A 72,089-nucleotide genomic window follows, 5' to 3' on the forward strand; every position below is an offset into this window, starting at 1 on the left:
CTCCCCAAAGCCTGTCCACCATCTACAAGGCACAAGGCAGGAGTGTGTTGGAATACTCTCCACTTGCCTGGATGAGTGCAGCTCCAACAACACTCAAGATGCTTGACACCATCCAGGACAAAGCAGCCCGCTTGATTGGCACCTCATTCAGAAACATTCCACCACCAACTCACAGTGGCAGCAGTGTGTACCATCTACAAGATGCATCTTAGAAACTCACCAAGTTTCCTTAGGCAGCACCTTCCAAACCCACGAATGCTACCATCTAGAAGGACAAGGGCAGCAGATAGAACCATAGAAAAGTTACAGTGCAGAAAGAGGCCATTCAGCCCATCATGTCTGTGCCAGCCAAAAAGAGAAAAATAAATCTTAAGATAAAGGCAAAATACTGCAGATGCTGGAAATCTGAAACAAAAACAAAAAATGCTGGAAAAACTCCACAGGTCTGACAGCATCTGTGGAGAGAAAGACAGAGTTAACATTTCGAGTCCGTATGACTCTTCTTCAGAGCTTCTTCAGAGCTCCAAAGAGGAGTCATACAGACTCGAAACGTTAACTCTGTCTTTCTCTCCACAGATGCTATCAGACCTGCTGAGTTTTTCCAGTATTTTTTGTTTTTGTAAAATAAATTCTAATCCCACTTTCCAGCACCTGGTCCATAGCCTTGCAGGTTACAGAACTTCAGATGTAAATCCAGGTACCTTTTAAACGAGTTGAGTATTTCAGCCTCAGTCACCAACTTAGGCAGTGAATTCCAGATGCCCACCACCCTTTCTTGGCCACCTTGTCCACCTGTCCTACCACCTTCAAGGACCTGTGGACATGTGCTCCAAGGTCTCTCACTTCCTCAACCCCTCTCAATAACTTCCCATTTATTGAGCATTCCCTTGCTTTGTTTGCCCTCCCCAATTGCATCACCTCACACTTTTCTGGATTGAATTTGCCACTTTTCCACCCACTCAACCAAACCATTGATATCATTCTGGATTCGACAGCTATCAACTGCACAGCCAATTTTTGTGTCATCTGCAAATTTCCCAATCATGCCTCCCACATTTAAGTCTAATTAATATATACAACAAACAGTATGGGCCCCAACACTGAGTCCTGTGGATCACCACTGAAAACCGTTTTTTATTCACGAAAACATCGATCAACCATTACCTGTCACTGAGCCAATTTTGGATCCAACCTGCCACCTTCCCCTATGTCCCGTGCGATCTCATTTTGCTGACCAGTCTGCCATATGGATCCTTGTCAAATGCCTTACTGAAATCCATGTAGACAACATCCACTGCACTACTCTCATCAATCCTCCTTCTTACTTCCTCAAAAAATGTTATTAAGTTAGTGAGACACGATCTTCCCCAAGCAAACCCATGTTGACTATCCCTGATCAATCTGTGCCTTTCTAAGTGACAGTTTATCCTGCCTCTCAGAATTGTTCCAATAATTTGCTCACCACTAAAGTCAGACTGAACGGCTTATAATTTTATGGCCTACCCTTGCAGCCTTTTTAAATAATGGTACAACGTCCGCAGGCCTCCAATCCTCTAAGACCTGGCATGTATCTAGAGAGGATTGGAAAATGATCCTCAAAGCATCCATTATTTCCTCCCTGGCTTCCTTCAACAGCCTGAGAGACAATCTATCTGACCCTGGTGATTTCTCCACCTTCAAAGATGCCAGTCCCTCCAGTACTTCCTCTCTCACTATGCTTATTACATCTAATATTTCACACTCCTCTTTAACTAGAATTTCTGCATCATCCCTCTCCTTAGTGAAGACAGAGACAAAGTGCTCATTGAGAGCCCTGTTCACATCTTCTGCATTAATGCACAAGTTACCATGTAGGTCTCTGATAGGATCTACCTTTTCATTAGCTATTCTCTTGCTCTTAATGTACTGGTAAAACATCTTGGGATTTTCTCTGATTTTAACTATCAATATATTTTCGTATCTTCTCTTTGCTTTCCTAATTTCAATTTTTACTTCACCCCTGTACTTTCTATGCTCCTCTAGGCTTTCTACAGTATTAAGTCTTTTGTGACTGTCATAAGCTTTCTTTTTCTGCTTTATCTTGACCTGTATGCTTCTGGATAACCAAGGGACTCTAGATTTGGCAGAACCACCCTTTTTCTTTGTTGAGACATGTCTACATTGTGCCCATAGAATCTCGTCATTTAATGCCTTGCGCTGATATGACACAGTTTTTCCTTCTAATAGCTGTGTCCAGTCCACTATCACCAGCTCACCTCTCAGCTTTGTAAAATTTATCTTCCTTCACTTTAGAACTTTTACTCCTGTTCTATCTTTGTCCTTTTCCACAATGATGCTAAATCTAACTATATTATGGTCACTATCTCCAAAATGGTCCCCCACTGCCACTTTATCCACTTGCCCAGCTTCATTTCCTAAGACTAAGGGTGGAATCGTCCATGCTCGCTAGCGTCGGGCGTGTTCGGTGGCGTGAGAGGACAAAATGGTGAGAAGGCCAAAAATCGGCTTCACGCCGTCATGAAATCCGTTTGCGATCGTCCACTCAGCCCGTCGATGGTGGGCCATGTTCCCCGCTATCGAATGTCAGGAACCTCATTGTAATACATCAGCAATTCATTATAAGGCCAGCCAGACCCATCTCACCCCCCCCTCCCCCACCCCCCCACCCCCCGCTGTTTTGTCCACCCACGTCAGCGGGAAAACATGCCGGTGCAGAACACGTCTCGACAAGTCTGACATGCAGAAGTCGGGACTTACTGCCAGGGCCTTGTTCACAGCGCAGACACCCGAGGAAAAGAAGGTGCTGGAGCCCGACTGGATGCCTGGAGGAATGTCCATGGCATTGCTGGATGGATTCTCATGGACGTGGCTCTGCTGTGAATCAGTGCACTGAAGTTGGAAAGTCACCGTTGATGCTCACAATGGGTGATGGTTGAGGGGGTGGGAGAGGAAGGGTTAGGATCAGCTGGGAAAGGAAGAGGTGTCGGGGGGGTTGAGGTCGGGAGGGAGGGAATGAAGGTGTCGGGGGAAGGTTGGGAGGGGGGAGGCTTTACGAGGGGGCCAGTGGGTAAAGGGGGTGAAGATGGCAACTGGGGAGGTAGGTGTACAGGGGGCAGTGGAAGTTGTAAGGGAAGGGGTTCAGAGGGGGGACGGAGTGTGGAGAGGGGGAGGAAGGATTGCGGAGAGGGAGGGACTCCAGGGGGAGGAAGGAGTGCGGAGAGGGAAGGGAATCCAGGAGGAGGAAGGAGTGCAGAGAGGGGAGGGAATCCAGGGGGAGGAAAGATTGCGGAGAGGGAGGGAGTAAGGGTGGAGGAAGAAGTAAGCGTGGAGGAAGAAGTAAGGGTGGAGGAAGAAGTAAGGGTGGAGGAATAACTGAGGGAGTCAGGAAGAGGGAAGGAGCAAGGCTGGAGAAAGAATAGAGGCTGGAGGAAGAATAGAGACTGGAGGAAGAATTAGGAGGGGGGGAAGGACGAAGGATGGCAAAAGAAGTAAGGGTGCCTGAGGGAGTCAGGAAGGGGGGTGGGGGACTAAGGAGGTAGGGGAGCCTGGGGGAGCACCTGGAGGGACATCGAGGTGCCCCATTTCCCTCTCACATTGCCACTGCAGGAACTCACCCATGGCTCTCATGATGGGGTGCAGGTCTGCACACATCTCCGCATTATTCAAGACCAGGGTCTCAAATGGTGTCCGTCATCCTCCCCATGGAGACCTCCATACACGCATATGTGGGCACCACTTCATCAGAGAGCAGGCGGACACAATCCTCTGACTCACCTGCCACTCTGTTGAGGGCTTCCAACAGCTCTGTGTGATGTTCCCATGCCTTCTGCTGACTCTCCAGGATGAGTTGAAAGGCCAAATCTAGAGGCTCATCATCTGACTCGGACCTCACAGATGCCCGATCCCCAGCAGTCCTCCGAGTGCCGGGGAGCTCGCATGAACCTGCCTCCTCCTGCTGTGGACATGTGTCCATGCGGTGACCACAAGATTGTGAACCCGATCTAGGTTCCACCGAGACGTGTGTCTCTGTGTTGGTGCAGGGTGTTGGTAAGCGCTGTGACGGGTCTGCCAGGATACTTACTTCTAGCTCTTCAATGGAGGAGATGTCCTCTTGGCTAGAAGTGAGGATGTGGATGGAGCTAAGGGACTGGCTGGCTGAGGGTGTCGGTCGCTTGGCAGAGCTCCCTATGAACCAAGGTAGAGATAATTAGTGCATGGCAGCAGAGTCAAAAGCAGGAGAGAGTGCTCACAGTTGCGTTGAGAGAGGGATGATGTGGTGCAGGATCTTCATGAGGGTGTTTGCCTCTGACCTCACTGTTGCCGCAGGCATGTTCCACATCCTCACCAGTCACCGCAATGGCACACTGATGGCACACTCAAAGTGAGTGAGGGGCCTAAAGTGTGCCTCTCCACCCCCAGTCTATGACCTTTCCCTGCTGATGTGAGCAGGCTTCTCCAGCATGAAAACAGATGGAGAGAGTGTGAGCAGGGCACATGGCACTGCATGGAATGTTTGCGCTCCCATGGCATCCAAATGGCGCTCCAGGGATGCATCCTTGAACATGGGGGCTGCAGCCTTTTTGCCTTTCTGGGCCATCCTGTCTCCTGTGTTGCAGTCCTGGGCTGGGAGCACTGGAAGGTGTGCGTGTGGCTGGACTTTAAATATGGCGCCCGGTGTAATGAAGCGGTGAAATGATGGCGTGGCGGGCAAATGAGAGCCCGCCTGCCATGGAAACTGCATGTGTCCCGGGAATGCATAAATAACGCGGTAGGTTTGAGGTGATATGGCATGGAAAGCTACCATTGCAGCCAATGGGTAAAACGTCAGTTTACCCGCCCGTCAATGCAAATCTGGGACGATTCCGCTCTAAATCTAGAATTGCACTCGCTGTCACTGGGCTTGTTACGTGGTGGCTAAAAATGTTCTCTTGCCTGCTGTTCAAGAATTTTGCATCCCCTGTGCACTTCACATTGTTCGTATCCCTATTGATATTAGGAGAATAGAAGTCACCAGCGACTACTGCCCTATTGTTTTTGCACTCAGAAATCTGTCTACATATTTGCTCTTCTAACTCCCTTCCACTATTTGGGGGTCTATAGTACACTCCCGGCAGTGTGGCTGCCCCTTTTCTGTTTCTGAACTCCACCCATTTGTTCTCATTTGATGCTTCATTTAGTTTCTCATCCCTCCTCACAGCTGTAATTGATTCTTTAACCAATAATGCTCCAACTCTATCTTTTTTAGCCCCCTCTCTATCCTGCCTGAAAACTCTATATCCAGGGATGTTAAGCTGCCATTTTTGACCCTCCTTAAGCTAAGTTTCCATTACAGTGATGATGTCATGCTGCCATGTATCTGTTTGTGCCCTAAGCTCATCGATGTTATTCACTCTGCTCCTTACATTGACATATATACCTTTTAACACTGCCAAATTCCTGTGCTGCACACTTTTTAACCCGTGCTGCTTCTGTCTTTCAGAGTCATTCACTAATTCTCCATCTCCTGTTTCCTGCTGTGAATTTGCCCTCAGGTTCCCATCCCCCTGCCAATCTAGTTGAAACCATGCCCCCAACAGCACTAGCAAATCCTCCCACAAGGACATTCATCCCAGTCCTGTTCGGGTGTAGACCGTCCAGCTTGTACAGGTCCCACCTTCCCCAGAACCGGTCCCAATGCCTCAGGAATCTGATGCCCTCCCTTCTACACCAGCTTTCCAGCCACATGTTTATTCACTCAATTCTCCTATTTCTATACTCACCTGCACATGGGGCTGGGAGTAAGCCTGAGATTACTGCTTTAGAGGTCCTACTTTTCAGTCTCCTTTCTAGCTCCCTTCAAGACTGCTGCAGGACCTCATCCACTTGTCTACCTAAGTCAATGGTACCAACGTGGACCATGACCTCTGGCTGATCACCCTCCTCCAGAAGAATGGGATACATGGGAACACCACCACCTGCAAGATCCCCTACAAGCCACTCACAATCCTGACTTGGAAATATATCGCTGTTCCTTCACTGTCGCTGCGTCAAAATCCTGAAACTCCCTCCCTAACAGCACTGTGGGTGTACCCACACCACATGGACTGCAGCGGTTCAAGAAAGTAGCTCACCATCACCTTCTCAAGGGCAACTAGAATTGGGCAAAAAATGCTGGCCTAGCTAATGATGCCCACATCCCGTGAATGAATAAATAAAGATAGAATCAGTGCATCACATGTCTGGTCTGACTGGGAGACCGAATGGGAAGTGCGTCTAAAAGTCTGTTTTCTTTTTACAGATAAAGCAAGACTATTTTGGAGGAAACACCCTTTTTTTTTGGGTAATATTTTCAATTTGTTTTGCTAACTTGTTGGTGGCACAGCTGAAATTTTAAGAGGAATCACTTCCAAGTGCTGAAGCTGCAGCAAAACCTGTTGTTTGGGCAAAAATATTCATGATAAGAGAGGCAAACCTGCCAGATTATTCAAATTATAATGAAAGGGTCACAGACACACTTTATCTTATTCCCACCTAATACACATATACAGACACACACACACACCCACACACACCTCTAACAGGAATTGTTGGAGAGGTCAGTCATGGGAATCCTTACTTATTTTTTTCCTCTCCTTAGTTCAGAGGAGTAAATTGTTACACCCCACCATCATTCTGTGATTAGCAAAAGGACCAAGGGTGAGGTGAGGAAAAACTTGTTAGCGCAGCTGAGTGGTTAGGATCTGGAATCTGAGAATGGGGGACAGATTGAATCAATAGCTTTCAAAAAGGAATTGGATAATTATCTGAAGCGAAAGAATTTTCAGGGTGAGGGGAAAAGATAGGGGAGTGGGAGCTCTCACAGTGAATTGGCAGACATAATGGACTGAATGGCCTCCTTCTGCGCTGTGACCATTCTGTGATATTATGGTTGGAAACAACTAACACAATGCAGACTGGGGATTCAATCTGGGACTTCCTCAATCTGTGTGGTTCGGTTTACACTGGGTGGTGCATTCAACAAATGGGGCAGTCCCAGCGTGAGTGTTTTTGCTTTTGGAATCAACAGGGCCATTTTATAACAACCAGGAGTAAACTTTCATTTACATTTCACAGGCAAATAAACATAATTTGAGACCCCTTAGACAACCGTCAGCATCTCTTACTAAGATCATTCCCTACCAGGTATTATTCAAGACAAGCCACTGATAAATGACACCAGTATCAGTTGCCACCTTAAACTTCATTTGCAATTGCACAATTCATTAACGCTTTCTCACCGCTCAGCAAGCAACACCAAGTACTGCTCCTTTGTACTACACACACATACACACACACATGCCCACTCACACACACATACACACGCAGATGTGCACGCACACACACACACACACACACACACACTTTTTGTTAGGCTCCACTGGGTGGTGCCAGTGCAGCAAGTTATCAATGAAGTTAACCAATCTTCTGTGAGACAATGCTTGTTTATTTTGGTATTTGAACAGGGCCAGGTCAGGGAAAGAAGTATCATTGCGTTTTCTCCCAAGCTAACTTCAAAAGGTATTGCAATTAATATATGAGCTGGTCTACATTGCCAGCAAAAATGTTATAGAAAGAACGCAACACCAGAGTCAGTATGAAACTGTTTCTTCTCGGTCAGGTCCCATTGCCAGAATTTACCAGGTATTCATCCCCCCTGTGGTGAAAGCAAATATTATAAAGAACTTGATTTTCCTGACAGGTGCACTGCTTTCATCAGCAGTGCAATGAGAAATGCAGTACAAAGTCATGCCCCATATCAACACAATGGCATTTTTGCAGTGTAATGATGCATTACAACCTGAATTACCTCAGGTATTCAGCAAACACAAAGTACGCTGAACACTTTCCTCTTTCTTGTCTGCTCTGCAACAAAGGTCCACAGGTTATTAGGCACCACCGCCCACCCACCCACCCACCCACCCCGAAAAACCCAGCACCTCACTCCCATGACAATTTTAATGTGTGAACTCCAGTCAGTGAGTGTTTGCAAAGTATGAGAATTATGTTGGACATGCCTGTGGATGCAAAACAGGTGGCATTGCATCGGTCACCGAAAATAAACCCCAGCTGATGTTCAGTCCTATCGACATTAATAGAACTGGGTGGTGGGTGTCTGGTATAAGAGGCTTCAAAAGTGATTCCGAGTCCAATTTCAGCCCCTACAGGAATCTGGGAATCAAATTGTTAAATGACTGCGGAGGGAGGACTGGAGGCCGTCAGGCCTGCAATTTCCCGTCACCGGCTGGTATGCATGTTTGCAGGCACAGTCTCACCTTGGGCCCAATTTTGAAGAGCATGATGGGAGAGGGGTTAAATGGCTGCTGGCCTGAAAGCGGTGCGTGGGCCTAAAGCAGTTAAAAGGCCTGTTTAGGCTAATGTTTTGAAAGCAATTGGAGACCAACATTCCAGCTTCGTTTTAAATCCCCTTCAGTTGACATACCAAGACAGCCACAGTTACGGTGACAAGTCCTGTGGAGTACGTCCCCTTCCACCATGACCATCTGGCAGCAGTGACTTCTTTTTATTTTCAAAGTTTTAAAGAAAAGTCTCCAGAGCGCAGTCTTGAGGCGCCCTCCCTTTCACTTACCTATATCAGCACCTATGGTGGAGCTGCCAATCTTTCAATGCTGAGGGTCTGCTATTGGTCCACCAGACACGGGAGCCCGCTTGCTGTCCTTAATTGGGCGGGGCTTCTGGAAGCGATCACCTAGCTGCCCACCTCCTCCAAAATCACCTTCTGGGTCCTGACGTCAGTTTGTACAGGAGTCGGGAGCGGGATCAAGGCCTGGAAACAAAAATTCAGCTCGGCACAGATGATCACTGTCCTTCCCCAATTTTCACACCTGCACAATATCCAGTGGCACTCGTTACATCATAATCAGGAACGTGAAAATGATCTTTTTCTTCCAAGCTCAAGGTCACTGAGGTCCATAATGACCCTACAGTGGCCTTATAATGACCCTAGAGCAACACTCTAACGACTCTATAGTGACCCTATAAGCGTTCCTGCTACTGTTCAAATTGAGAGGAACTATATCTGCGTGGACCCAGGATTCAAGCTGAACCTTCAGCTTCTGTGTGAGTTCATTCCAAAATGGGCAGCACAGTCACAATCAAACCAACCACTCATTTCCCTCTAAAATAAAGAAATATCATATATTGACCATTAAGTGAAGGGCTGAGATTTTGTAGCACTTTTGCAGCCGTTGAAACATACCGGGCGGAATTTTACAGGCCCATTGCGGTTGGGGGTGGGGCGGTAAAAACGTGGCAAGTTGTGGGGCCATAAAATTACGCCCACTGTTTCTAAAAAACTGGAGACCAGTTCAACTCCATTTTGTCACCACAGTCACGTAGGTTATATGTTGCCATATAAGTTGGTGTTGCGGCGTGAAGCACTGGCACTCTGATGCGCCACTCCATAAGGTGGGCAAGTGATTTCCCCTTCAGCAGACGGGCCTGCAGTCTTCACCATTGTGTCTTCGTGGGAAGCAGTGAGCTGAGCTTGAATTCTTTCCCTACAGGGGAATGAGGCAAGAAGGGCGGCTGCATGACTGAACTGATCCCTTTCCGCTCCCCTCCAAGCCAGGAAAAACGCTGCACGGGGCTTATTAATCATTTCTTTTAAATATATGGTTTGCTGTTCTTAAAAGTAATTGTTCAGAAAACAAAGGCACTCCTTACTTCCCAGGGCAACAGGGTAATTGAAGCTTTCGCATTGCAAACACATCTGGTAAATTTAATCAAGAAACGATTTGCATGCGCCACCAAAAGCCACATTTTCAAATGGCAAAACAACCCAGTAATCTCAATAATCATTTAATAATGACAATGAAATTGACATGACGTGCAATTTCATTTTTAACAAGCTGTTAACTATTCTTCCTGCGACCCACACGCTTAAGCTGAGAGGATGGGCGCACCTGACAGTGCGACTGAGAAAACACCAAGTGCACCAATATCTCCCTGAGGAATGGACTGAGAAACACCATTCAGTAGAAACACGAGGAAGGCATACTTCCGTGTATGCATAAATACCTCTTCGTTGTTATTCAAGTAAATTGTTTTATTCGCAAAATAATGCTCTGATCCCTGATATTTTCATGGGATATACATGCAAAAACAATGATGTGCTTTTGCAATTTATTTTTTTGTACAGTGATCTGCCAAATCTTTCTGCTCTGCCTATTATAATATCAGATATCAGGAGCTGGTTAGCATCACAGTGACGGTTAGAGCTTTGCAGCAGTTATGAAGTTTGCCTCATCCACAAGGCCTGTGAAAAACTGTAACCAATGGATCATAGAGCAACAGGGAGCAAACAACAAAACAATGTTCTGCAGTGTCAGGCCGACCCCTATACTTCACATTGAGACAGTGTTTAATGAAGAAGGGTGAAACACAACAGAATAAGGCCATTTGGTTGAGCAGATTACCTATTTCTCCCCTCCTCTTTAGGAAGAAAAGGCATGTACTAACATAGCACTTTTCACATCTTCAGGGTGTTCGAATGTATTTTACAGCCAGTACGTAACTTCTAAAATAAATCAGTTATTGCGCTGATAACAGTGACTGCTCTGCAAAGATAGGTAATGACTCACACTGAACTACAGTTCCACAGGTAACAGCCATCACGACTCAGTATTTCACCCAAGTGCCCAGTCTTTTATTTGACAGTAGGGAGGTAGAGACAGAGAGGTTTACAGGACAGGAGGTCACTCAGTCCAAGTGTCTGTGACAGCTCTTTGCCAAAACAATCCATAACTAATCGCAATGCCTCGTGCTCTCCTCATTGTCTCATATCTTCTTTTGTTTTGAATACCGATTCAATGTTTCCTTTAAAGGAGCAATGGTCTCAATCTCAGCTATTTCTTATGACAAAGTATGCCATGCTCCAACAACTCTCTGTATAGTATTTCTAACCTCTCTCCTCACACTCCTAGTGATAATATTACATTGATAAACCCTCCTCAATAATTCTCCAACCTGAGGAAACACTCTTTCCCTATGCACTCTATGAAAACTTCTATTAAATCTCCACTTAGCCTTCACTGCTCCCAGCACTTCAAGTCTATCCTCATATAGTTTCCCATGACTGGAATTCATCCTGTAATGGCTGGGGGCAGGGGGGGACACCTATATATATTGATTTTCCAGTAGGGGACATGGATATCCACCAAAAGGGTAATGCAACTAGTATTGGGACTCAGGCGAGCAATGGACTGAGGAGAGAACCAATTGTACCCAACCCTGATGGATTGATGATGAAGAATGAAGGTTCACCAGTACAATTATCTCCTGAGTCTCACCTCCATATTCTGGTTAACTGCCTGCCTGAAATGGGCAGAAAGGTGCAGCTGGCCAGCAAGAGCAAGTTAGGGCAAGAGTCTACCGGCTGACCAGCACTTGAAGGCTCTCCTTTAAGAAAATACGTCATGGGAAACAGGGTACCAGGGGAGTGCCACACAAGAAAAAGCCCAGGGCAGAAGGGCCTAAATTTTCCCTCTGGGGCCATAAGGAGCAATCCTTCACCTCCTGGCTTTTTCAAGTCCTAGATTCTTTTGCCCACTTGTGCCAGAATTAATACTGAAATCAGGGTTAGATGATATAATTGGACTCTAACTTGCATGTTTAAAGAAGGACCCAACCCGGTTTGGGTAACGCCTTTACCTCCTGGAAGACAATGGGGTGCAAGCAAGACATTGGCATGTAGATTACCTGGTTGATTTTGACCGGTTACCCGGCCTATGGGTGGATTAGTAGCACCCACCAGGATTAAGCAACTTGAGTGACATTTTCTTCTTTTCCCTTCTGCCCCCATCTTCCCTGCCCCCAACCAGCCCACACAACTTCAACCATCACTCCAGCTAAAATAAGTTGGACGGCCAACCTAGGCCTAGCCTGGTCTGGAGAACCTGGTCCAACACTGACTGAAACATCAGGGGAATTAACAGCATGATGTAGGTGACAACCTTGTAGCTTTGCAAACAAATGGAGAAACAATATGCCAAACTTTTTGTTGAAGGTCGTCCTATTCAAGCAACAGTTTCACTGCAAGGGTTGGAACTAATGCCCCTGAGCAGATTTCAGGGAGCAAGTTGCATTCTCCTTCCCCTGAAGAAATTGCTCTTCTTTTACGAAAGCAATCATGGAATATTTGTCAATTAAATGGAATGAAATAAGAGTTCTTGTATGAACCAACATCTCACAATGGAAAGTCCATCTGGATTACACTTGGCACAAGAGTTACAACAGCGTCGTTCCAGTGTTCTCTGGCACATGGAAGCACTGCTAAGCTCTGTTAAGTGCTGCCACCTCAGTTCCTTTGTGATGAGGTGCTGCAAAGAATGTACATTTGCAAAGCTAAAAAAATCATCCACTCCAGATCCACCCAGCAAAAAAAAATTAGAAACTTTAAAAAACTGTTCAGAAGGTGGTAAGCAGAGGACTTTTTAAGAAATGTCTCTTGTGATATATTATTGACTTGCACAGATTTTAAAAGTCATAGTCTGTTCCTGGTCTCTGCTAAGTTAAGTGATCACAGCTGAAGCGACGGTATTATTAGCTGTGCGCAAGGCAACTTCTTGCTCCCAATTGTTACCAGTGTGCATATGTGAATGTCGGAGAGTACAAGACTAGAGATCAATGTCAATGCCTCCACTGTGAAATAGCTTTAATTTCACTCTGTTCAAACTCGTGCACACAGTCACCTGGGCTAGGCTTGCCAGCACAAACGGAACTTCATAACATGAGTTACTGCCTGCGGGAGAGGAGGAGCACCAACTGGGAAAAAATAAAATGCAAACCTCAATACAAGACAGTGCCATCCCAGTATTTTCAAACTTCCAACATACTAATGCTTTACAACAAGGAGTATTGACCTCTTGAGGTGGTGATCCATCCCCTTAAACCCAGTCCATCTGGTGAAAGCGCTTACATCGTGCTGTTAGGAAGTTCCAGCCACAATGAAGGAACAGCAATCATTTTTGCAAGTCAGGACGATGTGTGATGGTGTCTCCATATGCACACTGCCCTTAACCAGCTAGATGGCAGAGATCGTGGATTTGTAGGGCATTGGCAAGTTGTGCCAATGCATTTTGTAGATGGTACACACTGAAACCTGTCAGCAAGCCTCTAGCCTATCTTCTTGGCTGGGAATGGCACAGACATAAAGAACAAGCCAGGCATTCTTTCACTCAGCTGCCCCAGAAGGCTGATGTTCCAAACAATAATCCTAAACAAAGAATATTGATATGTTTTACTTGGCAAGACTGTAGTAACCCTATCCCCTCTGTCCATGCATATCTGTAAAAGTGAAACTGAAAAACCAACATGTGCCTTTCGCTTAGCTTCTTAGTTACAGATCCATACGGCAGGTTTATCCTTGCATCGATCCCTCACCCCGTCAGCATACTAACATGATTCCTAAATTAAAGCAAATGTATCTACTTCTCCTGACCTAAGGGTTAGGTTTCCTGGGTTGATATTGCATACCGTCTTTTCCGTATAAATTTTTCCCCAGCTCTCTTACTCCAAGCGGTGCTAACTCTCTCACTAATTGGCATGACTGGCCAAAGTATTCAAAGGCTAAAAATTAAGAAATAATTGTAGAGGAAACATTTTAGCAACATCTACTAACAGATATATTAAAAGCCGAAAAGTACCACCGCACCTGTCTAATAACAATAAAAGGCTCTGCTCTTCTCGTGAAAAAAAAACTTACATGTTGTCATTGGAGAAAGTTCAAGGGTGCATGATTACACGTCTAAAGGCTAGTGATTGTGATTGGAGACTTGCCGAACTGAACTTATTTTCACTGGGAGAGGAAAAACAAAAGCACAATCCAGGTTTTTAAAATAAGAAAAAGGGTAATGTATATGAAATGGAGAGTTCGTCTTGGCATGGATGTCAAGTGCAAAATTAGAAGATGAGCAGAAACGAATGAGCATTAAGCATTAGATTTTATGCACAGACTCAGATTTCCACATCAAGCAGTTAATGCTGTCAATTAACACCTTTGGAAATAGAACCGGGTGAGCATCTGGTTAGGAACAGAATTAATGTTTAAGAGAGTAACTGGAGATATCAATTGCTGTGTAGAACGATGATGATTGCTGGCTGCTGGCAACAAAGAATGGGCTTGGTAGGCAGGATGACCTTTTCACATTTGTTTTCCTGTTAGCTTGCATGAGTGGAATATTTTGAACAGGGTCTACTGAACATAGTAAAATCTCGTACTGTTTTAATTTAATAGACCCAGTGCAATTCAGAAAGCACTGATGTCTGAGGCTCATTCAATGCTCTTTTTATAAATACTGATAGCCCAGATCTATAGAGTAGCATTTCATCATCCAAGCTAAGCTTCTCAATATAACGATGCACCTTTGAGTTGTAGGAGATCTTGTCGGTGTTCCTGGAACTCTAATTGTGCTGAGAAATGAAGATTAATTACACAAAAACCTAAGATTGCTGATCTGTTTGAGTGGATTATTGATCTTGAGAAAATGAAAGCATAAATTCAGAAATATGGCATGTTGAAAACTGAGCCAATGAGTTTTCTCAGCAAATGGACTGGAGAAACAAGAGTTAGGACATTAGTTTGATTTCACCCAGCATGCCAGAATTAACTGACAATTCAATAATGTCCAAAATTGGCAATATGCACTTGTGATTGGGTTCAATGTTTTCTTCTGAAGTTGGAACATTGGACATTACAGGCTTACTTATTCAGAAACCAGGTGTACAATGAAATTAATTCAGAAATTGCAAAACTGGGAGTTGGATTGTTATCCTATTAAGGTACAATGTTCATTTCAACCATTGACATCTGAAGGGTATCGGCTCCTTTCAGGTATAAGAGGGCTGCAATCAGCCAATGTGTCAACTGTTCTCTAGTCAACTCTGTTCAAATTTTTGCATAATTAACTAACTCATCACAATTAATCTTGAAAATATTGCCTAACTTCATTTCACAATGCCTAGTGCAAACAGGAAGCCAGAGCTCTTAGCACCAGGCAGAGCCAAAAAAAACTTGCGCAAACAATTGCCGAGGCCATTAACAACATCAGCAGATGATTCCATTAGTAACTGCAATTTGAACAGAACTTGGGACCTAAATCTTTGCTCTTTATGGAATTTCATCTCCACTGCCAGGAGCAGAACAATTATTCAGGAACTATTCTTGATAGATATTAAGAATTTTGATGTACACAAAGAAATGCCATTATCTGAAGTAATGTAGATAGCTGACAGTCACAGTCCCTGCACCACCGCCCCCCCCCCACCAATTTTTTTTATGATGGATTCACGTCTGATTTATTTTAAAAGGCTATTTTGCAGTTGGGAGGCCACTTTGGGATGAAACACTACAATGACATTGATCCTGAGTGTTCAGTCCTCATATGTACCCAAATGAGCTTGCCGGTACAAATAAAGTGTGTGGTGCTAAGGTGTAAGGCTTGTTCCCTGGTTAGTGCTGTGCTGACTGGTTTGAACATTCATGCGGCTGTGCTCAGAAATGGAAAAGTGAGGCATGGTTGCCTCTTGTGATTGCTATGCAGTGGATAGAAGTGAACTTGTATGGAAATAAGAATAAGATCGGGCACAGTCATAGTGGCTTCCACAATTGAATAATCATCTCCTCTAACACCTGCTATCTAGGCTTACATGCAAGGAATAGCCATTTGGGAAAGGCAGAGAGCTGATAGTGTCTGGGGCCCTGCATTAATTACTGCCTTAAGGAGAACATGGACAATTTACCATGAGGCAGATGATCTCTTAATCTGTAGTACAAACTTGAAGCCTGAAAACATAGGTCCTTAAGTTCCAAGACTTGGAGTGGAAGGGGCACAGTTGGTTTACTGGCAGTTGTGGTGGTCAGGGGAAGAAACAAAACTTGAGTAGAACCCAGATCTGGCAGAATTTCCCCCTTTTCAGTCATGTCAGAAAGCTGGTACTTTTGAGGGGTGGGTCATGTACGGCCACCTACTGGCAAAATTGGCAGGAATATCATACGACGTGCTTCCCTTAGTTGTGCCCTTAGCAATGCCTGTCAGTTCTGGAAGGGGAGAATTGGGCTGGATTTGAAAATTCCATGGTCTGGTTTCACTGCAGTATTGATAGCGACAAAAGGGGCCAGGGTTTCTTTTCGAATCTCGCTGAGCAATAGTGAAGCAAAATGCCACAACAAAATTCTACCTCACCACTCAGGTGGGTGTCCCAGATGTGCTAGAAATAACACAGGTGCCCGTTTAAACCTTTCGAATGGACTTAACCGCTGTATTTCAGACGGGGTGGGTCATTAACATTGTCAGTGGGCAGGTGGAAGTCTTGCTCCACCATCCCAACACCCCCTGAGGAACTTTAGACAGCCATGACATCATGGGTTGGTTATGCTGATGAGGGGTCAGAAATCATACTCTATTTGTGGCCAAGCTTTGACCCTACTGACTTCTTCATTAAAAAGAAAACTGTAAAACATAAAACTCTTACCCTGAGAAATTCCACCAACTTCCATTTAATTCAACAAGTTATATCAATGGTCAAAGATTCTTAATCTCAACTGTCATTGCAAAATTAACAAAATATTTTGCAAATGCCTAATGCTAACAAATTAGTCACATGTACAGGTAAACCGATTGTTGATCTCACGACCTTATTAAAATCTGTCAGAAGATAAAATTCTGCAGTGTTAGGATCACAGTATTAAGTTCCTCTGTCAGATATCTGTGTTGTATGTAATGTTCTTCATGCTTTCCCCTAGAAGGAAACTCAAATTGTATTTTCACCTTTAGCATGTTGAGGAATGTCAGCCCCCTTATGATATTTTGAATGAGTTTCTTACGACCTGTTTCAGGTGCTGTTATAAAATATGCATGTGCAGTACTGCTGAGCTAATGATATATCAACAATAGGCAAACAATTGTATGGCTACATCTTCTTAAATGTAATCCCATTACAGAAAGACATCATAGGAATAGCACAGACAGAAATACTGCCTCAGTAACAATCCGCAGCTTGATTGTCTAAATGGATAACGTGCACCCTTTAATCTTAAGAATGTAACAAGATTTTGTATCACCTGGATTGCTAAGGATCAACTGGTCCTAATCATTGACGTAGACTGTGTAAATCCCTCTAGGCTTCCAAATACCATTACCTCACCATATTAGCAAGGAATTAAAACTGTGCACCTAGTGCCAGAAATTAATTGCTCCAATCAATGTTTATTACATTCTTGACTCTGTACTGTCGATGGAATTGCAGAGACAACCTAAGGTATCAAAACACTGCAGCTGGTAAAGGGTCTTCACAGGTTCAGGAACCACCGTCAGGGTATGAGAGCCAAGGTGGCTGAAGAGGTTCAAGCACCTTCATGCCATTCACCATTTCCTGTGGAACTCCTGTTTTCTAAATGACGTAGCTCTTCAGTTTGAGTACCCGAGCTTCGATTGGAGTCTGAGGGAGCTAAGTGTGCACACCTGAAGGGACAACAGGAAATAGCAACAATTTAATATTGCAATTAGAGACAGAAAAATGACAGAAACCAAAGTTGACCATCAAGATAACTTAATAGCATTTTCATTCTGAATCAACGTGATCTCATTTTCAGGAAAGCAAGAAATGAGAAAAAAACACACTTCTCCCTTTGCTCGTTTATTTTCTCTCCCCCTTAGTTCATACCCAAATTCACAATGCTGATCCTCCACCGCTTGCATTTTGTTTCTGCATCTTTTACCTCCTCCTCCTTTCCTTCAATCCACAATATGCATCAGCCCTTGATAAGAACTTCTTCTATTGTGAGGATACTCCAAGAATCTCCTTGTGACAGAAAAACTTGACCTTGGTCATTTATCCAAGATCCAGCATAGACAGTTCACCCACTGCACCAATAAAAGTAACATGAGGCCATATTTTGAAAAGTTAACCCAAAATATGTCACTGGAGTTGGACATTTCACAATTTGGCAATTTCTTGACAAGCAAGGTTGTGCGCATCGAATTGGCTTAAATTGGTAGCATCCAGTTTGTAGATGGAGGTACAGCATTTCTGGGGCAAAAGTTGTTGGTTCAAACATCATGCCAGCATTTGAGCTCATAATCTAGGCTAAGGAAGTTATTAAGAACCTCCACAAAATACTGGTGCAGCCTTCATTGCAGTGTTGTATCTACTTCTGGGCATCATACTTTAGCAAGTTGTGAAGGTTTTACAGGTGGTTCAAAAAGATTTGGGGAATGGTTCCAGAGATTAGGCACTTTATTAACAATGATAGATTGGAGAAGCTGGGGCTGTTCTCCTTAGGGAAGACAAGGCAGAGGAGGAATTTGATAGCAGTGTTCAAAATTATGAGTGGTCTAGACAGAGTAGATGGAGAGAAACTGTTCCATTACTGGAAGGGTTGAGAAGGAGAGGGCACAGTTTTAAAGTGGTTGGCAAAAGAACCAATAGTGACCTGAGGAAAGCTTTTTTTTTACACAGTAGTAAGTGCAAATGATCTGGAATGCACTGCCCGAGTTTGTAGTAGAGGCAGATTCAATTATGACTTTCAAACAGGAATTGGATAAGTATCTGAAGGGGAAAAAACTTTCATATCTACAAAGAAAGGGTGGGGGAGTAGGACTAGCTAATTTGCTCTTGCAACGACCCAGCATATGTTCAATGGGCTGAATAGCTTCCTTCTCTGTTGTAACCCTTCTATGATTCTATGACTCTCCAGTGGAGTACTGAGGTAGGTTCTGCAATTCAGATGAGACCTTAAAATAAGACTTACTTCAGGGAGTTAATAATCCCTTGACACTACTTGAAAACTAGAATGTCTTGACCAGCAATTCTCTCTCAACAAATGCTGCCAAAAAATAGATCAACTGATTAATTATCTCTTGGCTGTTTGTAGGACATTATTGGCATTGAATGACAGACATGGTACTTTAAAGCAATTCACAAGCAATTGCATGTAACTTTTATTCCTTTTTAGGTGATGGATGCTGCTAAGTCACAACAATAAATCTTATTGAAAACCCTCTAAAAGACTATCTCTGAAGTAAGAGCAAGAATGTAATTTCTTAACTGCATTAGATGTGCACACATTTATACGATTTACATGCTTGTAGGCAAGTCATTATCTAAACATAACAAAAGTAGCTTGCAGTTATTTAATACCCTTAGCAGAGAAAAACAAACATTCATAAGGTGCAAGGATCAAACACCCACCGAGCCAGAAGCGGGTTTTAAGATGGGTCCTAATGGCAGTGAATGAGCAATGAATTTAGGGAAGGAATTAGTATGGGGAGCTTAGACAATTGAAAGCAGATGTCAAAGCAGGCTGAATTAGGTTAAACAAATAGGGAGCAGTAAAACCCTGGAGGGATTTAAACACAAGGATGAAAATGTTGGTAATCAGGAACTGATGTAGATTAGTGATGGACTTGGTGTGCCACAAGATACAAGCAGAAGAATCTCGAATAGGCTGAAGTTTACAAAGGGTAGAGGGCAGGTGGTTAGCCAAGGTGACATTGGAGAAATCCGAGTTTGGAGCTGAAAAAGAGGTGGATGAAGTTTTCACCACAGATAAGACAAGATATGGACAATAATTGGGAATGTTAGGATTGTGGAAGCATGGCAATGCTTAAGCTGGGAACAGAGGTGCAGATAGAAAGTTAATCTCAGGGAGATTGTGAACCATCTGTTTCAGTTGAAGGAGAAGGATAGAGTCTGTGGCAATGGCCTGGAATTGGTGACCGGGGTTGAAAACGGCAGTCTTCCCAATGGTTAGGTAGAGGAGGCAATAATTCAGGCAAAGAAATGCCAACCTTTAATAGCAGCACACAAACTGGCCTCCTCAAGGTGGTATGCACCTTATGGCAGCCCTTAAGGCTGCTGATTTGTGGTAGCAATTATAGTAGTAATAATTACTGTGGGTAGGTTTGGGCAGAAATTAAGGGGAATGGGGCAAAGGGGTTAGTTATATCCCCTTAATCTAAATTAAATGTGGCAGAATAGCCTCGTCAAAGGAAAGTGGGTGTTTTTTGGGAGGACAGTTCAAATTCAGGTTATGTTTTGTGGTGGATTTGAGGTAAGTAACCTTTAAGAAAAGGTTTTCCTTTGTCGAGCTTCTCCCAACGTGAGTAGTAATTCAAAGAAAAATCCAGGGAGAGAAGCCCATGGTGAGGGAAAGAAGTAAGGAGAAAAAAAGTCTCACTTTGAGTCAGTTCACAAGCTTGGTCAAGTAGATTTTCTAAATCACCAACCTAATAAAGAAAGGTGTAAAGTAGATACATAATCCAATGATCATTTGAATAATCTAAATGGGTAATCCACACAAGAGATGGTCTGATGTTCTTAAATGCATGAGCAAAACCTAGAAAAATGTTAAAGCAAAATACTGTGGATGCTGGAAATCTGAAACAAAAATAAAAATAAAAGTAGCTGCAAAAACTCAGCAGGTCTGACAGCACCTGCGGAGAGGAATACAGTGAACGTTTCGAGTCCGTATGACTCTTCATCAGAACTGAGGAAATATAGAAATATAAACTGGTTGAGGGGGGTGGGACAGGTAGAGCTGGATAGAGGGCCAGTGATAGGTGGAGGCAAAGAAGAGATTGCCAAAGATGTCATAGACAAAAGGACAAAGGGAGTGTTGACGGTGGTGATATTAGCGAAGGAATGTGCTAACGGTGACATTAAGGGTAGCAAGCAGGACGAGCAAGTGACAGATAGCCATAGTGGGGGTCAGGTGGGGGGTGGGGGTGGGGGGGGGGGGCGCGGGGGGGGGGGGGGGTGGTGGGAAAGGGATCAAAATAGGCTAAAAGGTGGAGATGAAACAATTGATGGAAATACATTTAAAAATAGTGGAAATAGGTGGGAAAAGAAAAATATGTTTAAAAAATATAAGTAATTAGAAAAAGGGTGATCGGAAAGGGGTGGGGATGGAGGAAAAAGTTCATGATCTGAAGTTGTTGAACTCAATATTAAATCCAGCAGGCTATAAAGTGCCTAGTCGGAAGATGAGGTGCTGTTCCTCCAGTTTGCGTTGAGCTTCACTGGAACATTGCAGCAGGCCAAGGATGGACATGTGGGCATGAGAGCAGGGTGATGAAGGTTTTTTCTCTGTCAGCCATCGACCAATTCCATTCAACTTGAACAGCTTATTAAGGCACACATCCAAAGGTTGAACTATGTATCAGACCCCTTGGTATAACTGCAATGTGGTATAACTGCAGGTACTCATCGGGTATGTGGGGTCTCAACATGTCCCACACTAATAAGCTGTGTTCTTTACATAGGCTATTCCACAAATTAATCAATGTGCAACTTACTCCAATTTCATTCATCATGTACAAAACTTCCTGCAGGGAATTTGATTTTTTGCATGGTTTTATGTTTGAAAATTACCATCGGATTGAACTTCATCCTGGCAGCATGCAGCCTGGTACCACTAGAACCTTGTCTTCTCATGTCTTGTGGTTTTCACTAGAACTGTTTTCTAACCTTTCCACTCGAGTTTGGCTGCTTGGTATGTCAAAATGCATGAGCATTACATCCATGTTGTTGATGTGACATAAATGGGTACTCGTGTTTTTGCCATGGTCTGATGATGAATCTCTGGAAACTAATTTTGACAGAGGACTTTTGGTAATCTCGGAGCAAACTTGGCCTTCTGCCGCAACACTAGACACTTTCATTCCAAAGAGCAATTGCACCAACAGGCTGTTACTCTGAAATCTTTACTAGACTAAGGGTTTAATTTGGCCCACTTAAATGTGTATATACACACCGCAATTCTGGGATGATGTAACCATTCTGGTGATTTTTGAGGACCCACTCAGATCCATGCTTCTCAAGTTCAGGCCAGTGGCTGGTCCCTGTTCTCAAGGCACATTTGGTCTTGGGCACCTTCTTCAGGGAAGATTCCTTCTTCCATTCTTGCACCAGTTTTTCACTAACACCAAATTCCTTTGCTGCAGCACAGTTATTTGGCTAGTTAGCAGATGTTATGATCTTCAGCCTCGGTACTTTGTTCTTATTCCAGGAGGGCCCATTTCTGTTCATCATTCGCCACGCACAGTTTGCGCTCTGTACGAACATGCCTTAAACTCCCGCATGTCATCTTGGTAACACAGCCCGTATCGCCTGCTTGATCCATGTACCGACTTATAAGCTGAATAAAACGTGAACTTCTGTGGTGCAAAATTGAGGCCGACTCAATGTCAGTATAGCCTTTCTTAGCAGAAAAAAAGTGAGGGTGTTGCTTGGGGGAGGGGCGGGGGAGGAGGAGGAGGAGGCGGGTGTCGACTTATACACTGAATAGCCCAAACATGATTTTTGGCAGCAAGAAATACGCCAGGTCGACTTACATGTTGCGCTGCGATCTATGGTGGTTAACATAAAGAGGATAGAGAGAAACCTCCTTTGCAGCAGTGGCCAGAGCCACCCTTCATACCCTTCATGCTTAAGGAGCCAAAAGGGAGAAAACTGGGCCACAGTCACCTCAGATTACAGTGGTCAGCAGAAGACCTGACTTGACCCTCTGATCATGGGATTTGGAAATTCCAGATCCAGGATGGCATAGGCGGAGCTGAGGGGGAAGAAAGAGAAAAAAATTCAAAGGAACCATGATGGTAGCATCATCAATAAAATCAAGGTAATAGAAATAATAAGATGGAGATAATTAGCATAGAAAAAGGTTGTTGGCCAGAAGTGGGAAAACATGGTTGACAAGTTTTTTTCTTGTCCATTTTTCCATTGGACAAAACTTTTAAGATGTCTAGACATTTGGCGCCCATGAGAGCTTGCCCAATATAGATCTGCCAAATGCCATTCAAAGATATTTTGTCTTATTTTTCCTTTAAAAACACAGGTCACCGTTAATAATACAGCTCCATTCACTCCAAATGGGGTTTGCAGTGGGTGTCACTCTTGCTGATCATAAATCTCTGTGTCGACAGTTCTCTAGTGTAACAAGCTTGGGCAGTTGACCAAGTTCCATTGATAGCATGACTCAGAGTTACAAGGTCAAACAGTGTGTGAAAATGGAAACATCACACTGGTGCAATTATTAGAATAAAGAAAATAAGGAACAAGAAAGCTTATATGTCAGCTTATTGAGCCACTTTTCCCAACAGATGAGCAGCAATTTTTGTAGTCACGGACTCTTCCCAACTCAAGGAGATGTCTAACCTCAGGTGACATTTCCAAAAAAACAAAGACTCTGAAAGTTACCCCTGACCTCAGAGGCAATAGAGCATAACACTCCAGGATATCAATGTAATATTATTTAACTCTGTTCCGTTGAACTCTACGAATGACATTTATACGTTCCAAACAGCCCATGAATACTATGAATTCTATACAGCAATTTATTATTTCCATTGATTTGCCATCTTCACAGAAAAATAGATGGAATTGCAGACTGCAACCTTCAAAAACAGCAATAAATATCCAGGAAAATTCCACAATTCGATTTACGCTGTTACTATTAACCAATGTCCTTGATTAGAAAATTGATGGAATCACGGAATTTGACCCTCTAAACCCTGGAATCCCATGTGAGGAAATCGCAATTTGACTTAAGTCTCTATAAAATAGTGGCCAATCCACCTTTGTTTGTCTGTTCTTATCAGTACTTCAATTTTCTTTCATAACTAGGCATTTGTACAGCTTCTTTTGTGGCTTTCACAGTGAGAGGAGAAACGTGTACAGATAAAGAAGCTTTGGGTTATTAATGTGCCCATTTCTCAGCTGGGAGTGATGCCTAGTATGAAAGGGCAAGATGAAAAGACAAAAATTACCTTAAGAGGAAAACAAGAAACAAGTCTGTGATTATTTCCAAATGTGCCTCAGACATCAAAGCACATAACATACACATTTTAATTGAAATAACTTACCCAGTTATTTCCAGCGGGTAGATTGCGATGCTGAGAGTTACCACATCCACTGTTGAAGCCTTCTTCTGGTCTGTTCTCACCATGGTCCCCTATGCACGATCCCTTTATACAACAGCAAGATCCAGAGCTACAGGAAGCTGCAGTTCGCCCTTCATGTGGTCCTGAGGGCCGGGAGTGTGCTGCAGTATCCTGTGCAACCACTGCACATTCACACTGCACATCCATCAGATACTCCTGAAGATCTAGCTCTGTGCATTCCACTGGAGCGTGCTGCCGTCTGCAGTGGGACACTGAGGCGCAATGCAACATGGGCGTTTCGCAGATTCCTTCTCCCAGTGAAACACCGGCATCTTCACCGTATCCCGGGAGGGGATCATCATCCATCCCAGAGCTTGAGGTCCTCAGAGGTGGGCATCTGGCAGTGCTGTCAGTGCCGCCAGATGTGTGGCCCAGCAGTTGTATTTCAGGTGTGCCACCCTGACAGTAATTTTGTGGTAGAGGGCCAGGTAATGCAGGACAAGTAACTACTCTGTGAAAACAGATTTCAAGAGTAATTAATGAATAGTTTAAAATCCTGTAGATCGCAGTACGTAAGTCGACATTTGAAGCCTCAAAAAATGTGAACCACCGGTGCTCATGATGTGCTAAGCATGTTGAACTTTGAACAAAAAAGCATATCACCAGTATATCATTAAATTTTAATGTTGTACAGTTTATTGAATGAATTAATTGTACAGGTATACCTTTATCCACAATCAAAATGCTCTCAAACCATCAAATTCATTGTCTTAGGTATCCAACGCAAAGAGTTCATTGAATTCATTCTAAGTCACTTTGGCTACGGCATCATCTTAAGGATCCCACTCTGGATCAGGTGTGGCATTTTCACTTTCAGAATCCTCCCTCCGCAACAAATTATCATCCTCTCCATCCATTGGATTGGATATTCTGCAGTTTTTTTTGAACGATCTGATGACACTTGGTGCACAATTTGATAATGAAACCACACAAAACATCAAGCCGGACAGCACTCTTTGCGAAGGTTTTCTTTCCATCAGCCGCCCACCTGTTCCATTCAGGGTGAACATGATCCTTGAATGGCTTGTTGAGGCACACATCCACAGGTTGAACTATGAACGTTAACCCCCCCCCCTTGAATAACTGCAATGCAGGTGTTATTTCTTCACAGGCACTCTTAAGTTATATCAGATCTGAACATGTCCCGCATTAGTAAGCTGCATTCTTTACATAGGCTACCGGGACACTTATTCCACATATAAATCAATTCGTAACTTCACTCCATCCTCATTCATCCAATCATTGTCATGGACACGCACAAAATCTCTTGCATGGACCTTAATGTTCAGCATGGTTTTACATTTGAGAATTACCATGGGTTTTAAAGTTTGTTCCATCAGCCATGCAGGCTTGTACCTCTGTGAATCTTACCTTCCCATGTCCTGTGATTTCATTAGAATTGTTTTTGAACCTTTCCGCTCAACAGTTTGGCTGCTGGGCATATTGAAATACATGGATGTTTCATCCATGTTGCCATATGACATAATAATTACCCCTCAACCCAAACTTAAAAAACAAATTATCTGGTCCTTATCACTTTGCTATTTGTGGGAGCTTGCCATGTCACATTTCCTTTGTTTTATTCTTTCTAGGGGTGTGGAGTTGCTGTCTCGGCTAGCATTTATTGCCCATTCTGAAATGCCCTTGAGGAGGGCAATTACATTACAATGATCACTATACTTCAAAAATATATAATTGTCTCTAAAGCATTTCGCAGGGCATGAAAGGCGCTACATCAATTCCAAGTTCTTTCTTTTAAAAACATGCAGGCTGTATGGGGAAGACAGTTAAAGGATTTCTCAGGTTTGAAGTGGCAGGATAGCAAGAGATATGCAATGGTTCCTGACTTCTTTGTAGTAAAAGTAGAAGAAGAACATTTAAGACAGTGAACTTGAAGCTCAAAAAAAACAGAGCAAATCAAGAGGACTGATGGCACCGGTGGTATTGATGGAAATACAAAGAGGAGTCATTATTTTCCCTGAGACTAACCATTATCTGTCTACATACTCTACCTAAATCAGGACAACAGATGAAACTCTGTGCAGATATTATTTTAGTGTGAACATATTCCAAGTAATAGGACTAGTAGCCAAGAGGCTGGATATTCTGACAGCTCTATGAAAGGCTTCACATGGAATCTGTATGGAATATCTTAAAGGTTGTGCATGAGAGCAACATTCTAGTAACCACAAGCTTAGATCAGTTGATCTGATACTGAATGGAATTTAAAACAGGGTAACTAAAGGCCAGCGACTAAATTGATTCCTTCTAGGCTAGTAACTTCAATATTTATTTCAAGTTCCTGTTTGATTGAAGTTATTTGAATGGTAGACATTACACCCATCTATTCTGTGTGGTTTTGTGACATTTCTGAAACCATGTGTACGGAAGGTGTGTCCAAATGCAGCTTCTAGCTAACCGGATTTCCACTGCGGGTGGACTCATTGTGGAACATCCGCGATGCTGAGCAAGTCATGGATAGCACGTTTAGTGAGGTGGTCACACCGCAGGTGAAGATTACACAGGCAGAAAGGGAATAGGTGACCATCAGGAACAGTAAAAGACTCAGGAAGGTAGTGCAGGAGTCCCCTGTGGTCATCCCCCTCTCTAAAAGATATACCACTTTGGATACTGTTGGGGGGGATGGACTCTCAGAGGAAAGCAGCAACAGCCAAGTTCATGGCACTGTGGGTGGCTCTGCTGCTCAGAGGGGCGGGAGGAAAACAAGTGGCAGGGCTGTAGTGATAGGTGACTCAATAGTTAGAGGCACAGACAGACGCTTCTGTGGCTGCAAACGTGAATCAAGGATGGTATGTTGCCTCACTGGTGCCAGGGTCTGGGATGTCACGGAGCGGCTGCAGGACATTCTGGGGAGGGGAGGTTAGCTGCCAGTGGTCGTGGTACACATTGGCACCAACGACATAGGTAAACTAAGGGATGAGGACCTGCAAGCTCAGTACAGAGAGTTAGGAGATAAATTAAAATGCAGGACCTCAAATGTAGTAATCTCAGGATTACTCCCAGTTCCACGTGCTAGCGAGAGCAGGAATAAGAGGATAGACCAAATGAACACTTGGCTGGAGAGATGGTGTAGCCGGGAGGGATTCAGATTCTTGATGCACTGGGACCAGTTCTGGGGAAGGTGGGACCTGTACAAACCGGACGGGCTGCACTCAGGCAGAGCTGGGACCAGTGTCCTTGCGGGGGCTTTTGCTAGTTCTGTTGGGGAGTATTTAAACTAGTGTGGCAGGGGGATGGGATCCCAGGAGTAGGGTCAGATAGGTCAGATTCAGATCAGAAAAATAGAGGTAGAACATTAACGAGGGATGTTGTGATAGACATGGAGTTACAGGAGAAGCAAAGTTTACAAAGTGTCCAGCAAGGGAAATTGACAGGGTTAAACTGTTTATACTTCAATGCAAGGAGTATTACAAAAAAGGTAGATGAGTTAAGGGCACAGGTAGACACATGGCAGCAGGATGTCATTGCTATAACAGAGACCTGGCTAAAGGAGGGACAAAACTGGCAGCTTAATATCCCTGGTTATAGAGTCTTCAGACATGATAGAGTAGGAGATAAAAAAAGGAGGGGGGGTAACACTAATGGTTAAAGAATCAATTCCAGTTGTGAGAAGGGATGATCTACTAAATGGGTCAACAAACGAGGCTTTATCTTTTGAGCTTAGAAATAAAAAAGGGGCAGTCACACTACTGGGAGTATACTACAGACCCCCAAATAGTGAAAGGGAGATAGAAGAACAAATATGTAGGCAAATTTCTGCTTGTAAGAACAAGAGGGCAATAATAGTAGGAGACTTCAACTATCCTAATATCAACTGGGATTCAAACAATATAAGGGGCACTGAGGGAGAAAAATTCATGCCCAGGAAAATTTTTTCAACCAATTAGTGACAAACCCAAGGAGAGGAGATACAATTCTAGACCTAGTCTTGGGGAACGAAGAAGGGCAAGTGGGTGAAGTGACAGTTGGCGACCATTCCGGGGACAGTGATCATAATTCAGTTAGATTTAGCATTACCATGGAAAAGGACAGAGATAAGGCAGGAGTAAAAGTCTTGAACTGGGGGAAGGCAAATTTTGCAGAAATGAGAAGGGACTTGGTTGAGGTGGACTGGGCAGCACTGCTGGAGGATAAAACAGTGGAAAACCAGTGGGAAGCACTAAAAAGCGAGATCCTAATTGTACAAAGTAGACATGCCCCCTACGAAAATAAGAGTGGTACTGCCAAATCTAGACCTCCCTGGTTGTCTAGAGGAATACAGGGGAAGATCAAACAGAAAAAGAAAGCGTACGATAGGCACAAAGAACTAAGCACTGCAGATAGCCTAGGCGAATATAGGAAGTGCAGGGATGAAGTAAAAAAGGAAATAAGGAAATCAAAGAGAGGCCATGAAAAAAGATTAGCAAGTAAAGTTAAAGATAACCCAAAGATGTTTTACCAATACATTAATGCTAAAAGGTTAGTTAAGGAAAAAGTGGGACCTATCAGAGATGAAGATGGAAACTTGTGTGTAGATGCAGAGGCTGTGGGAAGGGTTTTGACTATTTTGTCTCCATATTTACAAAGGAAAGGGAGGATGTAGATATAGTAGTTCAGGAGGAACACTGCGAGATATTGGACAGGATAGTCATAAAGAGAGAGGAAGTACTTGAAGGGTTGAAATCCTTGAAAGTTGATAAGTCATCAGGCCCAGATGGATTGTTTCCGAGGCTGCTGAAGGAAGTCAGGGAGGAGATAGCAGATGCTCTGAGGATGATTTTCCAAACTTCACTAGATACAGGGGAGGTACCGGAGGACTGGAGAAATGCAAACGTAGTTCCATTGTTTAAAAAGGGATCAAAGGAAATGCTAAACAATTATAGGCCAGTTAGTCTTACATCGGTGGTGAGCAAATTAGTAGAATCAACCCTGAGAGATAAGACCATAAGACATAGGAGAAGAAATTAGGCCATTCGGCCCATCGAGTCTGCTCTGCCATTCAATCATGGCTGATAAGTTTTTCAACCCCATTCTCCTGCCTTCTCCCCGTAACCTTTGATCCCCTTACCAATCAAGAACCTAATAAGATTAACTGTCATGTGGAAAGGCATGGACTAGTCAGGGATGGTCAGCATGGATTTGTTAAAGGAAGGTCTTGCCTCACAAATTTGATTGAATTCTTTGAGGAAGTGACAAGAAGGGTTGATGAAGATAGTACAGTGGATGTTGTGTACATGGATTTTAGCAAGGCATTTGACAAGGTCCTACATGGCAGATTGGTCAGGAAAGTAAAAGCCCATGGGATTTAGGGTAATGTTGCAAACTGGATAAAAGGTTGGCTTTGTAACAGGAAACAAAGGGTAATAGTCGATGGATGCCCTTGCGAATAGAAAGTTGTCTCAAGTGGTGTTCCACAGGGCTCGGTGTTAGAACCCTTGCTGTTTGTGTTATATATTAACGATCTGGACGTAAACGTGGGGGGCATGATTGGGAAATTTGCAGATGACACAAAGATTGGCCGAGTAGTGGATAATGTAGAGGATAGCCATAATCTCCAAAATGATATAGATGGGTTGGTGGAGTGGGCAGTAAAGCGGCAGATGGATTTTAACATAGAAAAGTGTGAGGTCATACATTTAGGGAGGTCAAACAGTTACAGGGATTACAAAATAAATGGGAATATACTAAGAGGGGCAGATGAAGTGAGAGATCTTGGTGTACAAGTACACAGGTCCCTGATGGCAGCAGTTCAAGTAGACAAGGTTGTAAAGAAGGCATATGGAATGCTCTCCTTCACTGGCAGAGGTATAGAATATAAAAGTAAGGATATAATCTTGGAATTGTATAAAACACTGGTGAGGCCACAACTGGAGTATTGTGTGCAGTTCTGGTCACCGCATTACAGGAAGGACGTAATAGCTCTGGAGAGAGTGCAGAGGAGGTTTACAAGAATGTCGCCAGGGTTAGAAAAGTGTAGCTACGAGGAGAGATTGGATAGGTTGGGGTTATTTTCCTTAGAACAAAGAAGGCTGAGAGGTGACTTGATTGAGGTGTACAAAATTATGAGAGGAATAGATAGAGTGGACAGGATAAAATTGTTTCCCTTGGTGGAGAATTCTAGAACCAGGGGACACAGATTCAAGATAAGTGGCAGAAGGTGTAGGGGGACATGAGGAAGAACTTTTTTACACAGAGGGTAGTGGGTGTCTGGAATTCGCTGCCCAAGTTGGTGGTAGAGGCAGAAACTTTAAACTCTTTTAAAAAGTACCTGGATCTGCACCTAAAGTGCTGTAAGCTGCAGGGCTATGGGCCGGGTGAAGAAAGGTAGGATTAGAAAGGACGCCTGGGTGTCCTCGGGCTGGCATGGACAAGATGGGCTGAAGGGCCTCCTTCTGTGCTGTAACTTTTCTATGGTTCTAAATCCCAAAAAGTGTTATCAATTTTATTTTCTCCCTGAAGAAAATGGAAAAAGCTCCTTTTCCTGGCTCAGTTTGGTAAACATACTACCTGGTGCGATATGGAGCCATAACACAGGGAGATCCCGAACTCCCATCACTCCTCTGTTCTGAGGTGGCTCATCTCCATAGCGATTTAAGGTGGGTGGAGGGAGCTGCCTGGCTAACGAAGGGAAAATCAGAATAATGCCAACTCCCAACTGATTCCTGTGTGTAGATGTCAGTCGAGGATAGGGTCATACTCAGCACCGCACCCCCCGCCCAAATCCCGAGTTGAGAAACCAGCTGACCTCATTATGACCAGTGTCACATCTGATATTTGAGGTATTGGGGCATGGCTGAAGTGTATAGAATCATACCCCAGCCTGTGTCAGTGTCCTCAGGGAAATCACACATCAAAAATAAGAGCTTGGTAATGAGCATTGAGAAAAAAAACATGGGAACCAGAATTCCTTGAACATTATGCTGACTATTGTGCAGGCATCCTGCATAATGGTGCCCTCCAAAGGAGATCCCGCCAGAAATTGTGGTGTCGGTGGAAGGCCACTCAATTATCCCATCTCTGGTGCCTGCCGAGCCCATGTAGCTGTGAACGACATTCCTGCATGCCATTAATGGGGGAAAGAGTGTTCATCAGGCTTTCCCCAGCCTCATCCTCCCCAGCCCAAGTAAGGCACTGATCGGCAATTTTTAAAAAAATGTTGGCTTTTTGTCCATTTGGAAGCCGCTATACCTCACCTCATGCACAGTGGTTGAATGTGTACTGTCGACAAGATTCACTGCAGCAAATCATCAAGACTTCTCAGACAGCACCTTCCAAACCCACAGCCACTGCCATCTTGAAGGACAAGAGCAGCTGATAGATGGGAACACCACCGCCTGGAAGTTCCCCTCCAAGTCATTCACCATCCAGACTTGGAAATATATCGCTGTTCCTTCACTGTCGCTGGGTCAAAATCCTGGAACTTCCTCCCTAACAGCACTGTGGGTGTACCTACACCACATGGACTGCAGCGGTTCAAGAAGGCAGCTCACCACCACCTTCTCAAGGGCAATTAGGGGTGGGCAATAAATACTGGCCTAGCCAGCGACGCCCACATCCCATGAGCGAATCAAAAAAAAAAGTACCGGCCTCCAAAGATATGCCAAACTACAGGAGTGGGAACCCTTGCCATAGGTAGTCTCTGCCCTTGGCTCCAGCCCCCTTAAAACACATGCTTTGTAAGGGGTGACCCAAGGTTCTGTTGATTATAAGGCGAATTGAAAACTCCTGGAAAGGAAGGAGGCCTGGTGCTAAATTATTAGGCCCCCGGGCAAGGGTGCTGGTTCCCTGGCTCCATCCCGTCCCCAAGCCATACTCCTGGAGGCGGGATGGGTGGGGGGGGTGGGGTGCGGGTGACGGGGCTACCCACCCTCAAACAGTGGTAGATAAACCACCCGATTTATGGTCAATTAAGACCTATTGTCATAGTCTGACTGGGATTTTCAAGTTGGCCTCAGCTCCCTGGAAGTGTTGGTGAACAATCCAACTGCCTGTTGGTGGCCACCCAGCAGCAGACTAGTGTGAGGGCCAGCACTGCAAGCAATCTTAGAGGCCCTCCCTGTCTGCCTGGCTTCAGCTACAGCCACCATGCTCAGGGATTTTTTTTTTTTAATTTTAAATTCAAAATAGTTGGAGAGAGGGCACCTCCATCTTGGAGCGCCCTCTCGCATTTCCTTCGAAAAGCCAGCTTCCGCTTCATCGGTGTTGAAGGGCCTCCTTTTGGCCCTCCAGCTTCAAGGACCCACCCACCACCCTTAAAAAGGATCGCGTCCACCCTCTGGCTGCTAACTGGTCAACTGAGGAACATCACAGGTGAGTGAATGTTCCCCACACAGTGCAGGCTACTGATCCCCATTGGAGCTCAGCGGCAGAGTCCGGAAGCCTCAAGGCAAAGTTGTGCCCCAGATCTTCGCTCTGTTTTCCATAGGGATTTTCTGGTCTCTCATAGGCGCTGTGCTAGGTGACTGATGGGATTAAAATTCCTTCGCAGTTCCATGTACTACATAGTCATTTTCTCAATTCGATTATTTGCAGTGGTTCCTAGGCAATGAGATGTATTTCTACTTCAAAAGGGTTATTATTAAAACAGGGACATATTAAAACAGAACACACTGGGAGATCAGCATTCCAATAACATTAAAGACCTATAAGAATTTTGATGGAAAATTAATTCCGCTCATGGTGCAATTCTGCGCAAACGAGCTTTTTAAAATCCCATTTGATCATTGTCTACACCTCCTCGGTGATTTAATGGATTCAAGTAATACAAATTACCAATTGCTTTGGGTTACAAGTTTAATTCATCTCTACCAGGTGATGTCATCCCAATGCACTCTGCTACAGAAAAGGAATTTTCCAAGTTTACCTCCTGCCTTGGTCTTGAGATTTTGATGGAGACGGATAGGCCACAAAACATGACCTTAAGGTACATGGTGCATCTTCAGGCTGAACCACATCTGCTGGTCCTGAGTGTAAAAATAAGACACAAGGGCTTACTGTACTGAAGTGACATTTTGCAGTTACATTGGCTGCTGGTGGCCAGAGATGCTAATTCTGTCAAATTTCCACTGCACCACAATCAGAAAATTGCAGGCCAGACAGTGGCACCAGGGACTTCTCCAAACAGAATTTCTCCTTTGCCCATCAGCAGACTCTCAGCGTTGCTACGATATAATTCAAGGGTTTCACGACACCTCCAGGGCCTGATTCAAATAGCTGCTCCTCATGTCTTGGCCCAGGCGGCCAGTGTAAGCTGGCTATTGAACAGTATGTCATCATATTGAGCGTGATCTTCCTTTTCATCAATGTCCACACAGATACACCTCCCAGCAGATGTTACTGAATAACAATCACGAGTGAGTGGTTTTCCCTTACACCAGCTCAAAGGCACAGGGCCCAGATGTTGTGCCACATGTTAATCTCATTTGAGATCATTTAACTCAGCACATTTCGGGCATCAATCCTGAGGCTTTCTTCTATTCATTTTTAATTTATTCTTTCGCAGGATGTGGGCATTGCTAGCCAGGCCACCTCCTGCTCCTGACGTTCTGGTGATGGGCTTCTCTTACCTGCGGGTTGTGCTGCATTCTTGCCAGCACCGGTCTTCTGACAGTGCATAATCAAAGCTTCAGTGCTTGTGTCATCCACCTGTCCCTCAGAATACGGAGATTCCACTCTGCACCTCTCAGGCGCTGGGGCTCTCAGGTGACCTGAAAGGTGAAGCGTTTGTATGAATCAACTCATGCCCAGTGGCACAGCAGCACCATGCATTCTGCTGAATTTCCAGCGGGCTGTACCAGCTGTAAAGTTTTTTTTTAAGTACTAGTGTTGAGAAGCTTAGGTGAAGGAACGTGGCTCAGTGCAGAAGATAAAAGACTTGCAAACGCTTTTCACAACCACTGGGTGCCCCAAAGTTTTACAGGCAATGTAACAGTTTTGAAGTGTCATCATTGTTGTGCATTACTAAGGGTTCAAAGGAGTAGAAAAGAAATCAAGATAAAACAAGAAATAGGGTGAGGAGGCAAAGCTAAGCTTGAGGTTTAATACACGATTGATTGTAAAGGATGGGGAGAGAGACCGACTGCTTAGAGGTCCTGGGAACTAACGCAGGAGAAAAGATGAAAAGAAGTCATTAAATATCGACTTCAACACAGTGAAGATTTTAGGATGAGGAAAAGCATGAAGAATAGTGTATTTGGGGCTTTATGAGGAACTGCCTCAGTGGTGAGAGAGCGACCACTGAGTCACAGCTGATACCAGTACAAAAACTTGCAGTGCGAGCAAACCCTGAGGTGAATAACTGTGATTACCATTGTTCTGCTTTTGTGTGATCAGCTTTCTGCAGTAGATGAAACAGAGGAGCAGGGTAGCCAGTAGAATCGTCGTCAGAGCACTACAGACCACGGCTACAAGGGCAGTGACATAGGGAGGAGGCTCAGAGTTCAGGACCCTCACCACGTTTGTTCTGGAAATACCTGTGAAGCAGAGAGAGGGGAAACTGTGGGAAATCCAAATGCAGAATGTTTATTCTTCAATTCTCTCAGCCTTCTACTGAGCCGACGATGCACGGCAGCATGGCTGATCATCAGTTCCAAGGGTGTCAGCATCATATATTACCTTGCCGAGTTTTGAAATTAACTGTTAACCGGCTATTAACCAACGAGGAGTGGGGACTGGTGGGCATTACTGTTGAATTGTATCTTTTCTTTAATCAGCACTTGCAAACACAAACGGGTAAATTCAGTGGGACTGGAGCATGCTCAGCTGGAGTATGGATTACAGAACTGATCCAGTGATCAATGCCCCCCTCAACTGAGACCCCTTAAAATGGTGGCTCTCACCTATACTTACCGACAGCCATTGAAAAGTAATCAATCCTTTCCTCCCTCGCCAGAAGACAATCGTAATATGGCCACTACAGATTGCACTGAGCTTCATTAACTCAGTTATAGACCAGGGACCGAGAAGTGAAATAAAAACATAAAATGCTGGAAAAACGCAGCAGGTCTGACAGCATCTGTGGAGAAAGAAACAGAGTTAATGTTTCGAAACGTTAACTCTTTTTCTCTCTCCACAGATGCTGCCAAACCTGCTGAGTTTTTATGTTTTTATTTCAGATTTCCGGCATCCGCAGTGTTTTGCTTTCATCGTTCAACTGAAGAGTTAGCCTTACTGTTCTGAACATTTACCCACTGAGGGAGTGTTGCTTGATCGGGATCATTTTCAAATCAGTTAACTTCATACTTAGGGAACGCTAAGGTCAGGTCTTACCAATTTCAGAGCAAGATCACAGGGAGGATCCAGCCCCACATCTGTGTCTGCTCCAAGTGACTGGTTGGAGGTGTCTGGGCGTTCAGGCAGGCTATCCATTCTGACAGCCAAGGTTAGTGCGCAGATATGTGCTGTAACCATTCTATGATTCCAACAGAGGTGTGTGTGGTAGGGGTTGCTGGAGGGGGGGGGGGGGGGGAATCTTTCCTATAAATATTAAAAAAACACAATGTGCTTATGTTCTTACAGATAGGATTTGATCAATGCTTTAAAAGATGTGCACTTTAAAAAGTGTAATTGATACAGCAGTCTAAGCACAGCAGACCTCTAACCATGCTGACAATTTCATTTTGGAATAATCATGTTGATACATTAGATGTCTCATGAATTTTCCTCCCTGCATTTTCAGCCATACAACTCAGGAGCCGTGTGCCAATGTGAACAACAGGGAGGTGGAACATGATGCCTGACTGCATGGTAAACTACCCTTTAACCTCATTTGATCATTATTTATGGGTTGGGATAGCACCAAGATTAAGCCATCTGAGAAGGATATTGGTTAGCTATTTCATATACTGCACTGTGATTTTTATGACCTCGCTCTTCAGTGGCCACGTTCTCGGTCCTTAAAGAACACTGTTCAAAAACATTGCGATTCTAAGGGCAGGATCGTCCCAGATTTTGTCCCACAAAGTGCGGCAGAGGGCGGGAAAAAAGTAGTTTTACCCGCCGGCCGCAATGGCGGGTTTGCGTGCTGTATCGTCCCATTCTTGCCTTATTAATTACGCAGCCACCAGAAACACGCCATCTCGGCTAGCGGGCGGCCTCTGATTTGCCCACCACACCGTTACCTCGCCACTTACTCAGGCAGGGTGTCATATTGAAACTGCTAATGACCAGGGGTGCTGCCAAGGCAAGGTAGACAAAATAAACCTCGAAGGCTCGAACGAAGTGCATCCCGCCAGGTGCACGTCACTTACGTACAGTTGTAAAGCACGTCAGCATGATCCAGCCTGGGTGGGGTGGGGGGGGGTGGGGGGGGGGGGGGGGATAATTCCGGCGAGCGGGGCTTATAATGAGATGCTAAAGTATTGAAATTAGGTTCCCGACAGGCAGCGGCAGGAAACGCAGCCCTCCATCGACGGGTGGAGCAGACAATCACAAACTGGATTCACAACGGCGCGAAGCCGATTTTTGGCCTTCTCACCATATTGCTCCACACCACCCCCCACCACACCCGCCATGATGCCCGATGCCGATGGCGCCGGAAAATCCCACTCTAAGTTTCTATTTTGGCAAAAAGAAATTCAATAGCTATGCAAGAAATATTTCCTGTTTCTATCAATAGTATTAGTTTAACTTTTTTTTGGATTTTCTCTGTCCCACGTATCACCCCTGGCAGACAGAATGGATGTACAACTTGTTCCCAGGGCTCTGCCAGTATCTCGCTATTAATAGTCACTGCAAAACATATGGTAGCGGTTTTCACTTGCTCCTTGTGGGGACTGACCTGACCTTTGTTTGACACTGGTCTGTCCTGTAATAGGGAGGTGAGATCAGAAGACTGATATGTGGGGGAATTGTAGACATGGATTTTCTGTTCCAATGTTCTACAGCACTTCACAATGTCACCACCCTACATTAGGCTTGCCATTCCTGGATTCTCCAGGAATTGAAAACTAATCTCCAGGATACTGCTTCAAGTGATCCAGGAGAATCATAGGCAGATTGAAAAGTCTTTGAGTGTTTATTACTTATAAAAATATTGCAGATGGGATAAAAAGTGATGTATCATCGGTGGGTGTTGGGGGGTATGGAAACCTTCAGAAGTACAGCCAGCCAGAGTTGGTAACCCAACCTACCAGCCCCCCAACACCACATCCCCTCTACCCCTCCAACCCTGCACTATGCATGGCTTCACACCATAAACCCTTGTAAGGTTTCCCACAACACTGGGGATTCCGAAAGTTCTCAAAGACATGTCAAAGACACGCAGTGAGAATCTATCACTTACACTGAGATTCACCGGGAGGAACTGGATCTGTGCAGGGAATGCACTCTGTGTCTGGTAACCCTCCGAGTCGGGTCTTCCTATAGAATCTGCAAGAAAGCAAAACAAAACAAAAAGGATTTACTGAGAAACCTCAGGAGAGGTCCAAGGTCCACAGCAAATTGACTAAACCCAAAGCTGAAACGGATGGAAGAAAATATAAGATTAACCAAAGAATAGTGATTAGATAATACTCGCCTAAACTTCTAAAAGCCTGGAGATTGGAAGAGAGAGCTTTGAGAAAGTTCCAGAAAAAAAAATTGCATTTACGATTTTACTAAATATAGCGGACAGAGAATGTTTTCATGAATACATTTATGTTCCAACCTGAATAAGTCCTCCACTCCCTGCTCTATTGTTGGGACAGTGCACAGGAACCTTACTCTGCAGCTGGCTATGTGAAACCTGTCCTTGAAACTGAGATTGTGTGCCCAAATTGGAAGGGAGTTCTGTTCTGCAGAATTGGCATTCCTCACTTGTTTAACTACAATTTAAAAATAAATAATATGCACTCTCTTAATCCTATGAGACTACCACCTAGTAATAAGTCCTATGTAATGATTGTTCTCCATGTAACATGAGCATAAACAGCCTGTAAGACTCACAATTAACTTACTGCTTCCTAATGCAGACTTGTTAAGAATTCATGAGATACATTTTCCTCTGTTTGGTGTTAGCCAAGATGTTGCCAAGTATAAAATGGATTACGTTAGTGAACACAGGGAAAATAAACCTCGAAGAACGGATGAAAGTCTCTGTCCTCACACTTACCCTGGCAAGCATTTCCCACACACAGCGTTACTGGACACTGTACAGTTCCTTTCTTGAATCCGATTCACAAGCGCACAAGAGAGACACAGTTTGCATTTCTGCTGTCCCCAGCTGTCCTTGAACCTCTTGGGTCTGCAGATAACACACTGTGCATCTGCCCCAACTCCAAAACCACAGTCCTGCAAGAATAATATTAACAATCATCAACTTAGTAAACTTCCAAATAAGGAGTTCTCAATGCAAAGGGTAATTCTACAGTCCTGGGCCTAGCACTGTTGAAGGGAGTGTGGGTCAGAGGTATTCCTCTTGTTTTCTGACCTGCCCTCTAAACTTAGCTGGGGAACTTGATGGGAACTCAGAACTATCCTTTTAGTTGAACTCGAGTCTCAATCCCTCCACAGGAAGTACAATGGATAGTAAGATAATGTTCCCAGACAAAATGTTATTGTTGCTCTTAAAAAAATTAATCGGTTTTCTCCCCTTTCTTCTGAAGGTGATTGCTCATGGTGTAAGATAGATCCATGAGCACAGGCAGCCACTTAGCACCTAGCCAAAATGACCATTATGTGCAAGACTGCATAATGAATCTGGCAGACAATTAGACCCTTTTGGGAGAAGTCATCAAAAACCTAACCTGATTCTTGTTATTTTCTGAAGCCCTAAGACAATGGTAGAGACCTCAAAGACAATGGGAGGCATATCACAAAACCACAAGCGCATTGCCTGCCCTTTGATATCAATGGACAGAAACACATAGTAACGATTTTGACAGATGGGCAGTGTGCAGGGGTCTCTGTCAGCAATGTAGTGCCTTGGAAAAATCTATGCCACGTAGTTCCCTTTTGAGCTTCTTCCATTCACAATCCCTTTTTTGAAAATGTCTTCAAATCTTTGGGACATTACAAGACTGAAGAGGAAGCTAGAAGAACACATGAAGGAGAAAGGAATAGAAGGATATATTGATAGATGAGATGATGTAGGGTGAGAGGAGGCTCATGTGGAGCATAAACACTGGCATGGGCCAGTTGGCGGAATGATCCATCTCTCTGCTTTAAATTCTGTGTCATTCTATGAAATTATCACTGTTATTGGAGTATTGGAAATGAGTATGCGGCATTGGCAAGATATGAAGGGTGGAGGTTTTCTCATGTTAATGTACACAAGTTGCCACCAGTCATCAGAATTGTGTTTGTATTCCTTCAGCATATTTCAGAGACCTGTATATTATGCAGTAAACATAAGGACTAATGATATCACTTTTAACAATTTACTTAATTTCCATTTTAAATGCTTCAAGCACTATAACAAAGACCCGCAGCACCCACTCAGAGGTGTACTCTCACACCACTTAACTAAAACAGGCAACTCACATCACATGTGTGACCCCACTTTAAGCAGCATGGTTTGATCCCTGGAATTGCATTAATAATATTAAAATGAATATTTAATTTGTAATCAAAGATGAATCTTTACTTTGTTAACACAGTTCAAGGGGTAAAGAACTGTAGACAATCTGCTCTTCCTTGGAAGCAACTCTCTTAAAGTAATCTTGCTATGCCCTCATGTCCTCCCTATCTCAAGTCAGTAGACTTCATCAGGCATTGTTAGTAGTTGTAAAGTGTCCACATCTTGAGTGGACGTATTGTTGGCTCGCTGTGCCATCTCATACCTTCGACAGTTCCATTCCAGGCCCACACTCTTTGCAAAATTTGCAGTTTCCATCGACATCCCAAAACTCATTCTCCCGGCAATCCTTCGCGCTGGTAAAAACACCAAGAAACTAAAGGAGCAGTCGGAAAGAACAAATTATAGATGTTATGCTGATGTACAGGTATGTCCTCGGCTCAAAGCCAGTACCCCGCTGTTTTATTTTTAAATGTTGTTTTAAGATTTCACACCGAGACAAAGCAAACAAGAGTAAAACAATTCTTTGACAGTGATGACAGCTCCAATTACAAAAACATCTAGCACTGGCATCTAACATGAGATGTGAAATCTAAGCAACAGTCACAAGGTCCCACTAGATTAAAAGCTCTTGAACTGAGCACAAGTACACTGGATGAACCAACACATACCAGCTGTTCCTGGGATCAACATAGAAAGTTTCACGATTCAGTCCAGGAACAACCATTGTGTGCATTTTATTTACAGGCTCAGTGGTAAATTTTGGCAATGATTCACAGGTCCATATTCAGTAAAATCTTTGCCCTGATTTTAACCCGACCAGCGAAGTGGCAGGGGGATTAAAATGGCAGCTGGGTGCTGGGTGGTGCATTTCCACAAGGTGACTCCACGCACTCTCCTCACCTCCCCACCATTTTAAATCTAGGTTTTTTTTTTGGAGCATCAATCCCACATGGCATTGGCAGGCTTCATAACTATTTAAATGTCAGTGTCCAATTTGGACCATGCTGTGCGGTGCGTGTACTGCACAGGCCGATGGAGCCGGCGGCAGCTGGCAGCAAGCCAGGAGAGGCTTGGGGATTTTCTTTTTAACAGGAATGTCATTTCATTAAAATTAGAGCTCATGCTTTCAATTGGGAGAGGAGAAATCCTTGGAACATAAGTGCAGGGTGCAGCAACGGATACAGGCAGCAGTCTGCACCCCCACTCCCCTAACAATCCCCACCTCACCCCAACCCGTGTGAAGCCCAACCCCTTTTAGCTATCTTGTCCCATTTTAGTTTCCCCCACACTGCCCCACTGACTCCCACCCTGTGTCAAGCGTCCAAGAGTGTATTTGAATATTGAGGAAGCCCCTCTGCCCACCCCACTGGCAGGTAACAGGTGGTCTAGACGTACCCAAAAACCCAGGGGTTAAAATGGCCGGGAAGGGGATCATGAACCCTTTGAGGAGTCAGCAAGTGTCATCCAGCTGCCTGCTTAATACATCTCCCCGGTAAACGGAGTTGCAGGGTTTAAAATCAGAGCTATAGTCACTGGAGAGAACACAAGGAAATGCTGTGATCACTCAGCATCCATGCAGAGAACAAACAAGGTGACATTCCCAGGGCTGATCTTTCTTCATAAATCTGGAATTCAATGATCCGAAAGTGCTCATATGTTGACGGTAGTGTATAAAAGACCAGTCCTGGAAACAACTTTCACTGTCACTTTGCATGGGGTGAGATGATTAAGCACTGGTAGCCACCACCCAGTAATGTCCAAAGGTCCTTGCTACATGTTATTTGGGAAAGTATCTTGTCTTTGCACTCGTTGTGCAACCAGCCTAGTACACCATTCAGTCTCGAATGTGAACAAGTTTGTAGCAGAGTAATACATACCAGAGAAAACAAAACAAGCTCCAATCTTGGTCCCATTTCCAACATTCTTTCCAAATATTCAAGAACCAATCAGGATGTTCAGCCTGCAAGTCAAACATGTAAATTTTCATACACATTTGGCAATTGGTAAAATGCAACTTTATTTTATGTACCAAGGTGCAGCATCATGATTAAGTACAGTGCAGGTAGGATTCCGCCCCTCCCTCCATGGGCTTCTGATCTCACCTGTGCTATGGGTCAGGTAAAAGCTCAGCATCATCCTGAGTCCTCCTGGACATCTTGCCAAGTGGCAATGAACCAAGTGAAACTGGTTAAGAAGCTAAACTTAGTTACCAGTCCTGTGTAACCTGTGACCTTTAACTCAACCACCTTTTCCTTCACTGAATGGTGTTTGATTTTTAAGGATAAGAGAAAATATGCAGTAAAATGTGGTATAAAGGGTTAACAGATGGGATATGCGAATGTATGACATGGATGATAATGTACTACTGACATCAGTTAGTCATGTTTTAGACTCTAAGGACTGAGAGAGAGAGAGAGAGAGAGCAACAAGCCTACTCTGTAACCTGTTTAGATGTAGCACTAATAAACAACTGTTAAGCAGATACCAGAGTACGACTGCAATCTGTCTACTAACCAAGTACCATGCCTAGAGTCTATAGACAGAAGGGCCATCACAGCACGTCAGTAGCAGGAGTGGAGACATAGATGTAAAAAATACACTGATGTTATTGAAGGAACCACAGAGTGAAGGAAAACTTAATAGCAGCTTGTACTTACAAATTGACGGAAGGGGGCACACTCGAGAGAGGTATTGATGACCATACCTGGTGAGCAGTCCCTGCCCCTACCCCATTGGTTTTACTGTCTTGAGGGCCGACAGAGAGTCCAGCAGCATTGTATAAAGGATTAACAGGTGGGTTATTCTAATGTATGATGTGGACGATGATGTGTCAGTGACATTAGTCAGTCATGTGTTAGGCTGGAGGAAGGCTGGAACACCATGCCTAGGAGCAACATGCCTACTCTGCAACCTGTTTAGATGTAGTACTAATAAACAAGTGTTAAGCAGATACCAGAATATGACTGCAGCCTGTCTACTAACCAAGCACCACACCTAGAGTCCACAGACTGAAGGACCATCACAGAACCTAAAGTTCATCAGTGTGGGATCTGTTTTTGTATAGCAAGGAGAAATATTTTGTGAAGCTCCTTAAGGCAAGGGGAGTAGAGTTAGGAACAGGTGGTTGTTCTGTAATTTTAGATGATCAATAGAACACTTGCTCAGCCAAGTCCATCATTGTAATATTTGTTAAAAAGTGGTGGCGACAGCATCCAGTGAAATTCATCACTGTAGGATTTAAAAATGAAAACTCATTCTGTAAAAGCAAGGGGAGAGTTCAAGTAAATGTTCGACATAGATAGACCACAGGAAAAAAACACATCTACCAATGCCATTAAATTCAGCACAGAGAATAGCCATTTACAATATCAGTCAGTTAACAAAAACACCGACAACTTCTCAACTAAAATTATCCCTCACTTCCTAATTCTGTCTATTTGGTTTTTCAATTTATCATTGATTGGCCCTTTCCTTGGTTATTTTTAAACTACATTTTCCTCAAAAATCATTTACTTAAAACCAAGTTTCCTATATTGTGTAGTTTAAAGATTATAAGCTTTAGGGTATCACAGGATTTTACAGCACAGGAGGCCAATCGATTCATTGAGTCCATGCCAGCTCTTTGCTAGAGCAAACCAAAGCTAATTCCACATCCTGCTCTCTTCTCAATCTTCTTTTTGTCCCTCTGCTTCAAATATTTATCAAATTTTCTCTTAAGGTGCAGTAGCCTCTACCTCAACCAATTCCTATATCAAAGGAATCTGTGCCTCAACAACTTGCTGCTTAAAAGAAATTCCTCCTGAACCCTCCCTTCACATGGTGACAAATTGAACTTATGACCTGAAGAAGGGTCATGCAGACTTGAAACGTTAACTCTTTTTCTCCCTCCACAGATGCTGTCAGACCTGCTGAGTTTTTCCAACATCTTCTGTTTTTATTTCAGCTTTCCAGCAACTGCAGTATTTTGCTTTTATGTTAATGAATTTATGATCTCTCATCACTGCACTCCCAAAGGAAACATTCATTCCATAGTTACTCTAATAAAACCCTCCATATTTTAAAAAACCTCTATTAAATCTCCTCATAACCTTCTCAGCTCTCATGGAAATAGTCCTAATGTTCCAAGTCTGATAACTAGTTTCACATCACTGGTGTCACCCTAGTTACATTTAGAAACGAAGCCAAAATAAAGTCTAAGATAAAATTGAAGCTTTGCACATCATGTTGGAAGACAATGTAAGCTATATTAGATGATTTGTTTTATTATGCAACTTTTACAACAAGGTATCGTATTTCTTTTAAGCATCATGTTTTTCTTGGCTTTGTCCACTTCATGGATGTGGTCAGGCTATCATTGCAGAACGGGCATGGTTAAACTCCAATGAATTTATTTCTTGCCTCTCTGTGATGCGGCCACCTTTAGTCCAATTTTAACCCTGCTCACCTGACGGCAACAGAGTGAGGCCAGAGGTTATAACAACAGCAGGGTATTTACTGCTGCGTTCCAATTATGCTCCTCCCTCCTGCCATTTAAACCACATACTTTCCACAGGTGGCTTTAACATTGGCGACAGGCAGGGAAGGGGGTCCCATAAGTAGATTTAAGTCAGGCCACAATGACAACTTTGCCACAATTTTTACTAAGAATCACATCTAGTGTTGAAGCAGTTAGCAAGCAGATCTGGGGGCAAGGGGATGGGGGGCGGGGGGGGGGCGCAGAAAATGAATCCATTTTCTCTGTTCAATCCAGTTCAGATGAAAGGGTCAACATCTGAAACACTAACTCTGTTTTTCTCTCCACAGGTGCTGCCAGACCTGCTGGGTCTTTCCAGCATTTTCTGTTTTGTTTTTATGCCAGACACCATTCCTTTAGGTTCCTGACGGGTGGTTCCTACAGCCAGAAATTCTGTTCCCAACTGCCAGCCAGTTAACACTTCCCACGGGTGTTGAGCAGAAGACGAACTGGGCCCATTCAGATGAGGTTGAGGAGTTAAAATCACTCTTGACATGATGGAGGCTAGGCGTCCACCTGATTTGCATTTAAGGGTTAAAATCGGAACAATGACAACTTATATTTATATTGGCAGCTGTAACGCAATGATACGTCCCAAGGACATTCACAGGGAGCATTATAAAACAAAGTATAACACTGAGCAACATATGGATATATTTGGTCAGATGACCAAAACATTGGATTTTAAGGTGCATCTTAAAGGGGGAAAAGAGGGTTTGTTTTCCTTTATTCTTTCATGTGTTGTGGGTGTCACAGGCAAGGCTAGCATTTGTTACCCATCCCTAATTGCCCTAGAACTGACCTTGCTAGGTCATTTCAGAAGGCAGTTAGGAGTCAACCACATTGGGGTCATACGTAGGCCAGACCAGGTAAGGATGGTAGATTTCCTTCACCAAAGGACATTGGTGAACCAGATGGGTTTTTATGACCATCAATGATAGCTTCATGGTCACCATTACTGAGACTAGCTTTCAATTCCACATTTATTCACTGAATTCAAATTCCATGGCTGCCAGTGGGATTTGAACCTCTATCCCCAGAGCATTGGCCTGGGTCCCTGGATTACTAGTCCAGTGACATTACCACTACACCACCCTCACCCCCTGGTAGACAAAGACAGAGAGGTTTAAGGAGGGTATTCCAGAGCTTAGGACCTAGGTAATTGGAGGTATGATGACCAATGATGGAGCAATTAAAATTGGCGATGCTCAAGAAGCCAGAATGAGATAAGCACAGATATCCGGGAGGGTTGTACAAATGGAGGAGATTACGGAGATCGGAATGGGTGAGGCCATGGAGAGACTTTGAAATCAAGACATTGATGCAAGAGTCCTGGTCAAGCAAAGATATAGAAAACATTTACCTGCTCATGTTCGAGCTGGAACAAAATATCAGCAAGAGCAGGTATGGAGTGTCAGTTGGCTTCAGGTCAGTCTAACCATCCAGGAGTATGGCACACGCCCACAGGTAGTGCAGAGGGACTGCAAGTTTGAGCTGATCTCATGCCTCAAATCTCTCAGCAAGTATAGTGAGGACACAAAAAGCCAATGCAAAAATAGAATCTAATTTTGCCATCTCGCCAAGACCAGCAGAACGAATGGCGCAAGGCAGCATAAGGGCCATACTAATGCACCAGGTGGTTGGGGTCTACTTTAACCTCTGCTGCTGGCAGCATTGCTAGTGAATAGAGCATTCGCGTACCTGTCCCAGCCTCTAGAGACAGAAGGCAAATGACCCAGGGGGCTGGGGATGGGATGAAAATAGGGCAAGTTCTCATCCCGCCCTACAACCCTCAGAGATCCTGCACTCCACCAATTCTGGCCTTTTGCATATCCCTGATTTTAATCGCTGCAACTCTGCTGGCTATAATCAGCTGCCTAGACTCTAAGCTCTGTATTTCCCTCCCAAAATCTCTCTGCCCCTCGAACTCTCTTCCCTCTTTCAAGATGCTTCTTCAAACCTACCTCTTTGACCGAACTCCTGGTCACCTCTCCGAATATTTACTTAGATGGCTGGGTGTAAAATTTTGTCTGATAACACTGCTCTGAAGCTCCTTGGGACGTTTCACTAGGTCGAAGTGCTATATAAATCCAAGGTGTTAAAACACTATGAAAAATAGGTTTGTGCAGAGAGAAAACCGCCCATCCATACCACACTGGACAAGCACGAGGAGTCTAATTAATTCTGCAAGTTTATTAAATCTATGGGGACCGTGTAACGCTCCCTATCCATCCTTGTCAAGGGTTATGAAGTTAAATCTCCTCCGCCGATTACACAATTAATCAGAACCTTTCGAGGACATTAAAACCCCGCAGCATTATATCCAATACTCGAACCCCCTTCAGACTGGGAAAAAGTAGTAAAAGTCAGCGGCGAGTTTTGTTTTTCCTGGTCTATTCCCACTCTGTACATGTCTCGACATGTCCACCTCCACACTGCATATAGGAGTTCCGGAAAAATAAAAGGATCGAATTCAAACCCATACCTCCCGTTTATTTTAACAAATTATACGCGTGCAAAACAACCAGTCACTGATAGATAAATACCAAGTTACGACGAAATGTCGCTTTTCTTTGAATAAATCCAGCTGTTTTGCAGGATAATTGCCGAGGGACCACATTAAATCAGTCTGATGTCGCCGCATAAACCTGCACAATATCTAACAGGTCGTGGCTTGGAATTCGAATTTGTTAATCGGTTCAAAAACCACAAGTAGGAAATTTACGAAATATTTATACTCATTGGCAAAGCCTTGGTCAAATATGATTCTTTCCTGGGTTTGAATGCTTTGATTGTTTTTTTGATCTCTTTGCCAGGCAATAAGAGACGTATTCAACATTAATATAGATTTACACTGGTTTTGAAATTGCGAATCACTCCTTAAGCTGTACGAATGTAAATATTATTTTATGCAAAGCTGTGAATTAACTCCTGATCTCTCTCTCTCTCTCCGTCTATCTCGTTACCTTGTCCAGTTCACACACCCGGAACGTACTGAGTACTTGCAGTCATCAAATCTTTAAACCTGTACTTGACTCACTCCCGGGTAAAGTTTGGGGCCAGGATTCAGGCGGAATTTTTAATTCCTTTCCTGCTCGCAGGCACAACAACCCCACCCCTCCTCCTTGCTGATTGGTGCGAGGCCCCTCCGTTAACCCTTTGTGAGCATTGCACCGTCGCTTTCATCGTCGGGACGGTTCCTCTTGGTGGCTTCGACTCCTGAAGGAGTTTACGAAACTGTACTCCCGCCCACCCACCCACCCAAAAAATTACCAGGTCTAATCTGGAGCCTTTGCTGATAAAACTAATCTCAGTCTGGGCACTCAGAGAAAAGCTTTGCATCACCCCCTGGTCTTTGTGAGTGAAAGTGCTTTGCAGCCAACAAAGTACCTTTGTAGCGTTATCATTGTACCTTTGTGCACACCAAGGTCTCACAAAGGGCACTGTGATACTAACCTAATCATCTCATTTTAATGAGGTCGAGTTAAGGAGAACCCAGCCACCTGTGCCTGGCTATCAGCTGTAGCACTTTTGCCTCTGAACCACAAGGTTTCAGGTTCAAATCCTAGCCCTGCGCTTGAGTACATAAAAATCACTACATACACTCTGGGGGAGCGCTGCACTGTTGGATGTGCTGTCTTTTGGATGAGACATTAAAGTTCCCACCTGCCATTTCAGGTGGATGTAAAAGATCCCATGTAACTATTTCAATGAAGGGCAGGGGAATTACCCCTGGTGTCCTGGCCAATATTTATCCCTCAATCAACATCACTAGAAGAGACTTTCTGGTCATCATCGCATTGTTAACTGCAGTGATCAATGGAATATGGATGTTGGTCTGTGATGCTGACACAGCTGAAGTAGAAGGCAAGCCAACGTGTATTGGTGTCAGTCCCCAGCCCAGGTAAATGGGGAGGTTAGCAACAGGAAGGTCATCTGGCTGTAAAACCACCCACCAAAACCCATAATGATGGTTGGTATGAATGGAAGTGTAGGGTTATAAATTAACATTGTGAAGACCCCATATAGCATGGATAAAGCTGAACAAGAGAGAGACAAAGAGAGTGATGTTGGTTGAGGAAGAAATATTGGCCAGGATATTGGAAAAAAAAACTGTCCTGCTCTTGAGTATTGCTGAAAAAAGAGATATGCTGTCAACGCTTTTCATCTTGCACTCATTAGGACAGACACAAGAATTCCAAATTTCAAAGGGAACAACAATTTATACTGCATGAGAAAAGGGTAATTTGTTGGCAAATGGACCCTGATTGGTTGACACATTGTCATGGAGAATGTATCAAGGAACAGCTATCTCCCAAGCTTTTGTTTAAATTCAAAAATGCTAAGTTGCCTCTGATTGGGTGATGTGTTGCCATGGGGACTGCACCAAGGAACAGTTATCGCCCATGTCCCCAAAGTATGATGATAGATTTGGAAAAGACTTGATAGAACTGTGTAAAATTATGAAGCAGTGAATAATTCCAGCGATTGTGTGATCTAGGACAGGGGGAGGCATAAATGTAAGAGACTCAGTATATAGAGCAGGAGAAATTTGGGTTGTGAGGATGTGGAATGAACTATCAGAGTTCTTGATTGCAGCCAAGATCATGTCAACATTTAAGAATATCTTAGAAAAGTGGTTGAATAAAATGGGAGATGAAGGGACCTGAGAACAGGGCAGGTAGGGGATTAGAACAATTACGCATGTGAAGGTTTAACATCAATTCAGACTGGAATGGCCAAACAGCCTGTGTCTGTACAGTGATTGCTCTGTATTTGAACTTTGTACTCAGGTGCTGGGGAGAAAAAGACAGGCTCGGACTGAACATTATCCAATGATGCCAGCTAGAAACTGGGTGAGAACAGGATTGGGCTCATGAAGGACTACAGGATAGAATAGACCCACTCATTGCCTGGGCACATGCATGAAGAAGGAGCAAGTGCATGAAGCATAAGGGATTGGCACTTGTGGTATTGTGGTACCCCAGCAAGTATAAGAATAGCTCTGCCTTCAGGATAGAAAGGGGTTGGTAATGAGCACAATTAAGGCATGGGGTAGTACTTTGCACATTGCCTTTGTAGTTCAACACAGGGTGGAGTAGAGTGGTGGGGGTGTGGGGCAGAGAAAGAAGGGAGAGGAGCTGGACTATTGTGGTTATATAGAAGTGACACATTGCTGCTCAGGTTTATGTGATTTACAGCAATATATTGTGCTTGCAAATAAATAAATGTTTGTTGAATACTTTATCACAAAAAATGTACACTGCTTATTTCATGAAACTCTTAAGAACCTGGATACAGCAGTCTAATGCAGATTGCAGTATTGATAATATATTAATACCTTTAAAACAGACACAGAGTTCCCAAACCACCACAATATCTTTTTCCTATAACCTGCACAATTGCTTCCAATATTTCCTATAAATGCCCATCCAATTTCCTGTCAGTAACAGTGTAAATGAAAACATACACAAACATTGAAACAGTAATGCTGAAACAGTGAAATTGCTCTGGTAGTAAATTTTGCCAGATAACGAATAAGTGACAGGATAAGTGGGTGAATTAGTCACTGTCCATTCATTTCTGAAGATCTGGGTGTCATCCTGTAGGGGTGTAAATGTTTTTCAGTCCATAAGGGCTCAATGAGAAAAAAGTTTGTCCATTGTCAGATTAGATCCTAATAGCTCTCTCAATCACTCAGTTGCTAAAGTCACTGCTAAGTCATATGGGCCACATTCAAATTCTAGTGTGTGCTGACTTACTGATCTCAGTCAGACCAACTGCAAGTAAGGTCACTATAATTGAATGTAGCATAACAGGACTAGGGAGGAGAAATAGTATTACTATCAGGCACTGTGAAGGCATATATGAAAGTTACAGGAGGACAGGATCAATACAATACCCTGATTGGCAAATTAGACTGCTGGTCCTCACTGTTTAATATTACACATGAAGATTGGTTACTTGGGTGAGGTACCACAAGGAAGCTGATTTCCATGGAACTGAGTATCTTACAGATGAGATGTTAAATTGTGGCCTATCTGCGTTTTTAGGTGGATGTACAAGTTCCCATCGCACTATTTCAAAGAAGAGCAGGGGAGTTATCCCTGGTATCCTGGCCAATATTTATCCCTCAACCAGCATTCCAGCATCATTAAAACAGATGATCTATTCATAATCACATTGCTGTTTGTGGGAGCTTGCTGTGAACAAATTGACTGCTGTGTTCCCTACATTACAACAGTGGCTGCACTTCAAAAATACTCCCTTGGCTGTAAAGCACTTTGGATATCCTGGCATCATTAAAAATGCTATATCAGTTCAAGATTTTCTTTATACCCTGTAAAGTGCTTTGAGACGTTCAGTGGTTGTAAACGGTACTTTATAATTGCAAGGTTCTTTCTGCATCATGGCATCATCCTTTTGGCTGCCAGAAAGGAAAGGGAAAGCTGGAAAGACAAATGCATTTCTGGGACAAGGCATAGTGTTCACCAGAGTTTTATCTTGGAGTGGGCTGCGGGGTGTGGGAAGTATGGGCTGGTGAAGAGAGAGGAGCCGTGAGTTACTTTTGTCACACTTAAGTATGATGGCTATTCATGTGATTTACATCGTAACATTACATGCTCACAAAGAAATGAATGTTTGCTGTATTGTTTATCATGAAGATGAGGATAAATTGCTCTTTAATACTACTTATAAGAGCCTTGGCACATTGCTGGAGCATGGATTGCTGTTAATGTGATAACACTTTCAGAGCCTCTCGAACCCAAAGTCCAAATCATGAACAGATTTTCCCTATGGGCTGTCTAGTTGTTCTCAGTCTGTTTCTGATAAATGCTGAGGCAGTTTACTGTCTATTGTCCTCTGAACACATTTAGGAGTCTTGAAGCAATGTAAGTCCACCAATATTAAACTTGCCAAATTATGAAGAAATAACAAGTCCAAGTGGTAGACTAGGTTGGACATTTACCTTCCCCTTCTGAGATCTGGTTTTAAATTTATCTCGGGCTGATAGATTGAAGGTCTTCCCTGTTTTGGATTGTTAAAGGCGCCAAGAGAAATGAGCAAGAGTGGTTTCAAATAAGTTTGTCATTTTCTTATAACCAGTTTTTTTTGCAAGAAATGGGGATTGGTTCAAAGAACCTAATCACAGGCTCTTATGTGAAGGATCTGGGTCATTGCAAGTGGAGGTTCTGACCTTGCCCACCCCTGATAAATTCATCAAGGAAGCCATGACAGAAATTTGCAGTGTCAAACCCGAAAAGATAGCAACAGCTCTGTCAGAGGCTGTTGGGCTTACCGCTGCCATGAATTTTTATGCTGTTGGTCCTTCCAAGTAGCAGCAAGAGGTATTCAGGCCTGAAAACCCATGAATCCAGCCTACTGCCATACGGGAAACTTCAGTCTCACAATTACCTTATGTGCTCGGTTCTATTTGAATTCCCAATTCAAGTCATTTTCACATAGTTGGCAGGCTGCTGTGCCAGTTTTAAGTGCAGCTGAAGGGCACACTAGGTGAAAATAAAGTAAAATACACACAACCACTTGCAAAGCCAGCATAACCAGCAGAAATGATGTATAGAGCTCAAAGTGCCCCTTTCCAGATAAGCCACTTCCGCACTGTCTATGCTGCCTGTTCTCTGCTCATGCCCTGAATCTTCAGACAGATTGGTCAATCAGTTTCAGATGGGTTCTTTCTCATTGATATAAAATACTGTATGTCTGCATCATGCAAATGCACAGTATGTCTGAGTCTACAGAAATGGACGAACAGGAATTCTAATTACCACAACTTCTATTTCTAATTCTGTAATATCAGGAAAGGGGAGAGATGCAAGAACCACCTGCCCTCGATGACTCAGGGGACCCGAGTCTAACCTACATGTGACACTAGTCACACGCTGCACTGTCAACTCTTGAAGTCATCAGGGCAACTATGGATGGGAAATGCATACTATCTTGTCAGTGTTGCTCACATCCCAAGAATAATGTTACAGTCCCAGCTGATGTTAATACTGGACAAATCAGATCCCAAAGCGAAACCTGGCTTGATAGATCCTAACTTTGTTTTTTTTTAGAAACTGTGGAGGAAATTAATGAACAAATTCACAGGAGTCTGCTGATGAACTTTTAACATAAAGAAGGAAATGTTTATTAAACAAGAAAAAGAACTATATTACATGAGACAAAAAGGTTGAAAAAATTTCAATACAAACCCCAATAAGTGATTCAAATCACAATATTCCTTCACCCCAATTATACCTTGACAGATACCTATAAATTTGTAAAGATAACACAATTAACAATATTTATCTTATACTCTAATATTCAGGGTTAGTATACGATACATGTGAACTGACAGGTAAACTCTGGTCAGACACACCACACCCCAAAATGAATGACACATGCCACCAAAACAGATTTCATAGATTTCTCATCAACTCCCCCAGATGCTTGTTATATCGTGAGCCAACTGGTCTCACTGAAACTCTATCTTTCTCAAGAGGGCTTCAAATCTCCACACTCAAAGAACTTGCCTTGGAATTCTCTCCCAAACATCAGTTCCACTCAGACACCTTCAACAGGGATCCACCTCCAGGGTTTCAATCTTGCCTTCCAATGTTCCTTCCCCCTGGATCTCCGTGTACCTTCAAGCTTCACCTTCCAAACACACTTTCAGATTTTTGGCCATGCAAAGCCGAACACTACTGCTCCAAAGGCCCGCTGTAGGGAGTCACCAACTTTCGGCTGCTCCTTGGATCATCTGGCTTCTCTAAAGCCCACTTTGCTTCAAACCTGCCCCCACAGCTTTCTCCTTAACTTGGAGCCAACTGCTCTGCTCCTTTCTCTCAACTTTGTTTCACAGGATCTATTTCTGATCTCTGTCCTAGGACTGTCTTCTGGGATCTGTTTTTGATCCCTGCCTTTGTCCCTGTCTGGGACGTTCTCCCTCTGCCCTGCTCCGTGGGACAGGTTCTCTTGAATGGTGATGGTGATTCTGTTCAGGTCACCTGACGCCCAGTTTCACGCTGTTTCACTTTTCTTCTTTATCTTCTGCGCAAGTCCACAGGACTGGTTTTCAGATCTAAAGAGCTAAAGAAATGAACTGCGCATGTGTGCAGGACTGGTTCCGACCTGAAGACAAAAGAAACCACTATCTGCACATGTGCGGCCACGTCATGGCCAGCGCATGTGTAGCAGGCCCAAGCCCCACTAGAAACTGTAGATCCTGGCCTCCAAACCGCCCATCTCCGACTGCCTCACCAATGATGACAGACTATTACCAGATTTTCTGGCCATATAGGTCGGCAAGTCCCAGAGATGCAGCAATAGTGGCATCTAACTGGTGAGATCATGATTTGCAGTTACCATATTTCCATTGTGATCATAAAGCATTTTCACACTATGCACAGTCTGGCTAATCTTCCAGTTCATACTTGTGCATTTGAGCCCAGTGACTAAATGAACATGTGTTGAAAGTAGCATTACTAATAGAGTCTATATCAAGTCCTGTTTCATCGACAAGATGCCAGATTTTCTATATTTCCTTGCCACACTTTCTCTGCCCTCTCTATCAATCTCTTCACAGAATCTCTCTTTCTCACTCTCTGCCTCAATTTTCCTCTCCCTTCTTTTCTTCTCACTTTGACTCCCCCTCATTTTGGTTTGTTATTCTCTTGCTGGTCTCCCACCACAATTTCCACACTTGGAAAACTCCCAGAAGTAGTGTTATCAAATGAAGCTTTAAAATAGTTATATCAAATTCCTCTACCCACTTTTAGCGCAGTTATAAACCGTTTTTTTATAAAAAAAACAGTAGAGTGGGTCATTTCAATCTGTGTATGGTAGCACCACTCAGTAATTTTCAGGTCTAAATTGCTTCCAACCTGGCAATCTCTCTGGTGCTCTCTAACTTTCTCCCCATCTTCCTCTCCCTTTCTCTCTCCCTTTGGTTTTCTGTCTCTCTCACTGTGTTTCTATATAGTTATTCCAGCGAAGGGGAATGGAGAATCTGCACCTTTACCTTACTAAGGGGTAGAATAAGTAACCATGTGTCTTTAGCAGAAAATAGTGATGAAACGATAATCTGAGTTCTCATTTAACAGAAGGTTCACAGCCCTGGCATGAATTGATATGCACTTCAAAAGCTAATATGGAATCATGTGCAGTCAAAATGTGGGCCCTCTTAATGGTGCGTGATGCACCATATTAATTGTTTGAGTCTACAGTGAAATATCATTTTACAAATCAGCACTATCTAATTATACAAACAGGGAATCAGATTTATAAAATAACTGATAAGTTTTTTACAGGCTCAGGTCGCAGGAGGTCCAAGACTCAAATTTGTATGTAAAATCCTGAGGTGCAGTTTGTGCACATACAAGGCACATATCCAAACTATTTGACATTCACCATGCATCTGTACATACTGTACTGAGACTAAGAATTTACAGATTTCTCCAGACTTTGGCATCTCAGATTTGAGTCGGCAATCTCTTTGGCACTCAGTTTTTACATGAATGTCACACACTAAGTTATATTATCGAATCTCACCTTTGTGCATGGATTTGATATATGGATCTTCAACACTTTTTTTAAACAATGAGAAATTTTCCTTCCTGGTGAGTTCCTATATCATTCTTCATCATCCTATTTGTTTTTTTTATCTCAGTAGCAGGTCAGCACACAAGTATTTCAAGTCCTGCAACGGTGTTTTAAAATCTCATTGTAAGGAACATTTGAACCATTTCTATAAGGTGGTGTTCAGTATTGGACACATTACTTTAGCTGGTGCTGAACAACATTTTATATAGGCTTAGCATAACTTCTTTGCTTTTATACTCTGTTTCTCCATTTATAAAGCCCAGGATCCCAGGTGTTTGTAAGCCGTATTGCTATCCTGTCTAGCCACCCTTTAAAGATTTGCTCACAAACACCCCAGGTCTCTCTCTTCCTGCACCCCCTTTAATAGTGGTGAGTGTGTAAACGCGAGGAGAAGAAGGTATAATGAAATGTGGGGTAGTGATTGTAGGCGGGTGAAGGGTAACGGGCAAGGGCGTGTTGTGAGTGCTAACAGCGTTGTAAATAATTAGGTTTTAAGTGGTGCAGCTGCACTCAGAAAGTGAGTGGTCAGTCTTTTTGCCTTAACAACTCTCGTCAGCTCATTGTTTTTCTTTCTTTCTGGCATTGCAGCTATGTTCTTGGTGCAATTCTCGTGGCTTTTGCATGCTCAGTGATTTGTTCCCTCTATCTCCTGAGTAGATGCCTAGAGGGCTTTCTGGGGATGCAGGGGGAAAACAATGTCCCTCCTCTTGTCTACTGTCTGCACCATGACATCCAGTGCAACATCATTGAACCCCATTGACCACTCATTAGTTCCTTCAGATATTTATTACTCAAGGGTGTTGATGGGAAGAATTTTCTGCTCCCACTGGTGGCTTGGAGGAGGGAAGGGCATGTAATTAGGTGGGATGGTGGTGTACTGAAACTTTGCTGCCTTCCTGCCTCCACCAGAGTTAAGTCCTGGGCGGGAAGGCCCATGGTCAACCTTCTCGCTCCATCGTCAATTGAGGCCCTTAAGTGGCCAATTAATGACTACTCACTACCATCTCAGCAGGTCATGCCTGATTTAGCTAGCACTGCCCGTATAAGTGTTGGTAGAATACATATATTGGTCTGTGATGCTGACACAACTAAAGCAGAAGCAGAGGCATTAAACAACTAATGGGCAGAGTGCACTGGATTAATACTGGACACCTTGTCACTTGTGATAACCTTTCTGATGTCAGGGTCCACTGGCTAGCCTAAACCATAAATTTAGCCTGAATGTGGGCCATAAATTATCAGCAACTGGCAAAATAGGGGAGACACTCACGCTATGCCTTGAGAAGATTAAGAAAACAGGTGAATTTCTTTTTTTATTCGTTCATGGGATATGGGCATCACTGGCTAGGCCAGCATTTATTGCCCATCCCTTATTGCCCTTTTTCAGAGGGCATTTAAGAGTCAACCACATTGCTGGTGGGTCTGGAGTCACATGTGGGCCTGACTGGGTAAAGACAGCAGATTTCCTTGCCTGAAGGACATTACTGAACCAGATGGGTTTTACAACAATCAGCAATGGTTTCATGGTCATTGTGAATTCAAATTTCACCCTCTGCCATGGTAGGATTCAAACCCAGGTCCCCAGAGCATTACCCTGGGTCTCTGGAACACTAGTCCAGTGACAACACCACTATGCCACTGCCTCGCTTAATGGGGTACTATAGACAGATCCATATTCTGCATCTGTACTGTGCTGTACCTACACTAGCCAGTCGGCTGCCTGACCCATTTTGTATTTGGTGCAATAGTAGCTTAGGCTCTCCTGTTCCTTCTGAGTCAACAAAAATAAATAACAGCTTACTTTTGAAATTGTCTTTGACCAGACTGCCAGCTGAAGCAGAAATAAGCTCCGGCAAATTCTGTCCTAAAATGACAATCGGATCGGGGGTCCAATTATAGGACTCCAATTGGCACATCAAAAGGGCCTATTGTCCAAAACTGGCAAGTGCTCTGGCCACCTGCACTGAGCTACTTTGAAAGTGGCAGTGGCCATGGAGTTAAACCAACTTCGGCCATCTACTACCCCTTAACACCAAGCACCCCAAGTTAAAATCTAGTCCATTAATGAAGTTGGCTCACTGGACAATCTGCTGTGTAACATAGAAAAGACAAGTTTACTGCACTTCCATAAACTCTAAATGATTGATTAATGAGCTTAATGCTTCAGCAACATTCAGTTAGTGCAATTGCTATGATTTTTAGGCTTCTATAAGCATTCCTCTCATGCATATTAGGAGCGGAGGTGATGTCTCTTTAGGGAGCAGACCATGAATTGCTAGGGCAGGTGTAGCACAGTACAGATGCAGAATATGGATCTGTCTACAGTGCCCCATCGAGCATTCACCCAATTTCTTCCTCTTCCCAAGGCATAGCATGAGCGCCTCCCCTAGTTTGTCAGTTGCTGATAATTTTTGGCCCACATGCAAGCTGAATTTATGCAGACAGTAGACCTTGACATTAGAAAAGGTTATCACAAGTGACATGTAGCATCCAGTATTAACATCCTTCTCACATACTTTTCCTTTATCTCTAACTTTACCTGCAACTTTCCAACTTTTGCACATAAAGCATTGGATATTCATGGCAAATAGAATGGCAGTGTCATTTGCCAGTTTCCAGCAACATGTGTATGCTTTGCCTCAACTGCTCAGAGTGCCTGCTGGTTCCAGCCAGTATGGTTTCATTTCTACCTTTGGGTAGACAGGCACCCTGTGTTTACACGAAAATCAATTATGCACAGTACGTTTTGGCTTAGCCCATCCAATTACAAATCTGATGCTATATCAGGGGTTGCATTAAATGCTCAGTGACATAATTCTCCTGAAGGCTATGACTCTTTCTGAGGAAGGATTCACAAGCAACAGGAGCTTCTGGTGCCCTACAACCCTCTGCATTCCACCAATTCTGGCCTTTTGAGCATCTCCAATTTTAATTGTTCCACCATAGCCAGCCATGCCATCAGCTGCCAAGGCCATAAGCTCCGAAATTCCCTTCTCAAACCTTTCACCTCTCTATCTCTTTACTCCTTAAAATTCTTTAAGAGTTTATACATGGGGTTCTTTGACTAAGCTTTTGATCACCTGCCCTAATATATCTTAATGTGACATGGCGCTCATTTTTGACGCGTAATAGTCCTGTGAAATATCTTTGGACATTTTACTATGTTACAGATGCAATATAAATGCCTGTTCCACTGATGGCAGCTCACGTTGGCAAGAGGAGTCTTAAAAGAAGCACACAATGCCTCCAAAACAAGGTGCTTAATACCTGTTTTAGGCAAATACGTATGCAAAGCTGTCTTCCCAATATAGCAGCACCCATAACACAGGCACAAATTGGGTGCAATATGATGTGCACTGAAATTGATACTTATTGCTCCAACTTTCGACCCAGAAAACAGATGTGCCACCGGCTAATTTCCATCATAGTTTGTTTTTATTTTTTTTTTAATTTGTTCATGGGATGTGGGCATCACTGGCTAGGCCTGCATTTATTGCCTATCCCTAATTGCCCTTGTTCATAGGACATTTAAGAAGCTTGACACCATCCAGGACAAAACAGCCCACTCGACTGGCACCCCATCCACAAAGATTCATTCCCTCCACCACCGACACACAGTGGCAGCAGTGTGAACCATCTACAAGATGCACTGCAGGAACTCACCAAGGCTCCTTCGACAGCACCTTCCAAACCCACAACCTCTACCATCTAAAAGAACAAGGGCACCAAATACATGGGAACACCACCACCTGGAATTTCTCCTCCAAGCCCGCACCATCCTGACTTGGAAATATACCACCTTTTCATCACTGTCACTGGGTCAAAATCCTGGAACTCCCTCCCTAACAACACTGTGGGTGTTCCTGCAGTTGTTCAAGGTGGCGGCTCACTGCTGCCTTCTCAAGGGCAATTAGGGATGGGCAATAAATGCTGGGCTAGCCAGTGACATCCACATCCCATGAAAGAGTAAGTTTTCAAAAGTCTAGAAAATAAAGAACAGATAGTAAAGGTGTGATTTTCCATTGGGCTCTCCAGCTTGTTCACGAGAACCTGTACAGAAGAGACAGTGAAGCCCTGGAAAAATGATGACAATACATTTTCCTGCATCTTTCTTGGGTCTCCATAGCTCTTCTGCTGGAATTAAAGCCAATGGTCAGCTGGTCAGGCTGGTATGGGGATGTGGGTGGAAATAGCTGTGGAAATTCAGTCTCTGAGTTTCTTTGGAAAGGAAACAATACAGACTTGAGCCTTGAAATTATGCTGTGCAAGAATGAATACACAAATGTTTAAAGCATTTCCCTCGAATTTCTTAGTACACTATTTTAGTAATAGTGTTAACCTACTTATAATAAGAGCGCTAAGAATTCATACTGTACATCTCTCAGTTTAATTTCAAAGTCTAGTACTTCACATTGAAAAATTACAACTCAAGGTCCTTTGCCATTTTAGCGTTCACTTGAGGCCTTGCTTTGATTGTGAAGTAATCAAATCTGCACATTTTGACATTGCAGAGTTGAAGGACAGGCATGGTGGCAGGCAAGAAATGACACTAGTCTGCATCTTATTCAGTGCAGTTTGCAGTCATTGTTTTGAAGAACATTGGAAAGGTACCATCTCCATGTCCTCAAGCTGAACTGAAATATTGTGACATAATTCAGTGGCTGATGGATGATCTAATTGATCCTGAAATCCAAATTTTTCCTTTAAATTAAACACTGATTGAACTGTGCATGCCTACCAGGTTCCAAGAGCCGGAACAATGTATAGTTCTAATTAAAAGTCTTAGGCTACTCGCCATTTTAATTTCCCTTCAATTCTGTTCCCTTGCTTTCCTGAAGGTGTTGTCTATTGTTAAGGTACAAATGTGTTTTTCTGTGGCTTAGTGGTAGTGCTCTTACCTCTGAAGGTTGTGTGTTCAAGTCCCACACCAGAGACTTGAGCATTAAATCCAAGCCGACATTTCCAGTGCAGTACTATCGAAGGCACTGTCTTTTGGGTGAGATGTTAAACCAAGGCCCTCATGAGGCCCTCTCAGTTGGATGTAAATGATCCTATTGCACTATTCAAAGAAGAGTAAGGGGTGGTCTCTTTGCCAACATCTGTTCCTCAACCATAGTGACTAAAAAAACTTATTCCTTATCACATTGCTATTTGTGAGTGTTTGCTGTGCATTATTAATTGCTGTGTTTCCTTTGTTACATCAGTGACTTGTTATGATCCCAGTGGGGATCTGTGAACCAAAACTAACCGAATTTACAGAACAACCCCAAATGTTGAAATTACCAACAAAATTTTATTTTTTGTCACTTATACTTTAACACAAATCAGAATGAACATAAAACACAAATTAACAGGTGAATCATGGTCAAGTCAAACAATAAATTACACACGGAATAGCAAATACAGCAAAGACTGACTTATAGATTTTCTAGGCAGCCCACTCCACCTGTATAGCCCCAGTTTCAGCCACACAGATCATCCAAGCCACATTCCAGTCCCCCTCCTTCAAGGGCTTAGCTGATTCTCTGTAAACAACAGTCCCAAACGTGCTTTCATTCTGCTCAGGAACTCAGTTCTCCAACTTTGCTTGCTGACGATTTTCTGGCTCCAACTTTCCTGCCTTCTTTGTGTCTGGTCACATGGCTTCCACATTTTAACTTCCTTCCTGTTGGTTGCTTCCAGGTCAAGGGTCAGCAGGTCACATGGGACTGTGTTTCTTATTATCCCAAAATTATTAACCCCATTACAAGTGATACAAACTCTTAAAAGTCCTTTTCAAACATTTTTAGAAACAATTACAGATCCCTCAAATATTGTAAAGTAGCTACATAGTTCCCATACTGTTACTGCTTCCAGGTCAAAGGCTGTCACAGACTATACTTCAAAAGCACTACATTGGCTGTAAAGTACTTTGGAATGTCTTGAAATTGTGAAAGATGCTATATAAATGCAAGTCATCCTTTATTTCTATTGATTGTTAGACCATCTTGCCTAGATAATAAAGGCCCAAGATACCTGACCCTAGGAGGGCACTGGAGCAGCCTGGCAGGTCTGGAGGGAGGCAGATTTGTGCGGGATCTGGTTCCACCACATCTCTCCTTTTTTGTTGCCGTTTCTTTTGCCCAATCCCTCGATGAAGTGAAATCACTGGAAGAGGAGGGTGTGAAAATGAAAATCAGGCAGGGTTTATAAAAGGCAGGTAATATTCCACAGCAGATGAAAATCTAGCCAGGGTGTGGAACCCTATAGAGACAAACAACTTGTCTTTGTGAGACAAGCAGCTTTCAAACTCTCAATATTAATGATAATGAATGGATTTATATAAAGTTGCCAACTGTCTGCTTTTGGAGCCAGCATCAGCTTCCACAGGTCTCCTTTGCACTTTTCACACAGGGTGCCAGGATATTAGAAATGCTTACCAGTATTCCCTGCCTAATGCTTTTGCTGGGTGAGTACACTGTGTATCATGCTGTTGTCCAACAGATGCCCTCTGCATCATACACTTATCCATCAACATCTCTCTGTATTAAGCTGTTGCCTGGTAAGAGTCCTCTGTATTAAGCTGTTGCCTGGTAAGAGTCCTCTGTATTAAGCTGTTGCCTGGTAATAGTCCTCTGTACTAAGCTATTGCCTGGTAATAGTCCTCTCTATTAAGCTTTTGCCTGGTAATAGTCCTCTGTATTAAGCTGTTGCCTGGTAATAGTCCTCTGTATTAAGCTGTTGCCTAGTAAGAGTCCTCTGTATTAAGCTGTTGCCTAGTAAGAGTCCTCTGTATTAAGCTGTTGCCTGGTAAGAGTCCTCTGTATTAAGCTGCTGTTAAGCGAACACCTCTATCATGCTGCTATACACCATGCACCCTCCCAATCACAGTACTACCTAGTGAATATCTTTATGCTGCTAATATTGAGAACATGATGGACTATCACGGAAGATGCATCCAGTTCATTTGACAGTCAGTTTTTTTTTGTTTTCTTTGGTCGGGCCTGTTTTGATCTCTTTGCACTTTGTGAATGGTGTTAAGCTGAGGATGGAATTTTCCATTCTGAAGATGAAGTGCGTTGGCAGGTGGGAAAGTCAGTGTTATACCCGCTGCGTGGCAGGAGAGATTCTCACACTGGATCACCCCCTTCTCAGCTCATTATTTATGCACAACCGAGGATCTTGTCAAATCTCGTGGCGGGGCAGGCTGGGATTCGTCCATCCTGCCATTACCTCATGGGATCAAAGGTCCAGCTACCATATTTAAATGGCATCCACACACGCATTCACTCTCTGCAGCCCTCGGCTCCTCCAGGCAGTCCAGGACCAGCAGGAGGACCTCTACCCTGGTGATGTAAGCCAGAGGTCCAGCAACTTCACCACCCCAGCTTGGGAGGTGGTCTCCAGGGACATCAGCACATGTGGACCCCAGAAGGGTCCACTGCACAGTGCAGGAAGAGCATGAGTGATCTCATCTGTTCTGCCAGGGTAAGTGAACCTTCTCCTCACTCCAAACTCAATCTCATAAAGCCATCAGGCAATCGCAGAGCTGTAGTCCACAGGGGTCTCACACAACACCAGCAGAAGAGACATCGCCACTGATTCTCTCACACGCACTTTAACACGGTCATCTCCTGTGACATCCTGCACAAGGTGCATCTTCAGCCCTTACAGGGGGCCACTCAGCACACAAAGCAGGCATCCATGCCTATGATCTGCTCTTGCATCTGTGCTGCTCACAGTCTATCTGTCTTTACGCAGGACAAGATCGCTCACAATAAGAGGAAGAGACCCCAGAATGAAGGCGGGAATGCTGGAGTTGAGGCCACTCATCCCTTCGAGGAGCAGGCAGCAGAGCTGGTTGGTGGGGACAGGGACTTTTCCTGCACTGATGGCAAGATCGACGTCTCCCAACGAGTCAGTGAGGGTCCATGCAGTAGTCATCAGCCACTCATTGACACTGTGAGTGCTCTTTAATGTAGGTGACTGTCTAGCCAATCACTAATTATCTCCTCTCTATTACAGCCACCAGCAAGAAAAGACGGAGGGACACTGCCAGCCAGGCCATCAGCACCAGCCCTTGGATCACCTCAGATGAGAATCCTGAGGAAGCATCTGAGGAAGATCCGTCACTGCATCCAGCTGCACCCTCTATCAGCACAGAGACACATACCTTGGTGGAACCTAATTCTCGAGCAGGCTCGGGGTCTCTATCTGGTGAGCACAGCACAGGAACGTCTCCACAGAAGGCAGAGGCAGTGGCAGCCAAGGTCTCCGACACTCAAAGGACTGCTGGAGGCTGGGCTCCTCCTGAGTCTGAGTCCAATGATGAGCATCTGGAATGGGCCCTCAGAGAAATGTTGGAGAGACGGGCTCTCGAACTACCCTCAGGCCTCCAGGAGACATCCGTCAAGGTCATCTCAGACAACAGGGTGTAGCAGCCAGTAGGCTGCCTCCACCTCTGCTGCAGATGCCGGGGATGCACCTAGACGTAGCAGTAGGGTTAGAAAAATTAAGAAGCACTGAGAGCACAATGATGGTCTGGGTGTTCACTCACTGTATATACTTTGCACATGTGTAAATATATTTTGTTTCTCTGTCTCAAAGTCTCAGCTAGTGAATGGCTCTTCCGTGTGATGCAATGTTCCCAGGTCAAACAAATGTAACAGATGCCCCCCCTCCTCCTCAAGTATCTCCCATCGTATCCCTCAGGTCAATGGTGTCTCGCTCAATCTCAGCTCAGTCAGTCGCCTTCATGTCCACAGAAGCAACATGAACAAAGCCAGTTGCTCTATGAGTATGGTGGTTGGGCAATGCATGTGTAAGACCTGCGTCAGAGGATCATATAATGTGGCCTCATGAGTATAGATTTTGGAACGGTTTTTAATTATCCTGATGTTGCACTGAAGTCTGTTCTCTGTGGATGTTATAAGTTTCAAACACGACCCTCCTTGGAATCATTCAGCAAGTGAACTTTCCAATGGCCTCCATGTAATGAATGTCAGGTTTGGGTGTGGGTTACGGGTTTAAGTAATCGTCAGGGACTTTAGCCTTTCATACCGGCCTGCAGAGTTAAGTCATGACCACGTTTACAGCTAAGCATTACCCCTATAATAGTGCAAAGCAATGGATTTAGTTAACACTTGATGACTCTTGAAAAGTCTGCCCTACGGCCACGACTATGCGATGTTAGAGGCGTGTGCTTAGCCTCATGATGCCGACCTATTCAAGTTTGCACCTGAAGGTCCGGCTAACATGGCTTGACCTGCGCTAGCTCTCAGAAGGGCAATCGACATGGTTATCTGATTGTCAAGGTGCCACCAGTGTCCTAGGCTTCCTCATACACACCTCAATCTGCTAGAATGAAAATGTGGAGGGCTCTAATGGGATGCGAGCGAAGCTGCTGTGTGGTCTTTAGTATCAACAAAGTTACTACGTAATCCTTAAATATGGTGTCGAGACTGACAAGGCCACGTCTCTCGCAGATGCCACGGCAAAGCTGAACGTGAACTTGGGAAGCTACACACGAAGGCTGCATCATGAGTGCCTGTCAATGATTAGACTATGGTACTGCTGAAACTCTCTCTGTGCACGGAAAAGTGACCTGACCCACTGGCTCACATTCATGATTGAGAGTGATAGATCACAGCACCCTGAATAGTGCTCACATCCTGGAGACTCAGTATGAAGATGAGGCCTGAACATTATTCATACATAAGAGATGGCCTCTGGAGAGATGCCACTCTCCAGGTTTAGATCAGTTCTCAGGCGGTCAAACGATAACCAGTGAGTGATGATTGTCCTCCTTGAGATGCCTTGCAAGACTTCAGGCATACTGCCGTGAGTGCATTGATGTTTGCAGTGCTGCTCCTGCCACTTGGAGGCTGCCATAGGCAGTGAAATGTTGGTGCGATGCTTGTAAGGACTGCACCAGGTCTACTTGCTTCATAGTTCTTATGGCCACATGCTCCACAGGCTGCCTAGCCATCCAAGGCTAGGGCCATCATTCTGTAAGATTGTGACTACTCATTCTGAGATTGATGTCCTTCATTGAGCTACTAAGGATAACAAAGAAGGTCTTAATGTCTATCCTGAATCGAAGGGACAGGTGAAGTGGATTCTTATATGCTAGTCTTCTTCATCACCCTGGAACCTTGTCGCTATAAGGGTCTCACAGACATGTCTGCCACATCTGGGCCCATGCAATGGCCTCTTCCTGTGTGGCGTCATCACCCTTGCTCTCTTCAATATCAGCCCTTTCGACATCCTCTTCAGTGGAGGAGACATGCAGCTCCTCCAAATCTCCCTGTGGCAACTCATCCCCACTTTCCCACTTTGGAGTGCCAGGCTATGTAAACTGCAACAAACCACGATGATGCAGGACACCCTTGGGGTAAGTGCTGGAGGGCGCCACCTGATTGGCCCAGATATCAGAAATGCATCTTCAACATGCCAATGGTCTGCTCAATCAAGGAACAGAATGAGCCGCGTTGCACTACTCCTCAGAAGCACTCTGTAGCCACCGAACAGGTGTCAATAGCCAAATCTTTTGGGGGTAGCCTTTGTCACCGATCAGCTAACTCTGAATGTGCTGAGGGCCCTCGAAAACCTGTAGCACCTGCATGTGACTCAAAATGTAAGAGCTGCGCGAGTACCCAGGGTATCTTGCACAGACCTGCATAATCCGCTTTGGTGATCACAGATCAGCTGCATGTTGAGAGATTGGAAGCCTTTTCTATTGATAAAGCTGGTAATTATTAGGCTGCCCCTTCAATCAGTCTAGAAGTTCAGTAGTTGACCCCTCCCACAAGGCCTTAGACCCTCCCCTGGCAGCATTTAAAGCCAGCCTTGGGGCAGTGCGGACCTGATATTTGGGGGTAGAATTTAAGGGCAGTCCTGGGTGAATCTGACCATGCTACAGATCTAGGCTTGGCATGCATATCTTGGTCCTGGAGGGGAGGGCCTGTCTGTGATGTGTTAGTCATGCTCAGCATGGTGTGCAGGGTGTGGTCAATCCCTCACACATCTGGGTCCTGGGGTTTGGTACTGGGCAGCAGATGGCACAGTCACAGTCAGGGGAGGTATCTGCAGGTTCCCTCCCCAGCGCTATTTTTCCAAGGTTGTTTTTCAACTGTGCCAATTCATCAGCTGTCGAGATGGTCCTGCTCCAATTCTTTTTCGAGACAGCTTCCAACCCCACCCTCTCACTGTCCAAGTCCCTCCTAAAGTCCTTGAACCTCATCGTGTGCAAGTTTCCCTCCCACTGATCACTCTCTTGCATCTACCTTTAACACTGGAGTCCATCGTTACTCTGGTAAGATATCCCTGTCCTCCCCCTAAATTGTTTTCTGCTGGTGTCCCCATGCCCCATGTTGACCTCACCCCTCCCCAACTTGAGGTCCTATGCACAGTGACCTACTGAGACCATGACCCCACCCATGAGACCATCGAGTGTCCAACTTTTGCTTACCAGTTCCCCATTTACAGGCTGCAGATGCCTCACTTGACTGTGACTGTGCCATCTGCTGCCCAGTACCAAGCTGCCAAACCCCAGGGCCCAAATGTGTGAGGGATTGACCACACCCTGCACACCATGCTGAGCATGACTGACACATCACAAAAAGGCCCTCCCCTCCGAAGACCGGGAACAAGATATGCATGCCAAGCATAGACCTGTAGCATGGTCTGCATCACCCAGAACTGCCCTTAAATTCTACCCCCGACTATCTGGTCCGCACTGCCCCAGGACTGGCTTTAAATGCTGCCCTGACACTGAGGTCCACACTGCACCAGGGTTGATTCACACTTATCCCCCCCCGCCACCTCTTCCTTTAAACAAATCCGCCACCACCCCTCCCCCCACCCCCCACTGCCCCAATATGTGTCTCTATCCACCTCTTCTCTCCTGGGCTCCAGTCACCACCCCCACCAGTGAAACGCCTGTCTTCCACTCTCTTCCCTTCCCGCTGGTCTTGCCTGAGCAGCCTTGGCACAGAGTCGGAGCAGCCGTAAGAGCCGCACAGGGAAAGGTAGGTGAACGCTGCTCGTACAAACCTCAGAGTCGCCAGTGAAATGCAGGTTGCCAGTTGGACGCCATTTATATTGGGTCATGAGTTGGACCAGCCTAATTATCCGCTGGCAGGGCAATTAGATTTGGGGTGCGAATGCGATTCCAGCAAGCTGGGGTTTTTAATGAGCAATCATGAGATTGGGCATGCAAATGTGGTTCCCAACATGGAGGCACGGGGAAACTTGAACTGCCAAGAAAGTCCGGAGAGGAAAATTCCAACTTGTTTTCCACCAGCGGAAAACAGACTTTTGCCATCACTCCAAATTTTGTGCCCCCACCCTGCCACGATTCCAGAAAATCCTGCCCTTAGTCTCAGGGCCTTATTGATCAATGAATGATGTGAGATTTGAATCTATTTGAATTGGTGCCACCAGGATGATTGCATTTCCCTTCTAAGGATCCTCTCATGCGTCCTTCTGATGGCCTGTGCTGAAGCCTTTATTTGTGCTTTTATCACTTGTAGATTTGAATACTCTCTTGGACTGCATCCCATTTCTATCCTCCATAAATTTCAGCTCATCCAAAACCACATTACCTGTGTTCTGTCCCACACCAAGCCTCACAGATCAATTGCCCCTGTCCTCACTGACCTGCAATGGCTCCAGACCCACCAAAGCCTTCAATTTAAGATTCTTACCCATGTTTAAACCCTTCCATGTGGCCTTGGCCTGTCTCATCTCTGTCACTTCCCCCAGTTCTACACCACCACCCCCCGCCCCACCCCCCAACCCCACCCCAGCCCCAATTCGCTGTTCTTTGACTTTGGCCTCTTGTACAACAGGCAAATTATCCTTAATTTAAGCCTGTGTGGAAAGAGTGGAGGAAAGTCTGGCCCGTCAAGGCTGCCAGTTTAGTGCCACGAAGTGTTGAATTATGGACTCCTTTGTCCTTTGGATTCATTCCCATGAGGGCCAAAGTTGAGATGGCTTGCTTCATGTGGGATTTTTATAGCTGTCAGAGAAGAGGCTTTCATCCAGTCAGTCTCGATTGCACTTGAATTCAGGTCCCAGAGGTGAAAGCTGTTGTGCCAATTCACCCAGTGTCCCTATTAGTGAGTTTCAAATTGGTTACTGTCTTGGAACAAGTGTGTATGTGATTTCAAGATCACACACAGCTTCGAAGCTCAGAAAGTATACTGATCACCAATAAATTAAGGCAACTTTGTTTACTGATTAAACCACCATAGATCTCAGCTGGGCGCTCCACAGACCCTTTCAGTCCCTGAACACTGGATGTCCACAAGACTTGGAGAGGAGATCAAAATCACAATTTCTTATATCAAGTAGGTGAAGTTGAAAAAGAATCAGGGTAATGGAGAGTATTTTTAATGTTGGAAGCACTCTTGCCTACCACAGTAATAGCCTCCTGCAAATATGAGTTTCAGCATTTCATTGCAACATCCTGAATTGGAATTGTATATCCGTTCCTTCGCTGTCGCTGGGTCAAAATCCTGGAACCCCATCCCAAACAGTGCTCTGGGTGTACCTACACCGCCCAGACCGCAGCTGTAGGCAGCTCACCACCACCTTCTCAAGGGCAGGGATGGGCAATAATTGCTGGCTTTGCCAGCAACATCCACATCCCATGAATGAAAAAAATACACATAAACTACATTTTATTGAGGTATGAGCAGCTATTGACCAAAGAGCCAGAAAGGTTTGCAGTTTTCTATTTTCTATTTTAAACAATTTGATCCAGTAAAATAGCATAGATATAAAACAGCACAGATCCTCTAAATGTGGAACCTGACTTGGAAAAGCAGCTTGATTATTTTCCACACTATCCAGCCAGATTCTGTGCAGCACAGTGCAGCTTTCTTAGTTGAACAACATACTGACTAGAAAGCGTCCCCCTTAAACATTAAGTTTAGGGGCTCAGTGTTAACCTTGCTCGCTTAGCAGGAAATATAGGCAGGGGGATTATTTAAAAATCGGTCATGCATTTAACATGTTGCTCTTGACATATGCCCCTGTCTGCGGCCCCATTTTGATTCTTTTGGAAGTCCTTGGCAGACCTTCCAAAAGATGATATAGGTACTTGTGTGAGGCCAGCAGTTTTCACCGTAGGGCTGGGTGCCCTGAATCATTATCTCTGTCCTGTTCAGTAGAGCTGGGAGAGCACCTCTCCCTCTAGTGAGCTGTCTCCTAGGCTGCCCCTACCACTACTGCCTGCTGCTGCTGACTTACGTGAGGCATTTCATCATGTGCAGATCACTGTGCCTCACTAACTAACCAATGCAGAGTGACAAATAGTTGAGCTGGTGCCCGCGCTAATTGGAGCACCTGAGTATGATCTCTTAGCAGGATTGTCCCCCTCCGAGATGTCTTCTCCAGAAGGGTCCTACTGTAGAGTAGGACCTGGAGGAAAGCAAAAAGGTCCAGGAGTCAGGAGGTCACTGAACAGGTGGACATTTGCGGGTGAAAGTCATGAGAATGTAGCTTGAAGCTCGCTGCGCATGTGTTGGGGTGAGTAAAAAGTTACAAGTAACATGCAGACATCCAAGTTTAGATAAGCCACCAGTCTCATCTTCCCCTGTACTCATGGCTTTGCCTGGATCACTGATCTCCAGACTTCTTGTTCTCTTTGAGTGTGGCCCATGATGTTGGTAAATGCGTGGGATTCACTGTGGAAGTGAAGCAGGAGGGTGCAGGGAGCAGCTCCACATTTCCTCTCCCTCCCGCAAGAGTTTTCTTCTCCATTTGTATGAAAAGCATCGGAAGCTCATCCCTGCTGTGACAAGGGACACAATTAATTGTTAAAAAGGTCAGAAGCTAAAATCAACTAATCTAAACTCACCATAGAAGACAATACAGCAATAATCCATGATGAACAATGGAATTCAATACAATGTTTATTTTTTTTTGATTAAAAAAGTATTTTGCAAAACTGTGGCCCTTGTGCAAATTTCTTGTGACTTGCACAGTGCATGGCAGGAAAGAAATTACACATTCCATGTAGTAAAGATGTTCCTACTTCACTTGGGGAAAGGTGGTTCAACAAAAATAAAATTATTTCTTTACTCCATTTCAATACATCTCCAAGCACCCTATTTCTCAGGTGATCAGCTAAAGGACTTCTTGAGCACATGTTTGTGAATGATACTTTGCCCCTGCACTCCTCTAATCACTGCTCTTAACCCTCCTAAATTCCAAATATGTGCTTCGACATGTTTCTTCTCCACCCTATTGCCTCACTGTATTGGAATGAAGACTCTTTACACCATGCTCTGTTGTAATATGCCTTTAAGAGTTAAGAGTTATCAGCATGACATCACTATAAGGGAAATGTGTTATGTAATCAAGGCTTAGTTTCACTTTTGCTTTGAGCAGAGCAGACACATAATTCTGATGTCTTCAAGCTTTATACCTATGTATATCTGTCCTCACATGACTAGGCTTAATAAACGAACCCACAATACATTTACCCAATTCCTTATGAGCGTTTGGTGCCTTGTGTCTTAAACAGTAAATAAGCCCAAGGTATTTTCTCATTATAATGACCCAATATGGTGATCAGCATTGATAAGACAGGTGGCAGCAAGATTAAGTACCCAAAACATTATGGCAGCAGTGGGATCATGCTATAAGGCATGAGAAGATTCTTGATGTTTTGATCAGAGCACAATGAAGTCACGGCATCGGAGAGTGTTGAAAATGCAACATCATGACTATGCAGAAAGACCTTGAAGAAATCATAGCTGTATGTGTGCTCTGCTCAAAGCAAAAGTGAAACTAAGGCTGGATCACTTGACACATTTTCCTCCCAATGATGTAATTCTGATACCCCTTAAAGGCATATCACAACATGTTCGACCACGATTCATTCTTCACCAAACTTTGGAATATCTTCCCTTCCTCAATTTCTTCCTTTCCAACATGCTACCAGCATTGCATAATTGGAATACTGTTTCTTAATGTAAAACAAAAGTGCATACAGAATCAAAACAGAGATAAAAACAAAAAACTACTGCGGATGCTGGAAATCCAAAACAAAAACAGAATTACCTGGAAAAACTCAGCAGGTCTGGCAGCATCGGCGGAGAAGAAAAGAGTTGACGTTTTGAGTCCTCATGACCTGCGGAAGGGTCATGAGGACTCGAAACGTTAACTCTTTTCTTCTCCGCCGATGCTGCCAGACCTGCTGAGTTTTTCCAGGTAATTCTGTTTTTGTTTTGTATACAGAATCTGTGTAGGAATGAAATGAGTTAAAATGTTGGGTGTAACTTATCATCTAAATAAAAAAACTATGAGATTGACAAGCATTCTAAAAACATACCCAATAAAATAATTTCTTGTGGAACTATCTGATAGCTGCATTACTGGCCTTCCTAAATTTCAAGGTATATCCCACAAAACATAGTTATTGCCCTTGCCTTTTTTAATCAGGTGTGTAAAAGGAGTTCTCTCTTCTCAAATAGAATAAACTTTCAAAAAGCAATAGTACTGTGACTAGAATCTTCTCCATAAACTGGGTGACAGGCAGTTGATCCATTTCCACTCATTCAACCCATTTGCCAAGCAAAAGCAATTCCAAATTATGGTGTTTTTAAAAATATATTAAAAGTGATTTAAACCAGATCAAGTCGCGAAAGAGTATAAACTTTTTTCTGCACATGAAGAACTTCCAATTCATAGTAACAGCCTATTCTGTTTGGTTGCAAGATTGAAGGACAGCCTATCTCATTGGTATTCGGTGGACTGAGGTACACTCGAGTTTTTCTGCCTGTGATTAATTCTAAAAGCTAGTTTAAACTTTCAGAAGAATGCATTTTCCCAATTTTCAGGGCACAGGTTGCCTATCAATTTTGCTCCTACAAATTTGAATTTTGATAATGAGAAATAGTAAAATCAAATACGTATCACATTCTTTCCATTCAGGAAGGTTTTAATCCTAAATGCGACATGATATTTTCACAAGAGTGAGTGGTTACAATCTGGAATGCACTTCCTGACAGGGTGGTGGAGTCAGATTCAGGCATGGCATTCAAAAGGGAATTGGATAAAAACCTGAAGATAAAAAAATTGCAAGGTTTGGATAAAGGGCTAGGTGAATGGGGCTAGGTGAAACGGCTCTTGCAGAGAGCTGTCATGAACCCGATGAGCCAAATGGTCTCCTTAGCACTAACCGTTCTCTGACTCTGATTCTATGAATTGTTAAGTGCACCAGCTGAAATCCCAGAACAGTTCGGACCAGTACTATTCTTTCCCAACCAGTTTGGAGTAGTATTCTTGTTTCCCAGTTTTTACTGTGTTTTCATTCTGGGATACAAGGGACCCCGCTTCTGCAGCTCAGCAGAGGCCATATATCCAACCACGTCATGCTTTCTGGGTAAGTTGCAGCCCCCATTGACTGCCAGAATGGTGAAAGAGTTTATATTACAATTGGGAATGGGAGAATTGTGTCTGGGAGGAGGGGGGGGCGGCGGTAAGAGTCCATAAAATAACAAAT

At 43.9% G+C, this 72,089-nt stretch overlaps 1 protein-coding gene across 1 annotated transcript; it reads right to left on the reverse strand.

Moving 5' to 3' along the window:
* Nucleotides 1-16,520: 16,520 nt before the first annotated feature.
* On the reverse strand, nt 16,521-47,101 carry eda2r (ectodysplasin A2 receptor). Its single transcript, XM_078546278.1, has 10 exons — nt 46,954-47,101; nt 41,352-41,434; nt 39,737-39,847; nt 38,068-38,246; nt 37,261-37,346; nt 34,286-34,450; nt 33,545-33,685; nt 32,842-32,941; nt 23,901-24,429; nt 16,521-17,498 (listed from the first exon to the last, which is right to left on the reverse strand). Exons 2-10 carry the CDS (start codon nt 41,394-41,396, stop codon nt 17,445-17,447), a joined length of 1,410 nt encoding a protein of 469 aa, XP_078402404.1. The 5' UTR covers nt 41,397-41,434; nt 46,954-47,101; the 3' UTR covers nt 16,521-17,444.
* Between the last annotated feature and the right edge of the window lie 24,988 nt (nt 47,102-72,089).

This window comes from Cetorhinus maximus, chromosome 8, assembly GCF_964194155.1.
Source record: "Cetorhinus maximus chromosome 8, sCetMax3.hap1.1, whole genome shotgun sequence".
Taxonomy (NCBI): domain Eukaryota; kingdom Metazoa; phylum Chordata; class Chondrichthyes; order Lamniformes; family Cetorhinidae; genus Cetorhinus; species Cetorhinus maximus.

Bases quoted from the DNA above. Each gene is read 5' to 3' on its own strand.
- eda2r (XM_078546278.1), bottom strand. From the start codon at position 41,396: ATGTTGGAAATGGGACCAAGATTGGAGCTTGTTTTGTTTTCTCTG. The intron at 34,451-37,260 runs GTAAGTGATAGA...TCTGCTTCACAG, and splicing joins TCCTCCCGGTGAATCTCAGT to GTATTTCCAGAACAAACGTG. The intron at 17,499-23,900 runs GTAAGTTATTTC...TTGTCCCTTCAG, and splicing joins TACCCGCTGGAAATAACTGG to GTGTGCACACTTAGCTCCCT.